At 36.5% G+C, this 72,089-nt stretch overlaps 1 protein-coding gene across 1 annotated transcript; it reads left to right on the forward strand.

Annotated features, from left to right (window-relative positions):
• Positions 1–41,286: 41,286 nt before the first annotated feature.
• On the forward strand, positions 41,287–57,166 carry LOC139704892 (thyroid receptor-interacting protein 11-like). The gene is given in 13 exon segments (XM_071609126.1): positions 41,287–42,070; positions 42,073–42,411; positions 42,513–43,040; positions 43,607–43,795; positions 43,956–44,393; positions 44,498–45,108; positions 47,469–47,542; positions 53,787–54,385; positions 54,473–55,447; positions 55,450–55,616; positions 55,619–55,954; positions 55,957–56,901; positions 56,903–57,166. Coding segments are annotated over 13 exon segments (6,249 nt in total).
• Positions 57,167–72,089: the final 14,923 nt, after the last annotated feature.

Consider the following 72,089-nt stretch of genomic DNA (forward strand, 5'->3'; position numbering starts at 1 on the left):
GATACAAAATAAAATACTTGAGAACATCAACAACTACAAATAAAATTGAGACATCTAGAAATAGTTGCAAATTTTATTCATTCATTAAAACTATATGTAAAGTAGGACCATCAACAAGATGGCAGGTCACCAAACCCAGCCCCCCTTTCTCCACAAATAAATTTAACTACAATGTATGATCCAAAAGTCTTGAAGAGTAATCCAGAAACCAATTAGAAGTTGCAGTACCTCAGCCAAGTGTACCACAAACAGCCACCTGGAGATGGACAAGAAAAATCATTGCATATCACCTTTGAAAACCCTTTCCCCAAAATTTCACAGTATCACACAAACAGAAGAAAATATTCAACTTATGACTCATCAGGAAGAAGAGAGAAGACTGAAATGTAAGTCCAATATGCCAGGTTTTGTGGGGATCTGCTCAAGGGTGTAGTTTCTGTCTTTTCTGATGTAGAGTGTTGATGGTCAACCAGCATAATTTCAGTTCCTGGCTGCTGACAACAGTGAGCTACCCTAACTCAGTTGCTCTAACAGCCATCTGCAGTACTCAAAACAGCCACCAGAGGGAGGAAGAATTACAAGGTCTAGAAAAAAGAAACCAGGAAACCTCTCTACTTGGTAAATGAATTACACAGACCAAAGAATATGCCTACTTAGTAAAGATTTAAGAGGCCTCCAGGATCTCTGAAGGCTGATTGTTAAAGGATTTACCATATAAGTAGTCAATCCATAAAGGATGATTATTTTTTAAATGCTCAAATCCCAGAAAAAAACAAAACTATAAAAAACTAATGATGCAAATGAAGAAACATGGAACCATGGCCCAAACAAAGGAATGCAATAAGCCATCTGAAACTGATCCCCCTAAAAAAAATCCTAGAAAGTTCACATTACCTGAAAGAGAATTTGAAATAAATATTATAAAAATGTTCAGTGAGCACGGGAAAACAATGCATAAGAAAAATGAAAGCACCAACAGTGAAAGACACTGTCTATTTACAAAGAAACAAAACAAAACAGCAGGAATTGTAGATCCAAAGAGTACAATAACTGAACTAAAAAACTCATAAGATGGGTTTAATCAGAGACTTGATTATTCAGAACAAGGAATCAGCGAACTGGTAAGACATCTGAAATTATCACATCAGGAGAACAAACAGGAAAAATAATAAGAAAAGTGAAGAAGGCATAGATGACATGGGATGCCATCAAGCTGGCCAATAAAAGAATTATGAAAAGACCAGAAGGAGAGAGTTTATTTGAAGAATAACAATCAAAACGTTCATGAATATGAGGGAAGAAATTGGTTATCAATTTAAAGAAACTCAGAAGACTGAACTAGTATGAACCAATAGTAGCCCACACTAAGAAATGCTATAAGCAAACTGTCCAAAATAAATGACAGAAGACAGGTATGTTGGCACTCACCTATAATCCCAGTGACTCAGAAAGCTAAGACGTGAGGATCATAAGTTTAAGGCCAGACTGTGTAACTTAGCAAGATGTTGTTTCAAGCTAAAATAAATAGGGCTGGGAATATAACTCAGTGATAGACCGCTTGCCTAGCATATGGATGACCCTAATTTCAGTCCCTAGCACCACGCACATACATATGTTGTGTGTGTGTGTATGTGTGTATGTGTGTGTAAATGATGGAAAGAATGAGAGTAGAAAGAAAAAAAAAGTGGTGCATCACATACAAGGAAGTTCCTGTGACATTACAGGCAGAAGAACACAGGGGAATATATTCAGTGGTGAAAGACCGAAAGAAAATACCTGCCAAACAAGAATACTATCTCTAGCAAAAACATTCTTCAAAAATGAAGGAGACAGGAGACATTTATTTTTCATACTAAGAGGAAAGTTTATTGCATTGAGTGCATTCATTAAAAGAATAAAAAGTCAAATAAATGACCGAGCACTACAACTCCAAGCCCTAGAAAAAGAAGAACAAATCAACACCAATAGCAGAAGACAGGAAATAATTAAAATCAGAGCTGAAATCAATGAAATTGAAACAAAAGAAACAATTGAAGAAATTGACAAAACAAAAAGTTGGTTCTTTGAAAAAATAAATAAAATAGATAAACCCTTGGCCATGCTAACAAAGAGAAAAAGAAAGAAAACTCAAATTACTAAAAAACAATATGAAGAAGGAAATATCACAACAGACACATCTGAAATACAGAAGATAATTAGAAACTATTTTGAAAATTTATACTCTAATAAAATAGAAAATATCAAAAACATCGACAAATTTCTAGAGACATATGACCTACCCAAACTGAATGAGAGACTCATATATAATTTAAATAGATCAATTTCAAGTAATAAAATAGAAAATGCTATCCAAAGCCTACCAACCAAGAAAACCCCAGGACCAGATGGATTCTCAGCCAAGTTCTACAAGACTTTCAAAGAAGAATTAACACCAATACTCCTCAAAGTATTATATAAAATAAATAGAAAAGGAAGGAACACTTCGAAACTCATTCTATGAGGATAATATCACCCTAATACCAAAACCAGACAAAGATGCATCAAGGAAAGAAAACTTCAGATCAGTATCCCTGATGAAAATAGATGCAAAATTTTCAATAAAATTCTGGCAAATCACATATAAAAACATATTAAAAAGATAGTGCACCACGATCAAGTGGGATTCAACGCAGGGATTCAGGGTTGGTTCAACATATGGAAATCAACAAATGTAATTCATCATATTAATAGACTTAAAAACAAGAATCATATGATCACTCAATAGATGCAGTAAAATAATTTGATAAAATACAGCACACCTTCATGTTCAAAACATTAGAAAAACTAGGGATAGTAGGAACATACCTCAACATTGTAAAAGATAAAGATGGTAAACCCAAGGCCAGCATCATTCTAAATAGACAAAAATTTAAAGCATTCCCACTAAAATCTGGAACAAGACAAGGATGTCTTATTTCTATAGGAAGAAGTGAGAAGAAGCTCTTTAATTTGAATCTATCCCATTTATTAATTCTTGATTTTACTTCTTGTGCTTTAGAAGTTAAGGAAGTCAGATCCTAGGCCGATGTGGTGAAGATTCTTACTTCTATTCAACATCAACCCTGAAACTCCAGCCAGAGCAATTAGATAAAAGAAAGAAATTAAAGGGATACAAACATGTAAAGAAGAACTCAAACTGTTACCATTTACTAATGACATGATTCTATATCTAGAAGATCCAAAAAATTCCACCAGAAAACTTCTAAAACTAATAAATGAATTCAACAAAGTAGAAGGATATAAAATCAATACCCATAAATCAAACACATTTCTATACATCAGTGAAGAATACACTGAAAGAGAAATTAGGAAAATTACTCCATTCACAATAGCCTCAAAAAAAATAATAAAATACCTAGGAATCTATCTAAGAAAGTAAGTGAAAGACCTCTACAATGAAAACTACAGAACACTGAAGAAAGAAATTGAAGGAAAACTCGAATGATGACAAGATCTCCCATGCTGCTGGATACGCAGAATTAATATTGTCAAAATCATCATAAGACCAAAACTGTTATATAGATTTAATGCAATTCCTATTAAAATCCCAATGACATTCTTCATAGAATTAGAAAAAGCAATCATGAAGTTTATTTGGAAAAATAAGAGACCAAGAATATCTAAAGCAATCCTTAGCAAGAAAAGTGAAGCATCACAATATCAGACTTTAAACAATACTACAGAGCTATAGTAATAAAAATGACATGGTATTGGCACCAAAATAGACTTGTAGACCAATGGTATAGAATAGAGGACACAGAGACAAACCCACATAAATATGGTTATGTCATACTAGACAAAGGTGCCAAAAACATTCACTGGAGAAAAGATAGCCTATTCAACAAATTATACTGGTAAAACTGGAAATCCATATGTAGCAAAATGAAATTAAACCTCTATCTCTCTCCCTGTGCAAAAATCAACTCAAAGTGGATGGAAGACTTAGGCACTAGAGCAGAGACCCGGTGCCTAGTAGAAGAAAAAATAGGCCCAAATCTTTACCTCTAGGCCTAGGATCTGACTTCCTTAACAAGAACTCCTAAAGCACAGGAAGTAAAATCAAGAATTAATAAATGGGATAGATTCAAATTAAAGAGTTTCTTCTCAGCAATGGAAAACAATTAATAAAGTGAGAAGAGAACCTACAGATTGGGAGAAAATCTTTACCACATCCACCTCCAATAAAGCATTAATCTCCAGGATATATAAAGAATTTTAAAAAACTTGCATTAATCTCCAGGATATATAAAGAATTAAAAAAACTTAACACCAAAAAACAAATAACCTAATCAATAAATGGGCTAAGGGACTGAACAGGCACTTCACAGAAGAAGAAATGCAATTGACCTACAAATATATGAAAAAGTGTTCCATATCTCTAGTAATTAGAGAAATGCAAATCAAAAGTACTCTAAGATTTCATCTCACTTCTGTCAGAATGGCAATCATCAAGAATACAGGCAACAATAAATGTTGGTGAGGATGTGGTAAAAAAGGTACACTAACTACTATGGGATGCACTATGGACACCAGTAATCTGAAGTATAAGGGGGTATGAAAAAAAAGAGTAGCTTTTGTATGTAAATTGAAGTTAAATTGCTATCAGTTTAAAACATCCCTTTACAGCTAAAAGATACTTTACATAATCCCTATTGTAACCCCAAAGAAAATACCTATAGATATAAAAAAAATAATAAGGAAAAGAAAGCAAGCTGAAAGAAGAATGAACAAACACAAAAACATACAGCAAGAGAGACAGGGGGAGGACACTTTTACTGTAAGACCTACATAAAACAGCACAATGGCAGCAGTAAGCCCTTTCCTATCAGTAATTACTTCAAATGTAAATCATTAAGTTACTAATCAAAAGACACAGAGTGGATGAATGAATTAAAAAGAAGGGAAAACAAACAAGATCTAAAAACATGCTGTTTAGATGAGGCTCACTTTAGATATTTAAGGACAGTCACAGGCTAAAATAGAAAGGATAGAATAAGATATTTCGTGTCCGTGATAAATAAAAGTGAGGAGGTCATATTCATATCAACCTTGGTTTTAAGTCAAAACCTGTTTCAATAGACAGAAAGGAATATTATTTAATGACTTCAATATCAATTTACCAGAAGATAATTATAAAAATATATGCACATAATACTAGAGCATCCAAATATATGCAAAAAAACAATGGGGAAAATTGAAGAGAGAAACAAGGAATAACAAGGAGTGGTAGAAGATGATTTCAATGCCCCAACTTCAATAATGGATAGAAAAATTCTACAGATCAATGAAGAAATAGGGGCTTTGTATTATATTGTGTTGTAGATCAATAGGCCCTAACTGACATTGAGTACCCATTCTTCTCCAGCATAGCTGGGACATTCTCCAGTATATATCATTCATCAGGCTGCAAAAAAGTCTAAGAACAAAATCATACCATGAATCTTTCTTGACCACAAATAGCAGAGATCAATACCAAAAAAAAAAAGTAAAACTAGAAAATTGACATATACATGGAAATTAAAATACGCATTCTCAAACCATAGTCAATAATTTATTCAAATAACAAATCATAAGGGACATTAGAAAATATCATGAGACAGATGAAAAAGAAAACACATCATAGCAAAACTTAGAGCAAAAGCAGTACCGAGAGGGAAGTTTATAAACAAAATAATCATGAAAAATAATCAGTCCAAAAGTGAAACACTGCTGTGTTCTCCCCAACACACTTTACTTGTAGTTACTCCCATTTTAGCTGATGATGTCCGTGAATCATGACAAACCTTGTAGCATCATTATTGATTCTTCTATTTCTCACTTGACTATGTGCTCAGGAAACAGTGTGGACCCTACTTCTAAAATATGTCACCCTAGGGCATACTACCATAATCCCTGATTCCACTCTTCTCCCAGCCCCCATTTATTCACAGCACAGAGAAATGATTCCTCTAGGATACGAATTAGGTCAAGTCATTTTTCTGCATCCCATGTTGCATTGGTCCTTCTTTTCTTGTCTTACAAAAGTTTACAGAGACCTGCACAATCTGTCCCGCTACCTTTCCCTCATCGCTCCTGCTTCTCCTCCATTGCTTGCATTCACATCAACCTCTACTCTCCCTTAAATATGCTACATACACACCTTTCCACCCCCTCACAACACCACTTCCCCAATCCTTGATGTCTCTTCAGCTGTTCATCTAAGAATCAATTGGATGAGCTACCAATCTTCACACATTATTCCTCTGTCTCTTTGATTTTATATGGTGAAACTGCTGGACCAATGGATTAAAAATTGTTTCTAAAATGTCTATTCCACCCCACACACACACACAAAAAAAACACTAACATCAAGTTAAAAAGTAATCCTAATTATATTTTCTCTCAGGAATTCGACTCAGCTTACAACATAAGATTACATAGTATTACAAAATGTTAGCATTATCCAAATAATAGGCGTTTAGAATTATTGTAGTGAACTAAATTTGCTAAAACCTCATTGGCTCAACTTTTCCATGTGTAAGCCATATTAAAAAGGTATCAAAGATAATTAGATAATAAATGGAGAAATGATCAATAGATTCTCTGAAACATAGATAGACATTAAACCAAAACCCCAAATTGTTAATTCCATCTCTCTGTCCCCTTCAGAATAGAAGAGAAAATAAAACACAAATATTCTACCTGAGGTCAATCTTTGGCTAGAAACCCAGACTTAGATCACTGTGTGTAGAAGCTCAGCTGAACCTTCAGAAATTTTCTTTTTCTAGGTTAGGTAAGTGTGAACACCCATCTCCGAATGCCTCCCCTTCTGCTTTATTGATATGTGGAGAGGCCACAAGTTGCATGAGGAAATAAGACCAGATTCATTTTTATGCACCAACTCAGAACCTTAAGAAATAGAAGGGACCAGACAGAAGAAAGATAAAGGATAATGAGTGCTGATGAGTCCATACCCAGGACATGTTAGCCTACCACACTGGCCAGGATAGAGGCCCATGTGGAGTCTGTCTCTGAATTTACATCATTGATAACATCCAGTAGTGAAGTCCTTTAACTGACAAGATTTCTTCCTGAATGCTTACTGTGAGGTCTCAGCACAGACAAGGGTAAGTGAGGGGCAGAAGTAAAGTTATTGGAGTCTCCCTGGACGCTGTGGCGTTACTAGTTAAATACAGTCACAGGTTAACCTTATTCTTTTCTCCACTGCCTAATCAGACCCTTTCTCAGGGCAAGTCCTTCCTCACTGCCTAGGGGAAATTAGAGCAGATCTTCTGATTTTTCTTGTGACTTTCAGATAATGTAGTGGTCCCTTCAGTCAGCCTTTTGACAGCAGATTTTATCCCAAGCCTTGACCCTGTCCCCAGTGTCCCTTAAAACACAAGAAACTTGTTTCTGTGCTTCAAAAGTTTTCTTTGGAACCCTTCTCAGAATTTTGAGTGAAGGTGACGTGGAACTCACAGCACACTGGCAAATTTCTCCAAAGAAACCTTGCCTTCTGATACTGCAGCTGTGGCATTGTGTTCTCTCCAGTGAACACGAGGTCATAGGCTGCAAAACACGTTTTTGACCATTGTCTTTACAAAATATATATCAGTAATATTTGAGGGCAAGAGGGTACTCACCGCTGTTCTTGCCTGGGGGACTAAGCCAATGCTGCATTCCTTTAACATCCTGTTCACAGGCCTGAGTGATTTCCACTAGTCAGAAAAACCTCTAGAAGCAGAGTTGGAATGAAAATTATTTTTGCTATATACTCACAATCAGCTTTACATTCAGTATGTGAACTTGAACATATCTGGTACATTTCTGCATATATATGCATGTACATATATGTACATATATATTTAATATATGTGTATCATACCTTATGATACCTACTTATTTGACTATATTTGAATGCAAATTTAATGGAATAACACACATCAACTCTTTTTATATACTGTGAGTGGCTAATTATATATATTCTACTTGTTAATCACAGTACTTTGAGGTGTAAAAGATGCCAAATAAGCCCTAAATCTATAGTATTATTAAAGAAATAGAAATTTCTATTGAATATGTTTATTCATATCAGAAATAAATCAAATGTTTACATCTAAATTATTCAATTTCCAGATAAAGAATATTAGCACCTCAGCTTCTCAGAAATGACAGCCCTTCAGAGTTAACAGTTTTTCTTCCTAATTGCTCAAGCCTCAGGCTCAGCTGAATCCCCTCTCCAAATTCCCTACCAGGAAAAGACAGCACCCTATAGTTCAGTTCATGGTTCCTAGTCCAAGTTCCCTGCTTGATGTTAGTGAGGAGGAAGTAGGATGAAGTTCAGTAAAGCTCTGTTGGCAAAGAAAGTCCTTATTTTCAACTCCCTGTTCCAATCACTCCCAATCCTGAAATAACATTTTTCTATATTTCTCATAATCTGAATATCAGTCCTCTATGAATGTCAGCATGGTTTTCTCACACTGCTCAAACACTGGAAATGAAAATGTTCTTTTCAACCAAATGACAATCCATCACCGAGATAAGAGGCTGTAACTAAACCTTGAAATAGTGTGGCAAAGTCCTGTTTTATTATCTCATCTTCAGCAAGCTGTTTCTAGGAAGTTTCCTTTGTTTTTGGAGAGCCCTGTGTAAGGAAAGGATGCCATTATACTTGCTGGTAAATGACACATTGTTTGCAAAACCTTTGAGGATACTAAATTAGAGTTTGGGGGGAGAAAGACATTCTGGTGTTCTGTTGCACAGTAGGGTGACGATAGGTGATGATAATAAAGTATATTTTTAAACACTACAAGAAAGACTTCTGTATGATTTCACCATAAAGAAATAATAAATGTTTGAGGAGATGGAAGGTTTTACCCTGTTTAGAACATTGTCTAATTTATACACACATCAAAACAACACGTGCTACCCCATAAATATGTATCACTTCATGTATTACTTAAAAAAACTTTTCAATATTTAAATGTTCAACCTGAGTGTGGCACAGTAGTTTCCTCAAAATCAAATGTTTAGTTTCTTTAACTGTAAAAATTTTCTCAACTGGAACTATGATGAAATTTTACTCTTATGTCTTCAATATTAGGCTCTTACTAATAGTAAATTTAAAGGTCCTTTGATCTTGTTCACAAGGGGTCTGTGGGAAGAGCTGGGGAGAGGGAAATTCTGTCTCCCAAGCCCAATGCAGGGAAGTGAGTATGATTGTTTTTAAAAAATGGGAACTCTAACTAGAACATAGATAGGGAGATATTACAGCATTAAACCTCAAAGTTTCTCTACATTTCCCCGACATTTGAAAATGCCTTAATTATTACCCATTTGTTTTAGTCAGTTGTTTTTTTTGTTTGTTTGTTTTGTTTTGTTTTGTTTTGTTTTGTTTTGTTTTGTTTTGTTTTGTTTTGTTTTTACTGCTGTGACTAAAGGATCTGACCAGAACAATTTTAGGGGAGGAAAAGTTTATTTGAGGGCTCACGGTTTTAAAGGTCTCAATCCATAGACAGAAGGCTACATTCTTTGGGGCTTGAGGTGAGGCAGGATATCCTGGTGGAAGAGTGTGGCAGAGGGAACCAGCTCCCATAATGGTCAGAAAGCAGAAAGAAACTCTGCCGGCCAGATACAAATATATAACCCAAAGCCACATCCCACCACTTTCAGTTACCACTCAGTTAATCCCAATCAGGAGTAGGTTAAGACTATTACAACCCAGTCATTTCTCCTCTAAACCTTCTTGCAGTTTCTCACACGGGAGCTTTGGAGGGGCACCTCACATACAAAACCATAACACCATTGTCTTTCTGTATAACAATCTCAGGTTGTTTTTTGGTTTGTTCGTTTATGGTGCTAGGACTCAAACCCAGAGCCCCTCACACATGCTAAGTATGCACTGTACTACGAGGCACCACCCTAGCCCCTGCTTTTTATTTGTTTGTTTTGTTTGTTGTTGGTTAGTTTGTGGTACTGGTGGTCAAACCCAGGGTATTCTACCTCTTAACTACATTCCCAACCATATTTTATTTTTCTTTTGAGATAGGGTCTCAGTTGCCCAGGTTGGGCTTGAACTTGGGATCCTCCTCCCTTGGCCTCCTGAGTAGCTGGGATTACAGGTGTATGCCACTGTGCCCAGCCCCATTTATGGCTTTTTTTAATGTCTAGAAATAGAGTTGAGATTTCTAGGGACATAAAGACAATACACAAGAGTTGAAAGTGGTCTATTACATTTCATTATGCTGTTCTTCCCTCTAGTTTGATGACGTCCTTTATGGCCTGAATCATGATGCATCTTCCATTATTCATGCACCAATTCTTTCATTTATCCACAGCATATTTATTAAGCTTATTGTTCCTCATAGGACTCTAGACACAGGAGATAGATTATGCTGTTTACAGACCCACTGAGGATTCTTTGTTGATTCATAGTGGATTCACAACCTCACCTGAATCCTGCAACAATGTTTGTAGCTTGTTGATCAAATTAGGGTAAAAAGACTGGGTATTTTTGAATCCTGTGTGACACCTGAATTAGTTGTACTTAATGGATACCCACATGAATGGGGTTTTCATCCTCAGAACATCATCAGTTACCACCTTGCATGGGTTGTAGATGGTGATTTCTGAGCTTCAGTTTTATCACCTGTTGGTCTCCTTCCTCAAGAGAGGACGTGGGAGGAGCAAGAGAGGGGAAGATGTGACCAAGCCTCCCTCTCTTCCTCTTTCAAACTGATTAATTCAGTATATCTTGCTGCCTTCCCAAAAGAGGAACAAAACCATATCTCACAATAAGAGGGGGGAAAAATAAAGTAGGGGTTAAGTAAGAATATTCTGCATGCTTCTCTACCCATTTTCAAAATCTCATGCCAATTCTCTGGTAAGCCCGAGCTATTGAGTCCAGCAGCTCAATGTCATAAGGGTGGTTGAAATCATGAAGCTTTTTGGCATCTTTTGTCAGAGCACTTTAGAAACCTACTGAAATCTTAGATAACAACCTCTATATAATGGATGTAATACTGGGTTCTTAGAAAATAGGGAACAATTTCAGAACTTAAGGGGAGAAGAGTCAAAAAGAAAATATGCTACTTTCCTTAAGAGTGCTTGTCATTTTTAATGTTTCTTATAATGAATGCTTTACTTTTTGTTGTTCTTATTTAATAAAAGGTGCTAAGGTTTGGATATAATTTAAGGCTGTTCCCTTAAGGTTCATGTTTGGGATCTTGATCCTTTGTGTGGCAATATTGGGAGGTGCTAGGACCTTTAAGACTTGGAGTCTACATTTGGTCCTTAGGAGCATCAACTTCATAAGGAATTGATACAGTTTTGGGATTCTGGATAATTTGCAAGAGGGTTGTGATGAGAGAATAAGCTTGGCCCCTTCCTGGCCACTTTGGCTTCCAATTTCACCATGTGATCCCTCCCTATTGTGGGGCCATCTGGCATGAGGTCCTCATCAGAGCCAAGATGCTGCTGGCACCATGCCCATGAACCTCAAGAACTTTTAGCTACTTTATTTTTAAAGTTCTTTCTTTGCAAAGGACTCAGCCCCAGTTATTTGATGTAGTAACAGAAAATTGAGCTAACACCATAGTTAGACATATTTCTTTTTGTAAATTAGATGAGTCTAATAAATTGAGGGAGGGAATATTTTCATGGTCCTTGGTTTTTCTTAGATGCTTTTAACAATGTACTCTCCCTCCCTAGAACTTTATCCTCACTCGTGACTTTAGAATATTTATAGAGCTGAGTCACCCATATACATTGCCAGCCTAGACTTCTCTTCTCTGATCCAGATTCATGATCAAAGTATCACTTTTTTCCTGAATACAAAGAAAGAAAAGAAAGAAAAATCACTTCCAATATGTTCTATCTTAACAATCACCACTATTCATCTTTTATGCAATTCAGAATGCTAGAAGTTAGTCTTTTGTCAACAGTGTCTACTTCATCTTTTGCTTATAACCTACATGTTAGTTCTGGTATATTATTTCTAGTAGATCTCTTCACTTTTCCCCTTCTACCATCTCAGCATCCTGGTCAAAGTCGTTATCTTCTCCCTTCTCTTCTGAAATCCTCTACGGCCTCCTGAAGAGTCTATGTGTATTAGTTTTATTCACTCTTAAATCCTTTCTCCACATAAAACCAAAGATGTCTTCTCAATCTCTCATCTGAATGTTCAGCGATTTTTTAATTGCTTTTAAGATAAAGACAAAAATATGTAATGTGACCTAAGGCAGCCCACAGAATCTGGTCCTATGGCCATTATATTCTGACTTTCTGGTGTTTTCTCACTCAGTCTATGCATTCAAACTTCCTTAATGTTCTTTCAGAATCTAAATATCATCACTCCTCACTCCCCTGTCCTTTGTATAGGGCACTTCCATGTGCTGTTGAGATCACCTGATTGCCTTCAATCTCCACCCTGGTCACTGCCCAGTCAACCCCTATTTTATATCCATTCTTTTTCTAATCTTTACTTCCCAGAGAAAGTAATTCTAACTTTGCTGTAGATCAATCCCCACCTCCATTGTTCTGTACTTCATGCTCTCATATAGGATTATCTCAGATTAGCAGTGTAGTGTAAGGAGTATAAGGCAGGGTGACAACCTAATAGATAAGAAACCAGATCAATGCACACTTCCAAATCCTAATTCTCAATATCTCTCTAAGTTTTCCTAAAGGAACTCCCATTCCATAATCTTCTTAGACTTCTAAATGTAATTGTTATGTTGGAACCTGTGATACATAATCTTTTAGAAATTTAATTCATATGATATACTTTTACACATTTCCTAGTTCATAATAATTGTATCATAAAAATACAATTAGATATAAGCAGAAATCATTCCCCAAATTCAGATTTTAAGTAATTTGATGTCAGCAATTTTATGGAAAAAAAATCTTAGTACTGCATGTGTAACAGTATCTTTTTACTTCATTTTTAATAGACAAGGTTTGTATTTGTTGTATACAGCACGGTGTTTTGATGTTTGTGTGTACAAACATACACATCATTGTGGAATGGACTAATCTAGATAACACAAATGCATTACTTTAAAAAAATTACCATTTTGTGGTGAGAATATTTAACATTCTGTCTCTTTGCATTTTCAAAGAATGCTATATATCCTCACTAATTATAATCACTATGCTGCACAACAGATATCTTATACTTATTCCTCCTAACAATAATTATATATCCTTTGGCTAACATTTCCCCAAACTCCATTCCCATCTCACCACTCCATCCTTTCATAAAGTGCCATTCTACACTCTACTTAAATGAGATCAATGTTTTTTCCCTCAAAAATTAAGAATAGAACCAATATATGATCCAATCATCCCTCTACTGACTATATATTCACAGGATATAATATCAGGATGGAGGAGATGTCTGCCGTCCCATCTTTATTGCAGCATTGTTCACTGTAGCCAAGAAATGGAATAGACCCAGGTGCCCACTGATGGCTTAATATATTAAAAAAACATGGTACATGTCCACAACAGAATACTATTTGGCCATTAAAAAGAAGGAATTCCTGTCATTTGTGACAATGTGGGTGAACCAGGAAGACATCACATTAAGTCAAATAAACCAGGCACAGAAAGACACATGCTTCATGTTTTCACTCATTTGGAGCCTGAAAGGGTTTTGGACATTGTCAGTAAGACGAGAGTAACAAAGTGATCTAAGCATGGCTGTAACAGCATAGTGCAGGTTTCCCTGATCTGGGCTGACACCATACTATCACTTACTGTGCAGGTTACCACTTAAGTCAAAACACCCTGAGGAGTACATCCCATTTTATAGGTGGAGAAATAGACCCAGATGCATTGCCCAGCTGTGAAATAGGAGCAGCCCCCTCACCATTCATTGACTTGGAAGCCTGAACATTTCCAACTGCATGCCAGTTTCTGCATTTAAAATGTGAAGCTACTGAAACAGAGAATTGAAAGAAACCACTGAAAGTGCCACTGAAACAGAGAATTGAGCTTTGGGGCTTGGAGCACTCAAATAACCATAAAACCTGAGCTGCATTGTCATGTCCCTGGAACTTTGAACTGAAGGGGCAATGTTTACCTAGGTTCTTGGACCTTTAGTCCCTCTTCTTTACTAGTCAGCATTAGACAGAAGACCCAGTGAAAAGGTGTACTTAGTTCAAACCTATTTTGTTTCACCTGCTCAAGAATTTAAGTTGGAATTCAGCTCTTGCTAATGAATAGTTCTGGTGCATTTTCTGATCACAGTTCTTGTTCCATGTGCAAATGCAGTGTGTTCCTCTTTGATCTCATTAACAAATGCTCACCTGGGCCCTGTGAGACATTGGAGCATCCCAGCTGGGAGCCATGCGATGCTGGCTGCAGGAGGAAAATCAATTCCCATCCCAGTGGTATGGAGCTGGGTATGGCACCATGCCTCCCTGCCTTAGCAAGGACTCCTCCTGGGACTGCCCCTGATGCCATCTCTGGAATGAAGACTGACTCCTCTGAACACACAAGATGAGCAGAAAACAAATGAGATTCAAAGTATTATTTCTCAGCAAAACTGATAGATAGTTTTCACTTTCAGACCTGAATTCCTTCACATGTCAGGCAGAAGGAACAGAAGGGACCTCTTATTCCTCCCAGCACTTGCTGTGGTTTTGTCTGCCACAGCACTGGCTCATTTAGACACCTTATGTTTGGCTCTGACCTCAGTAAACTGTCAGCTCCTTGAGAGCTGGGTGACAACCATTCCACTGTGCCCTGGGTGGAGATTGTAGCTCACAATGAAAACGGCTTAAGCTCAAAACTCTACTCTGTCATTTACACCTAAGTTTCTTGGCTGAATAGCTCTATTTTTGCCTCAGTTACTTCTCCTACAAAGTGGACACACAGTGTAGACTCCTTCAGGGTTATTATGAGCATTGCATAGAATGACAGGTACAAAACTATGAACTTTGATACATAGTAACTATTTTAATAAATCTTTGCTCTATAAATATATGCAACAGAATGCCCAGCAAGCAGTGCATTCCAAAAAGCACTTGATGAAGAAAATAACCAGGGGGCTCGGGATGTGGATCAACTGGTAGCTCATTTGCCTGGCATGCATGAGGCACTGGGTTCGATCCTCAGCGCCACATAAAAATAAAATAAAGATATTGTGTCCACCTAAAACTAAAAAATAAACATAAAAAAGAAAATAACCACTCAATTAATTAAGCATACAAAGAAAGATACCAACAGGAAATAAGGGGAGAAATTACTGCATCATAAAATATCAACGAACTTGTGAGATCCTAAGAAATACAGATGAGCTGCATATCTCTAATGTTAACGAAACCACATTTGAGAAATTGTACATCCTCCTTTAAATCATATCCATAATTTAGTATTCACTTACTTAAAATGGCTTCAAATTATATAAGCATCAGGATCTACAAATCCTGGACATACCCTTCCTGGCACCATCTGTTAAAAAAACTGACGTTTCTAGAATGTGTTCTTTTCTTGAATTTGTTCTTTTCCTAAATTTGTTAAATAATTCATTTCATGAATTTCTTCAGGGAGCATCAACTTTATAAGCATATAAAAATTCCTTTTTTTCTCCCATTTTCTGGTAATAAATGGCACTGAGTGTCATTTATTGCTGTTCTTTGGTTGAATACTTCAAACAAAGACTGGAATGAGCTAGAAGCATGTCCAAAAGAGAACCAGACATGATACTTGGCAGGTCCCAACAGAACAGAGTGTTGGTGCCCACATTGTCAAGGAACTAAAGCAGAAGGGAATGTGGCGATGGAGCAGTCAACCAGGCTTCATTTGTTCACATGACTGGAATCTCTCTATTAAAATTTCAATCAGACAAGACTTGCATTCAGGGTCCTATTACCATGTCACACCTCATGTGAATTCTGCATTCAATATATTACAACAATAAATAAAATTAAAAATAAATAAGTAATGACCCAAAGTACAGGGAAAAATATATCTGACTACTCATTCTGCCACCTTTATTCCAAACCCATATCCATTATAAATAAAATGTGAGAAGAAAAAATGAAAATCTCAGCTGTAAACAAAAACAGGACCCACCTCTCCATGATCCAGAAATCTTAGACACTGGTGAGCAAGGCTAAAGGCATGGGACTGCTGGCTAAGAATCAGGGGACAGGAAGGGCAGAGATAGGCAGGATGATGCCAGCATTAAAAGGGAACCCTGGAACTTGAGAGAAGCCTCCGAGAATGGATTACTGTCAATCATGGCCTGAGCTATAGCAGGAAACATTTTGAAATAAAATTCCATTAATATTAATGTTGATAATTGGTGTGAATATACAATGTATACAACCAGAGATATGAAAAATTGTGCTCTATATATGTAATAGAATTGTAATGTATTCTTCTGTTATATATAAAATTTAAAAATATTAATATTGAGGAAAGAAATCATAATATATTACACATTTTTTAAAAGCTGGGAAATGCCAACTCCACAAATATAGAAAAAGAATTATTTTACTCACTAATTAAATAATCTAGTTCTGAAATTTTAAAAATATTTGCATTCATATTTGCTGAATTCCTTTTGTTTGCTCATCAGAAGAATGGCATAATTATATCATTTCTCGAGAGAGAATAATAATGTAGGCTTTGATATAGAAAGGTTGGTATGTTAGTAATACTGATGCTTTTTTCTTTATTACAGCACTACAATTTTATCTTCTGCTAATGGTCTGCTGATTTTGAGTCACTTTGCCAAATCTGGGGAAAGTTCTATTAAGTTTCTTTCATGAGTAAGTTGTAAGATTTATGGCATTTCAAGATCTATTGATCAGTGACTAATCTTAAATTCTCCTGAATGTCTCATTAACAAGTCTGTTGGGGAAGTTTTTGCAGTGGTTTATTTTTTTATCTCCATTAATGTCATTTTTCAAAGTATGTTAGTAATAAATTTAACTCTTTGTTTGAACATAATTCACTCATCCTCATTAATTAAACTATCAATCTAAGAATATATTTAATATTTCTATTTAAATTATATATTCTCCTTTGAATAAGTTAATTATTCTAGTATAATCCAAAAATCATTTTGTTCTTATTCACTTCTCAAAAGAAGATAAATTTCCATTTTCCTCATTATTCATCTTTCAAATTTAAATTTACACTTCTAAATCTTGGGATGAATTTTCTTTCAGTAATTGAGTAAACAAATTTAAAGCTGTCAAAAGAAGGTATCTACATATATGTTTAAGTCAGGTTATATTTCCAATTGCTCACTTTTGATGAGATGTTTCAAAGTATCTTTGCATGCAACACTTAAAATGGAAACATAGAGCCTTATCAATTTCTTGCATGAATTTGCACTGTTTGTGTTTGGATTTTTCTTCAAGTCTTGGGATATATAGAGTCCATAAAATGTCACTTTACCCATGTTGCAAACTTCAACAACTTTCTAATTGTCAAACCCTCTATTACCCACATGGTCCTCTTGCTGGGTGCCATAGCCCAGTCAAATTGTGAGAAAAATCTCTATATCTTTGTCATTTTTCTAGTTACTTTCAACTTTATTTAGGCATAAATAACAAAAATCATATATTTTAAAAGTGCATAATGTGATGCTTTGACAGAAACACACTGTGAAATGATTAACAGGATCAGTCCAATTAACATACCCAGCAACTCACATGGTTCTATTTTTGTGTGGATACATATGGAGGGAACACTTAAGGTCTGCTCTCTTGGTAAATTTTCAGTATACAACACATAATTATTAACTGCTGTCACCATACAGGATAATAAGTCTCCACAACTTACTCACCTGAAAAATATAAGTGGATGCACTTTAACCAACATCTTAACCCTCCCTTGATAACCAGCCCTCTTCTCTGTGACTTCCACCTTTTAAGATTCTACATATAAGTGAGAATATGCAGTATTTGTCTTTCTGTGTCTAGCTTATTTTACTTAACCTAATGCTCTTCAAGCTCATCCATGCATGTTGTCAAAGAAAGATTTACTTCTTTTGTGAAAAAATAATGTTCTTTTGTATTATATATGCTACATTTTGTTTACATATTCATCCATCAGTGCATACAGTGTTTTATTTGTTCCTGTATCCATTGATGAGAGATCTAGGTCCTTTCCTTACAATGGCAGTTAATTAATGCTGCAATTAATATAGGAATGCAGATATCCCTTCTACATAGCAATTTTAATTCTTTTGGATATATGACTAAAAGTAGAATGGCTGGATCATATGGTAGATCTATTTTTAGTTTTTGAGTAGCCTCCATATTGTTTTCCATAATGATTGTACTAGTTTGCATTCCCAACAACAATGTATAAGGGTTTCCATTTTTTCACATCCTTGCATCTTTTGTTACTATGAAACTGAGCTATGGGAGTATTCTATAAAAGTTTCTTACACTGAGAAGGCTAACAATAATAAACTAACTATGCAGAGAGTTGACTGAATACCATATAAATGTGTCTTGTAAGTCCAAAGTAAATACAAAGTAAACGTATGTATGCTCATTTCAACTTCCCCTAGCCAGATCTGACAAATACCTTTTCAAACACTGAGCATGTGGTTACAGAAGGATAACAAGCAGAACTTGGATTTCATGTTGCAGAATATCTAAATATATTTACTATGATGATGCCCACAGTAGAAATAATGCAAAGAACTAAACACACACACACACACACACACACACACACATACACACACTGCACGTGAAATTATAGAAATCTGAACAAAACCAGTATATTGAATTGATGTAAATCCTTATGGAATTGTACTATAGCTTTTCAAAATCTTATCATTGGGGGAAATTGTTTAAAGTTTACATAGGATTTCTCTATTATTTCTTATGATTATATATGAACAGTTATCTCAAAAAAGCTTAATAAAAATTTTTAAAGTACATGAACCAAGTTATAAGGATTGCTCAATATGGATTTTTATCAGTTATGATTCAAAACCATTTTATACATTTAAGCAATTTAATAATTTAATAAATATTATTAAAATCTTACCCAGAACTTAAATGCAAACAAAAGAGAAAAAGGGGAAAGTTCTCTGGCTCATAATGGGAGAAGTTCCTCAAATGTTCTCCATATCTCCTTCATTCTGACCTCAGACTAGCCTCATATGGAATAAGTACAAGTCTGAGTATCCCTAGGAAATGTTATACAAATTTTCTCTCTGTGATACTTAGACAAGAAAGTTAAAGTCTTTCTTTAGATAGAAAAAATTGGGAAAGAAAATGATTTCTATGTCACTTGGGAAATGCCAATCAAAACCACAATGAGATGCCATGTCACATAGATAACTATTACATATATTTAAATACAGAAAAAAGAGAAAACAGCAAATGTTGTTGAGGATGCATAGAAATTGAAACACTTGTACATTGTTAGCTAACAATAAAAAATGGTGCATATATTTTATGTTAATGTGCTCAACAGTATGTCAGTGCCTTTGAAAATTGAATCTAGAATTACCATGTGATTTAGCAATTCTATTTCTGGATTTAGAGCCAAAAGAATTTGAAGCAAAGTCATGAGGAGATTATGTGCACATGCAAGTCATGATATTCAAAAAATTAAAACAACCTAAAGATGTTAGTCAGATTTCCATTACTAAAACAATTACTTGAGACAATCAACTTATAAAGAAGTTTTTATTTTGGCTTACAGGTTTGGATTTTTCTGTCCATGGTTGGTTATCCACATCACTTCGGGCCTGTGGCAGGACACAATGATATGGAGCACATGGTGGAGGAAAGCTATTCACCTCATGGTAGACCCCAAAGGAAAAGAGAAACATGACACCATAGTCCCCTTCCAGGGCCCAACCCAGTGATCAGACAACCTCCCACAAGGCTAGATCTCTTAAAATTTCTATCACCTCTCATCAGTGTCAAGCTTGGGACTAAGCCTTTAACACTTAGGCATTTGGGAAATATTGAAATTCCACACTATGGCCCCAAGAGTCCATGTGTCCATTGATGGATGAATGTATTAAAACACACACACACACACACACACACACACACACACAATTTACTCAGCCATTAAAAGGGAAACAGATATATACTAAAACATAGATGAACCTTGGACATTAGGCTAAGGGAAATAAACCAGCAACAAAAGGACAAACACAGTGTAATTCCTTACATGAGTATAAGGATAGTAAAATTCAGAGAGAAGATTGAATGAGGATTGCCAGAGGCTGAGGGTGGGGGGTGGGGTGGGGAGAGAAATGGAAATTTGGTATCTACTGGGTACAAATTTCAGTTTTTCAAGATAAGAAAGTCCTTTTTATGAAAATTTAAGTTTAAAATTTAGAGGAAAAAAGTGATATTTTCAATGAAACAAACTGTTACCAACAAACTCAAGCAAAAACTGATAATTTCCTAAGTACCAAAGAGTGTGCAATCGTAGAATAGGGGGCACACACCAGTTAGACAAATATCGTCTGTGGCTTGAAGCAGAATGAAAATGTCTCAAAATTCAGTGCTTTCATCTAAAACAAAACAGAACAAAGAAGTAAACAAAATTCAACCCAGTGATTACATAGAGTTTTTTAAAAAATCTAAATTTATATTCCAGTCTTGTGAGAAAGATGGCAGTAAAAGGCTAATTCAATAATTTATTCCATAAATATTTACTGAACATGAACTGTTTTTTTGGCATTATTCTAAGAAGTGGGGTGTAGCAGTTAATAAAAAAATAAAAGCTTTGTCCTTAGGGAACCATAATATATTTAATATAGCTGGGCATGGTGGTGCATACCTATAATCCCAGCGGTTCAGGAGGCTGAGGCAGGAGGATCCCGAGTTTAAAGCCAGCCTTTGCTAAAATGAGTCACTAAGCAACTCAGTGAGACCTTGTGTGTCTAAATAAAATACAAAATAGGACTAGGGATGTGGCTCAGTGGTCAAACGCTCCTGAGTTCAATGCCCAGGAACCCCTCCCAAACCATGCATATATATTTTCAATAAAAACAATAAACAAAAATTTGAAATATAGAGTATATAAGAGGAATATTTGCCAAATTCAACACATTAAAATACAGGACAATAATTAGTTCATAGTAATGCTAAAAAAGTACCCATTTTTATCTGAAATCTAAACTTAATTGGTTGACCATCATTTTATCTGCTACATGTGATAACCCTCTTAGTTGATGAGCAGTGTTGAGAAAAGAAAACTACAAGAAGAGTTAATTAAAATGTAAGGACATTAAATCTTAGGAAGATGGACAAACAAACGAGAAGATATGGAAAGGAAAAACACAAAATCACAACTATTGCTGCAGAATGTTTTTATTTTGGCACTACAAAACTGAGGCAAGGTCAGCATGCAAATTGAAGATAAATTGAATAAAATATTCACTTGTGGGTTGTCATCCTCCCTATAACATGCTAAGATGAGTCCAGTGAGGAAACAAGAGATGAACCATATTTGGAACAGAGACTGTACATGGATGGGAGACTAGTACATTTGTGTGCCAGAGAGAGGAAATAGAGGACAAAATCAGCCATGGTTAAAAGGGAACACTCAAGGTTATTTGTTTAAGGTGCTTCTGTTATTGACCTCTGTTTCTGTTCCCTCTGATTCTGGTCAACTTCGCAGGCGAAAATTCTTTTGAGTATAAGTGTTTCGTTTTCTCACCATCAGTTTACTGACTAGAAATATCTCGGACTGGAAAGGTCAGAAACCCCTTGTGGACCCTGTGATCTGGGTCACCTTCTCCTGTTCTTCAGCTTTCCATTGCTGAAGAGGGAGAAGAAAGAGAGAAACGCCACTTCCAGTCTATTTGTAAGAGCATATACAATAATTGTGATAAGGTATAATACAGTAGACCTGCTTGTCCATAGGGGTATATTCTAAGACCCTCATTGAATGCGTAATACTGGCATAGTAGTGAACACTGTATATACCATATTTGTTCCCTTACATTCATATACAAATGCAATGCCTTTCTCATTTTAATTGAACTCTTGTCACTCACTGGAGCTATAACTTTCTGCAATTTGACGTGAAATAGCAAAACTAGCACAAATATTTTTATCCTCTTTCAAAATTTCACAGATGGATGACTCATTCTAACTGTTGATCTTAGCAACCTCATCATATGATTTTATTTTCTTTCCCTTGTTAAGACAACTTTCACTTTTTCACTTAAAGGAAGCATTTTACAGCTTCTCTTTGTCATATATAAATTGCCAGCATTACTACTCTTGTACTTTAGGACCATTATTAAGTAAAATAAGGATTACTTGAGCACAAGCAGTGTGATACTGTGACAGTTGAACTGATAAACAAAATGGCTACTAGGTGATTAATGGGAAGGTAACACATACAGTGTGGGTACACAGGACAAAGAAATTATTCATATTCCAGGCAAAATTGTGCAGGGTGGTGCAAAAGTGCATCGTGCTATCTGGTATGCAATTTAAAACTTACATATAATTTAATTTTTAAATTTCTCATTTAATATTTTAACCATAGTTTATCATTTGTAACTGAAAATGTGGAAAGTGAAAAAACAGGTAAGGAGGATTACAATATAACACAACACAATATAATAATTAATTTTAAATTTTAATGCCTGCCCAAATCCAGTAGTCTTATCAATATAACTTGTTGATAGTGAGCAATAAGCCAAACCTATGCTCCCTCTTTGAATTCTCACTTATGCTATGTATCTCTGTACCTTTGACATTTAAATAATATGCTCCACAATGTCCCCGCATACTCACTACTCACTACATACCCATAATGAGCTCATTATCCCTCAATATTTTCATTCCCAAAACAGTTATCAGTAGTCTCCTATCATCTACACCTTCTATATTTACACTTGAAGACATATTTTATCTATCCCCTTTTCTTTTCCCTAAGAATCTAAATGTCTCTTTGGAACATTTTGAAAATGACAGCTATCTTATTGCATTCCCCTCACTTCAATCTCAATCCTTCACCACCTCATTCTGTGTCATTACCACACACTATTTTGTCTTTGTTATTCTTTTATTTATTCACTCCTTTGGTACGTATTAATTCATACATTTACAGATTAGTGAATTCATTTTACAGGTACTAAGTATCTACCATATGCTAGGTACTGTGTATGTACTTTAATATTCTGTTGGTGTCCCCCAAAAGCTCATGTATAGACAATGCAAGAAAGTTTAGAAATGAAATAATTGGGTTATGAGAGCTTTGAAATAACACTGGATTAATCCACTAGTATGGATTAACTGGGCAAGTCACTAACTGTAGGCAGGTAAGGAGTGACTGGAAGAGGTGAGTCCCTGGGGAGGTGCCTTTGGGATTTATATTTTGTCCCTGGTGAGTGGAGCTCTCTCTCTCCCTCTTTCTGCTGTCTGCTTGGCAAGTTCTGAGCTGAGCTGCTTTCCTCTGCCATGATGTTCTTCTGCCCCACCTGAGGCCAAGAGCTATGAAGTCAGTCATCTATGTACTCAGGCCTCTGAAAATTGTGAGCCCCAAATAAACTTTTTATCCTTTAAAATTGTTTTTGTCAGGTCTTTGGTCATAGCAACAAAAAAGCTGTATAAAACATCATTGTAATAGCATTTAATCCCTGGGTTAAATATTTTTAAGCTCTCCAATTACTAACAAATACTGCAATATTCTTATTAAAGATTATTGTCACGTATGCAATAAGATTAAATACAAAATCCTTAATTCAAACTCGATTATATAGAAATATTTCCTGTTCAGGCTATTTCACAAGATTCTTGAGGGAAAAATACACACACACACACACACACACACATACATATGAGATACATAAGGCAAAAAGTTGATAAGAGAGATATTGTCTATAATGAGCTAAATATAACTCCAAAAACAAGATATTGTCTAAAATGGGCTAAAATGACTACAAAAAAGAGTTATATCCACATTATAACCCCCAATATTTGAGGATGTAACATTATTTGGAAACAGTGTTTTACATATGTACTGAAGTTAAAGATCTCAAAATGGGATCATATTAGATTTAAGTTAGACTAAATCCAATACGAATGTCTTTGTAGGAGAAAGAAGAGGGTGATCTTCAAAACTGAGAGAGGAAAGAAAGTCATTCAGTTTGTGATCTTTTGTTGTGGCATTTCTAGGAAATAAAAACACTGTCAAACAGAGAATTTTTGGTTCCCACTCCCCAAGGAGTATATCTAATAGCTAGTTAGATATGTATGGCTCTCAAGCTCATCAGAGAACATGACCTTGGGGAGTGTAGGAGAGCCAGTCTCTCTTCTTCCTCTCTGGCCATACAGTACTACTCTCAGGCATGCTGCTGTCTGTGCCAGAGGGTATGAGGTGTGACATTCTTGTTCATGTGATGGTCCAGGTGGCTCCCTTGCAAATGCAAAATTATTTCATAGATGGTTTTGTTGAGTATTGAAAGTACCCAATAAGTGCAATCTCTCTTCCCCCACGTGAGTGCTCTGTAAATTGAAAACCAAGGTAATTATAAAATAGAAATCAAAACAATGTCTTTATTCCTAATGAAGTCTAAAGTGGAGGATAACAATACAATTACATTGATACTGCCAGTTGACTGAACTGCAGAACTAAGTAGATGTGCCCACACCTGCTACCTATGAGCTAACTAAGCACCTTCCCACACCTTGAAACAGAGAACTTCCTAAAGCAACACAAGATGCAAAGACCAGCAGACCTACTTCATTCTCTCTAAATTAGCCAGTTGGAACGTGTTATACTATACATCCTCCCTGGTTTAAAACAAGAGAAAAGGTGGTGAGATGCCAGCCAGGTGGGCCTGACTGAGGAAGGACAGACACCCTACAGTCACAAGGTTAATGCTTGAAGGGGAAAAAAAACAATAAAAGAGTTTAATAAACTTTTCCAAAATGGCTTTACTGGTAATTAACAATTGCCGCAAGACTAAACAGTCCACTTAATGTACTATCAGTCATTCTTTTCTCCATGTTCCTATAGCCTGTTGACTACATTTCTCTGGTAGAATTTTGCAAAATGCACTACATATATGTATTTGATTTCTGCATTAGACTCTAAGAACAAGAATACTTACATATTTGATCACTATTTTAAGCACATTGTGTGATTCTGCATCTCATTCCTTAATTTAAACCTTATGTCTCCAACTGAATTATTAGTTCCACACAGTTTGGTCTGCATTGCCTGGAACATCTAGAATAGTGATCAATAAGGCTTAATTTACATCCTATTTTCTGATGGCTTCTTCACTTTCCTATGAGGTTTCTGCCTAGATTTTGATTCATTATATTTATCTTTTGCAGCTCGATGACAGAAAATCAAAAGCAGACTTCTGGAAATTAAATACTTGAAAACTTTCATTTAAATCATAAAATATGATCATGACAAAAAAATACAAAACATGTTTTAAGAAACAAATGATAACATGATATATAAGGAAAATATACAACACTGGGATAATGGCAGAGTATGACTGAAAAAGAAACTAGAGAACATCCTAGAAAAGGATTAACATGTTTAAAATGCCCAAGTTGAGATTTATTAATTCAGTAAGAACCAGTGGCCACCAGTGTATTTGAGAATTGTGGGAGGGGTCAGGATGAGTGTTGGAGGAGGCAGCTGCTTGAAACTGGTTCCAGATCCATATATACAAGCTGGGTTGATATGGACTATTCATACATTGATTTGTACATTCATTTACTCATTTAACAAGTACTCTGTTCAGCATCTATTGTGAGTCCAACACTGGAGTTATATGTGTATAGGGGGAGGGGCAACTTGTCATGCAGGCTTATAGGTTTGGTCCATTATACAATTAGGAATGTCTCCTCTCTCTCTTTGCCTCTTCTACTATATGGATTCTCCCCAGTTGCATATTTGATCTTTATCTTAACCACATTATGTGATTCTGCATTAGCAGGTGATTTAAGTTCACTCCCATCCTCACTATTTCCCCCAACATTGGCTCACCAAGAATATTGGTTATTCTCAATAATTTATAAAAATGCTTCTTTATGATTCTTCATCTCCTTTAAAAATCCATCTTCATTAAAAATAGAATAAGTTTGATTTTGTGAAAGATTTTAATAACTTTTAAAAAGTTTAGTAATATATACTACTTTTAAGAAACCAATATAAAATGCTTAAATCCATATTTTATTAGATTTGTCATTGTAAGTACATCTTGAATGGTATTTTATTGCTATTTTATGAAATTTAACAATACTTTCCAAAGTAATATTATTCATAAACTATATTTTATTCTTAACTAGATCCTCAAATATATAAATAAAAATCTTAAAATATAATTGCTATATTTATATTTTTTCACATTTTATCATTTTTGATTCCCTATCAAAGTAACCAAAATATTTATTTTTCAAGATTACAAATAATTTCTTGCATACTATATAAATCAAAACTACATAGACATGTTTATTACTGAAATACATCTTTTTTAATAAAAATGTTTTTAATTTGTTCTAATTAATTATACATGACAGTAGAATGTATTTTAACACATTATACACAAATGGAGCAATTTGGTTAAATTTCAGCTGTCAGGGGGTCTTTTTCCCAGAATCACCCTTCCAGAACCTAACAACAGAATATTTAAAACTGAATTAAATTATATTAAAGCTTCATTAGATGATAGAAGAAAGTTAACATGGTAAAGGAAAAAATAAAGCTTAAATACAACAATAATAATAAGTAGGAGGACAAGGAGGAGGAATGACAGAAAGAAGGTAGCCTGTCAGATGCTATGACACAACTGAACCTTGAAGACATTATGCTTTCAAGGTAAAAGTTCCATGAGTATTTTATAACATTTAGAATTCACTTTTTTATGTTTTCCAAAACTACTGTGATATTCTTTTTTAATTTCACTTTGTTGCTAATTCCTGGAAATACTACTGATTTTCTGATGTGATATATATCCAGCAACTTTGCCAAATTCATTTATAAACTTGTTAGTCCAATTTTTTGATAATTCAAGTTTTCTCTATTATTTATGTTTTTTTCTGTTATGTTATCTACAATATGACACTTTTTGTTGTCATTTATAATCTCACATCTTTCTTTTTTCATTATTTTAAATATTAAAACAAACTTTGAACTTAAGCATTAATTGCAGACATGCTTTTCTGAGACTACTTTAAGCATAATATAGCCTTTTAATTTGGGGGGGTAGTCTTTGTGGTTCAGGCTTTACATTTTTATTGATATAGATTGATTGATCTATATTACGCATCAATAGCAAATCTATCTTGTTTTACCTAGGAGACAGTTGTATTCATTAGTTGAGTTCTTAAATACTGTCAGAATAGTTTTTCAGTTCTAGAATTTTATTGTGTGTGTAAGTATTCCAATTATATAGTGAAGTTCTACATTTTTAGATATTTTATTTATCTTTCCTGTAGTTATTTTGTAATTATAGATTTTATATCACTTCGTCATAGCTATAAAGACTAAATCATCTGTAAATGTCTTTCTACACCTTTTTTTTTTGGTTTGGAATGATATGCTCATGTATCTTGGTATGTCTGGCAATTTTTAACTTAATAGAAGATGTTTATAAAAAAAATCTACCAATGTATACCTATGTTCAGGAAAAAATCATAAAATATTGTTCATAATACTAAAGCTTCAACACTAGATACTTTACAGTGCTATCCAATATGGGATAAATAATTTATGGTTCTTTCATACATTGGAATGCTATTCAGAAATGAGAATGAACCGTTACTGCATTTGTACAGGTATGAATTCTTCCCTGTGGCACCTTTGCTTTTCTCCCCCTTTTTCTCTCTGTCTCTCTGTTTCCTGACCCCATCATGAACTGAGCACATTTCCTGCTTGGAATTTCCCCCATGATATGTTGCCCCAACTTGGCCCCGTAACAGGGGAGCTGGCCATTTGTGACTGAGACCTCTGAAACCATGAACCTCAAATAAGCTTTCCTTCCTCAAGTTGTTCTTCTTGGGTATTTTGGTCACAATGATGTGAAAACTGACTAAAACATGCATGTTACCACAAAGATAAATCTCACCAAAAAAATAAATAATGACAAAAAATTACTCATCTGTAAATACAACAGCCATTAATATAGGGTTTTATTCGTGTAATGGTATAATTATAAGCAAATCCCATTCAGAGTTTCAAAAGTTAACACAATGTCACTTTGGGGTAAAGTTCCCAAGAGAGGCTACTGGGGTACAAGCAATGTTCCAATACTTAAACTATGGGCAATATTATATATTTATGCTCACTTGTGAAAAATCAGTATGGTTTGTATATGTTTCTATGTGTATATTAAGCTTTGATAAATTTTGAGGAAAATCTCATAGTTAGGTAATGTTTGTCTCATGCCAAATTGGCAGAAATTTAAATGCTTGCCAACATAATCTGGTGGTGAGGCTACAGGAACACATGAATTCTGATGCAAAATGTCAACTGAGCAAAAGTTACTGTGGCACTATCTAGCAAAACTTCATCTGAATCACGTTATAATTAAGAAATTCTACTTTGGGGCATATATCCCAAAGGGAAATTGGCAAATATATAAAATAATTTATGTACCAGTTTCTTCCAGGATCAAAAGACTGTATATTCAACAAATATCTATGAAGAACTAGATGAGTAAAAAGCAAATATACACAGTATAGTATTAGCAACTGTAAAAAAATGGAATGAAAGAAATCTTTGTATACTGCTGCAAAGGAGTGTCTGTGATACAATTTTTAAACAAACAAAATTACAAGGTAAGATCAATCATTGACACAGCATATTTAATGAAGAAAAAGAAAGAAATACAGGTATGTATTCATCCTCAAAATGAATAATAAGTCATAAGTTAATGAAAATACTTCGCTAATGGAGAGGAAAGGGATAGGGTGCTAGTAGAGAGAATTTAGGAAAAAGCAAGATTTCTGAATGTGCATTTTCCATGATTCTTCCCTGGTCATATGTAAATGCTTTACACAAATATAATACCAAATTAAGTCAAAATGAAAGAAACATCTCCTAGAAACAGTGAATCATTTATGTACAAAAAAATATGATACAATGAAACTCTTTTGAGATAATCCAGTGGGATATAAGGAAGATGAGTGGAGAAAATGACAAGTTGAAAATTGTTGAAGCTGAATCATGGGAACATGCACATTTATTATGTTCTTCTTTCAACTTCACTATGTTTGAAATTTTCTATATGAGAGACAAATTACAGGAGAAAAGAGCTCAGATGAGAAAGATAAATAAAAAAAATATTCACAATGGTCACCTGGGTCTAGTATTGTAAGTGACTTTGGAGGGTAAAATATTTCTACTTTTTGAATTAAACATAAACACACACACACACACACACACATGCATAAAGATTTTGTAAATGAGAAATAAAAGAATAATGAAACAAATATTAGAACATAAATTCAAGTTATTTTTCTTTTGAGTCATTATAACTAAGTTCTCTCAAATAAGATGAATTCATATTAATGTATGATAAGAAAAGGATATTTCATAAATGAGAAAGAAGTGTGTCTAGTATCTTAAAGCACACATTTATCCTAAATGTCTTATTTCTCAATAAATCACAATAAATCATTAAATTTTCAATTTTGTTTTATTTTGCCTTATGTTTGATTTATATTCTTGTTTCCATATTCACATTATAGATTTAATTTTAACTGCATATTGCATAGAACTTACAGTGACACATCATTTAAAATAGCTCAATAATCATAAATATATTATTTTAAAGAAATAGAAAATGCATTGTAACCATATAACTTTTATTCAATTGGATTGAAAATTCTAAGAAAACAACCATATTGCAAATCTGGAAACAAAAGGGCAAAAAATAGCATTAACAATGTGTACAACAATAAAAGAAAAGTAACTTGAAAGACTGCCAGTGTTTTTTTTTTATGTATATGTGCCTGAGTGATGAATCACAAAAGTATCTTATTAAAATCATTTGACATCTGTTTAGGGAGATTTTTACCTCTGCTGTTATAATTATGTTGTGTTTAATTGAAATTTTATAAGTAAAAATCAGAGGGAAATTTTTTCCTAGACAGCTGTTGAAGGGTAACTAGATAATAAGTTTCCCATCACTGTTTAATTTTCCTTCAAATATGAAAATTATGGAGGCTGTTAGTTTGTTTATGGGAGGAGAGAGAGTGCATAATGGATGTGCCCTAATAATTCTTTTACGTCTTATTGAGCTTCTGTGTTGTATATTTTGACTGGATCTTATTCATGTTGTGTTAACCAAGTGTTTAATAGTTGATTTGTTCCTAGGGTTCTGTCAGAGTTTACCCTTTTTAAATACAGACCATGTATAATGAGGTGATGCAACTCCACAGCAGAATCCAAATAAAGTAAAGGAGACAGCAGTCTAGCCCAGCTGATGAGGCAGTGCTGAGGGAGGCAGAGGGACACAAGGGAGGGCTGTAAATCACTGGAAGAAAAGGAGCAACATGTACCTAGATCATATTTCTGGAAGTCTTCTAATGACCTTTGACCACCCACCCATAAAAGCCCCACCTAAGTGGAATTCAATAGAGCACAGTGGTTAGATGTATGGACATTTGTGTGACTTGAATTGGTCCCTAGTTGCAACTATAATATATATGATATAAGTGACTCACCAAGTTCACTTATATCAGCTATAAGTGAACTTGGTGAGTCACTGAATCTTTAACTTTCTTTGAGTAGTTACTTTATTGGTAATAGGAGAATGTTGATAACATTATAAGTAATCTCAAAGGATTTTAGAAGATCAAATGTATATAAAACTTGCAATGTTTGAACATTTTATAGCAGTTAACTGTATGGTCCCTGTACCTTAAATATCATATCAGTGTAAGCTAATACTAGTTTTAATTCTTATTTCTGGCATCAGACTATCCCTTATTTACCCTTAGAAATCTCTGCTCCTTGTGTTTTTACTCCAAGTATCTAAAGTACATTTTTCTCTCTGCCATATTCATTAATTTCTTTCTTATATCGCTAAACAAGCATTGCTCAAGTATCATCTATGTGTCTTTCAATAGTGTGTACACCCTTTTTCTGGTTTGTCAAATATTTTTTCCAACCTTTGTAAAATTTCAAATTTTAGTACGTTTGTAGAGATCACCTGACTTGATCTCTTTTCTGCCTTCAAGAATGGTATAAAGGTCCGCCAAACAAAAGAAGAGTTTGGTTTGTTCATTAACAGAAATCTCCAAAGATGCTTTCAGGAAGGTCATTACAGACCTGGCAAGGAAGATAGAAAGTTACGACGACAAGTTTTACTGTCTCCTCTACTTTAATAAGGAAACAGTGCTATGCCTCTTGAAAATCTCCAAAAAGATGATGAAAAAAAAAGCATTTGAAAAAAAAATAATGTTAGTAGGCATTCAAAGGATAAAGACAAGCTGATGCTGAATTTATGGAAATTGTGATCTGAAGACTAGATGGATTCATTTACAATTAATAGATTAGTTCTCATGTTAGGAAACATGCAGACTAGAAGGACACAGATCATCAGGCAAACAGATGGCAGGAATGCCTCAGGCAATCAAACAGTCCTTGTGTGGCCATGGTTGAGTAAATTTTGACAGGCAAGTATTCTCTCCTATAAGTAACAAGAGAACTAGACAAAATACATGAAGTAACTGTGTTCAAACATTAGGTAACAGGCATTGCAGGGTTGTAATCCCTGAAAGAATGAAGCAAGCAATGTGAGCTCCATGATTATCTTAGTTCCACTTGGAGGCACTTCCAAGATCGCACCACAGGGAGGGTGAGACCCAACAGAACATGGCAAGGTTTCTGAACTGAGAGCACAGGTCAAAGTTTGGAACTACAATGGTATCAAAGGTCATCAGATTTCTGAATAAGGGTCCCTTATAGAATTAATTTATGTATATTCAAAATCTACAAGGTTGATGTAGAAAAAAAAATGTCAGATAAACAGCCACTACTAGGAAGCCATGAACTAAAACATGATCAAAGCTTGCACAAGACAATGTCCAAGATAGAATCAGGAAGATGGCAGAAACCTTGTTAAACACCTTGGTACTCCAAAAAGTTGACCAGAAAGTCCATCCCATAGGATCTAGGATAATTTAGCTCTAAAAGCAAAGACTACTCAGAACCAAATAAGTTTTATTTATAGCCTTAGAATGCTCAGGCTGATGTACATTAAATTAAAAACCCAAATGAAAAAGAAATTCACACACTAAAAAATTAGAACATAGAATGTACAATATAAAAAGTCTGGTGGAAAATGATTACCCAATGAAAAGAAGCAGTAAAATTGATCATACACAGGAAAATTACAATTCAGCATAAATGGACAAAAAATGGCAGATATGATAAGATTAGCAAATGAGTATTAAAACCATGTACAAATATCTAAAGAGAAACATGAATGTACATAGGAGAGATGGAAGATATAAAAAAGAAACAAATGCAAATTTTACAGCTAGAAGACACAATATGTAAAATAAAAATTTCACTGATCAGTGAACTTGAAGACAGAGTAATATAAATTCTATAATCAAAATCCAAAGAAGCAGGAAAGAAGAACAATGAATAAACAGCTTCTGTGAACCATGAGACCATGTTAAGTATAAATACACAAATAGAATATGAAATAAAGAAGTAGGAGATTGAAGCAGAAAAATTATTCAAAGAAATAAAAGTCACAAATTTTCCAAATCTGATGATCCACAAAATTCAATGAACCTCAGGCACCATAAACTGAAACCGTGGTATATCAGCAACAAATCCCTGAAATTTAGTATTAAAGAAAAATTACAAAAGTAGCCTTAAAGAAATAGAAACAAAATATAGACAGGACCAATGATAAGAATCCCCACTAGATTCCTTGTTTAAAATAATGCAATTCAGAAGATAATGGAGAAAATATTATCTTAACATTCAAATAAAATTTTGTCAAGTCATATTTTCAATATGCATTGAAAATATCCTTTAAAAACAATAAGCCTTCTGATTTCAGAAATGTCGTCATTTAGAAAGAGTGTCAACTCCATGCTTACAAAAATAATCCTGGAAAAACATGCATTCTAGTGACTTTTTGAACCAACCAGAAAACAGAGGTCCTCAGGCAAACCACTGATCTGAAACCCAGTGAGGCACATGCAGTAGAAAAGAGAAACAAGACCAAGCACTTGTTTACAGAGATAGGTGCCACCAAACACTGTCTAAGCCAATAAGAACACTCAGTTAAACTTGTTCTGTGAATTGCTAAAGGCTGCGTGTGTGAGAGAGAGAAAGTATGAAGCAGATGAAGTCCTCAGAAGCAGGGCATTCTCACTGTCCTAGAGGCTTTAGTTCCAGGAACCCCACTAAGACCCCAGAAGAAGGTTGGGGCAAATCTTGAGAAAGCTCTCCCATGGTACAAGCCAGAACTTCTCCATGACTCCTTTTCTTTGTGAGATAAAAAGTCACTTCCAGGACAGGAAGGTCATTCCAACCTTCAGGGAAGTGGAATCCCGTGGCCACTTGGGCCACCACTAAAACTCAACCCAGAACTGTCTCCTTGTTGCCTCTAAAGAATAAAAATGTTAATATGCAGGGGTGGAATGTCAAAATCATATCCTGAGGTCAATGGTGGAGATTCACTAGAGCTAGGGAGAAAGAAGAGAAAAACCAAGCTTTGTTCCTGTGGGAGGTATAGAACTGTAGGATAGGCCCAGCATTACATCTTGGGGAAGGACAGGAACACAAGCTGCACAAGGCTGCTCAAGACTGAGGCTAAAGCCTGGGGCAGTGGTGAATGCCTGTAACCCAGTGACTCGGGAGGCTGACCCAGGAAGATCATGTGTTCAAAACCAGCCTCAGCAAAAGCGAGATGCTAAACAACTCAGTGAGACTCTGTCTCTAAATAAAATACCAAAAAGGGCTGGGGATTTGGCTCAGTGGCAAAGTACCCCTGAGTTCAATCCCCAGTAACAACAACAACAAGAACAAAAAAAAAGAGACTACAATAGAAAAAAGAAAGAAAGAGGGAAAAGAAAGATTGAGGCTAAGCTAGAATCTAGGCTAGTTCTTTCCGCTCTCCCCAATACCATTAATGCTAGCTAGTATGGAGTAAAATGAGCATAAACTGCAGAACTCTGCAAGAGATGGATTCCCTCTAGGAAGCAACAGACAAGGAAAACACAAAATACAATGGGCATCACTGTATGAATTTCAAGAGAAAAAGAAATCATCAGAATGTCTATGGGAACATCATGAGGCTAGCCTCATTCCAGAAGGGAAAAACTTGTAGTCAAGGGGGTTACAACTATTATTAGGCCTGTTCACAATTACCAGCAATCCCAGCAGGCCTGTGGGAATGGCCTCCTTGAGGATTGTAGAGATATTTTGCATGACTGTAGTGTATTGCATGATAACATGGAAAAGCTGTTTTAGGATGTACAACCCCACAGAACTTAAGACTATGATTCAAGACAGAGTTAACTGATAAGCTTTTAATTAAGTCCCTTATTCCCTTCTCTTCAAAATTTATTGGGCATTACTCTGCCCTTTTAAATCCAGGGATATAAAGAGAAATAAACCACAGTCTTCAGCTGTGGCTAATGAAGTAGGTGACAGGAGGTTTGCCTGGATATCACATCTTGTATGTTTATTTGTTGACTCCCTGTAGTCAGTGGACAGCTTTTGGTGGGTTTTATTAATTGGCTTTTAATTTTTATTTGTATCAAGGTCACAATTCCTCCAGAGCTATAAAGCACAAATACTCGGAGGCTTCCGGCAGGGGACCACAAGAAGGAGCAGGGAAACATTACCAGGAATAATCCTGGGAGTTTTACTAGGGTTGAAGTGTCATCTCTGGATTAGTGAAAGCATTGCAACATCTTTGTAAAGGCAAGTAGTAATTAGTATTCCATACAAAGAAGGTTAAATTACCTAATTAGGATTAATCATGTACTTGTCCCTCTTCCTTAAATCAATATCAAGAAGTTTCTTTTCTTTTTACTTCTACTAAAACCAGAAATCAATAGAACCAGATAAAGTTAGCACAGAAAGAAACTGGAACAAGGGCAGAATATTTATGACTTTTGAGCTCAAACTTGAGGAAGGAATGGTGATACCCCTAAAACTGTGCTCCTGCTAAAAATCAATGCATTCTAATAAAAAACATATTGTTACTTTTAGGTGTACTGATTTGTGGCCATTTTTCAAAAAAAAAAAAAAGTTCTGATTTTCAGGAGCTATACGGAGATGCTTAAAGACAAAATTATATTATGTCTATATTAGGTTTAAAGGGTTGGAAGGGATGGGAGGGGTAGGGCTATGGATGAAACAAAGTTGCCCTTGAGTTGGTAACTACTGAGCTGGGAGATGTGTATGTCAAAACAGTGCCTGCCCATGACATGATATTTACCAAAGAGAAAATCAGAGGAGGATCTGGGACCATCAAGAAATTCATTAATTAGGTTTCTGCCTTGCAAGTGTTGGAAATTTCACTCTAACTCAAACTAATTTTAATTAATAGTCAAGATAAGGGCTGGCTTCAAACATTGCTGGCCATAGGACCTCAAATGATGTGTTAGCGATGTTTTCACTATCCTCTCCCATGGAACTATTTTCTTTTCCACTGTATTTTTTAAATTTTATTTTTTATTCTAATTTGTTATATGTGACAGCAGAATGCATTATATTTTATATTACACATATACATCCCACTTTTTCATATTTCTGGTTGTATATAAATTATATTCACACCACTCGTGTCTTCATATATGTACTTAGAGTAATGATGTCCATCTCAGTTCACCATCTTTTTTACACTACATGTCCCATCCCTTCCCCTCCTTCCCCTTTGCTCTATTGTTTAATCTTTCCCTGCTTCCCCTCCCAACCCCACTATGAATCAGCCATCTTATATCAGAGAAAAAAAATTAGCATGTGTTTTTTGGGGATTGGCTAACTTCACTCAGCATTATATTCTCCAACCCCATCCATTTACCTGAAAATATCATGATTTTATTCTCTTTAATTACTGAGTAGTATTCCATTGTGTATATATGCCACATTTTCTTTATCCATTCACCTACTGATGGGCATCTACGTTGGTTCCTCAGTTTAGCTACTATGAATTGTGTTGCTATAAACATTGATGTGGCTGTGTCGCTGTAGTATGCTGTTTCAAATTCCTTTGGGTATAGATTGAGGAATGGGACAGCTGGGTCAAATGGTGGTTCCATTCCCAGCTTTCCAAGGAATCTTCATACTGCTTTCCATATTGATTGCACCAATTTGCAGTCCCACCAACAATGTATGAGTGTGCCCTTTTCCCCACATCCTAGCCAACCCTTATTGTTGTTTATATTCTTAATAGCTGCCATTCTGACTGGAGTGAGATGAAATCTTATAGTAGTTTTGATTTGCTTTTCTCTAATAGCTAGAGATGTTGAACATTTTTTCATATATTTGTTGATTGGTTGTATATCATCTTCTGAGAAGTGTGAGAGATAGGAGTTTAAATTCATTTTGTTGCATATGGATTTCCAGTTCTCCCAGCACTATTTGTTGAAGAGATTATCTTTTCTCCAATGTATGTTTTTGGTGCCTTTGTCTAATATAAGACAACTGTAATTATGTGGGTTAGTCTCTATTTCTGTGAGGAATGTCATTTGTTATAGAGGTCTTTCACTTCTTTTGTTGATTCCAAAATGCTAGAAAAACTAGTGATATCAGAAACATATCTCAACATTGTAAAGGCTATCTATGCTAAGCCCCAGGCCAATATCATTTTAAATTGAGAAAAATTGAAAGCATTCTCTCTAAAAACTGGAACAAGATAGGATGCCCTCTTTCACCACTTCTTTGTAACATAGTTCTTGAACCTCAACCCAGAGCAATCAGACAGATGAAAGAAATTTAAGGGATACCGACAGGAAAAGACGAACTCAAATTACCACCAAATTATTGGTGATATGACTCTATACCGAGAAGACCCAAAAACTTCCACCAGAAATCTTCCAGAACTAAGAAATGAATTCAACAAGAGTAGCTGGATATAAAATCAACAGCCATAAATCAAAGTCATTTCTGTACATCAGTGACAAATCCTCAGAAAGAGAAACTAGGAAAACTACCCCATTTACAATAGCCTCAAAAAATAAAATAAAATACTTGGGAATCAACTGAACAAAAGAGGTGAAAGACCTTTACAATGAAAACTACAGCAAGCTAAAGAAATAAATTAAAGAAGACCTTAGAAGATGGAAAGATCTACCTTGTTCTTGGATAGACAGAATGAATATTGTCAAAATGACCATACTACCAAAAGCACTATACAGATTCCATGCAATCCCAATCAAAATTCCAATGACATTCCTCATAAAAATAGAAAAAGCAATCATGAAATTCATCCAAAAAAATAAAAAATAAATAAGAGCCAGAATAGACAAAGCAATCCTTAGCAGGAAAAGTGAAGCTGGTGACATTTCTATTCCAGATCCAAACTATATGACAGAGAAATAGTAACAAAAACATCATGGTATTGGCACCAAAATAGACTTGTAGACCAAAGGTACAGAATAGAGAACACAGAAATTAAACCTCTATCTCTCACCATGCACAAAACTCAACACAAAGTGGATCAAAGACCTAGGAATTAAACCAGAGACCTTGCACCTAATGGAAGGAAAAGTAGGCCTAAATCTCCATCATGTAGGATTAGGCCTCAACTTCTTAATAAGATTTCTATAGTGCAAGAGTTAAAGCCAAGAATTAATAAATGGGATGGATTCAAACGAAAAAGCTTCTTTTCAGCAAAAGAAACAATCAGTGAGGTGAATAGTGAGCCTACAGAATGGGAGCAAATTTTTACCACAAGCACATCAGATGGAGCACTAATCTCTAGGATATATAAAGCACTCAAAAACTGTGGACTGGGGATGTGGCTCAAGAGGTAGCGCGCTCGCCTGGCATGCTCACGGCACTGGGTTCAATCCTCAGCACCACATAAAAATAAAATAAAGATGTTGTGTCCACTGAAAACTAAAAAAAAACCTTAACACCAAAAAAAAAAACAAATAACCCAATCAATAACTGAGCCAAGGAACTGAACAGACACTTCTCGGAAGAGGATATACAATCAATCAACAAATATATTTAAAAATGTTCAACATCTCTAGCAATTAGAGAAATAAAATCCAAATTACTCTAAATATTTTATTTCACTCCAGTCAGAATGGTAGCTATTAAGAATACAAACAAAAATAAGGGTTGGCGAGGATGTGGGGAAAGGCACACTCATACACTGCTAGTGGGACTGTAAATTGGTGCAGCCAATATGGAAAGCAGTATGCAGAATCCTTGGAAAACTGAGAATGGAACCACCATTTGATTCAACTGTCCCACTCCCCAGTCTACACCCAAAGAACTTAGAAACAGCATACTACATGGACACAGCGACATCAATGTTTATAGCAAACAATTCACAGGTAAATGGATGGAAATGGAGAATGTCATGCTAAGCAAAGTAAGTCAATCCCAAAAAAAACAAAGGACAAATGTTTTTTTTCTGGTAAGTGGATGCTGATCCATAATGGGGGTTGAAGGGAGTGAGAATGGAGGAACTTTGGACCAAGGGGAGGGAAGATACGGGTAGGAAAAATGGTTGGAATGACATGGACATCATTACCCTAGGTACATGTATGACTGCACATGTGGTACAACTCTACATCACATACAACTGGAGAAACAAAAAGTTGTGCACCATTTGTGTACAATGAATCGAAAAGCTCTCTGCTCTCATGTATAGCTGATTAGAACTAATAAAAAATAAACTAAAAAAAAAAACACCACCTCTATTCTTTATAAATTACTCAGCCTGTGGTCTTCCATTGTAGCAATAAAAAACAGAGATAGACAGGACTCCTGTGGGAAGCAGAGATCAAGAGCTCAGGGTTGAGCCAGAGCCAGACACACTATCTCCCAGGGGACCTTGCTTCCCTCCAACCCCAGAGAAAGAACAAACAGTGGCAATTCCTCCTCATGGCTGTTGGAAATGAGGTTACTGGGAGAAACTACTGCTGGTATAGTCCTTTGACTAACAGGTTCTTTACCTCCCATCTTGTTCCTTTCATTCCTTTGTTATTAATAATCACATCTTACTTTTCAAACCACAAACCTAACACAGAATGTTATTCCAATAGAAGCTGCTATGAAGCTGCAGTATGAAGAAATGCATGACCTGACTCACTAGTGCAGTTGAATAGGATACAGTTTCCCCTGCCCAAGTCTCAGGTACTCCCAAGGGGGGATCCAGGAAAGGCCCTAGTCCCAGCAAGGAAGGCTATGTTTGGGGGAAAAAAAAATTACTTGCTGCCCTTAGGTTTAAACTCTGGATGGAAGAGCTCTATAAACCAGGGCAGTGCCATATCACTCCACGCCAGAGCACACACTACATGCTGCCTTTAACCACAGGATGCACAGGAGAGAGGAGAGAGCATCAGGTTTACCTAGTTATTGGAGAAAGAACATTGAAGATACCAAATGGATGATCAGATATGACAATGAAAGACTTAAAAATTATTGTATTGACCAGGAAGAAAGGTATGCAGCATCCGAGCTACGGATCCAACATCAATCTGCAAATTACCGAAATGAACTGGCACAGAAAGAAGTTGAAATTAGGCAACTGAAAGCAAGACAGTTTGTACTAGAGGATGAGTTGTTGCAACTGAAGTCCACAGGCTTTCCTTAGTTAGCTGCTAAAGCAGACAGCCTGATATTTCAGGAAAAAAAAAATAGGAGGAAAGCAACATTTCCTGTATACATCTGCTTTAAAATCATAGCTTAAAATTTATGCTTCAAGTGGGTAAGTAAATAAATAAGATTAGGACTTATTTATCAGTAAAAAAAAATTAGAAGTCCCAATTTCATAAATAAGTCTAGGTCATATAAGAAGTCCTAGACTATAAATAAGTCAAGTCTCGTCTTATAGCAAGAACATCTCATTATACAAATCAAAAAAGTACATTAGGTTGACAAGGTATACATGTGGAAAAGGAGTCTCTGATCTTCAATATCATCCTCCCCAGCCCAGTAGTAATGAGCCCTTTCCCTGCTAATTAGAGATGCATTGATTTGGGGACTTGCATTCACATTCTTGCCTTCAGTATGGTTTAGATTAATAGTGTCCAATACATTGAATAATTTATTTATAATCACTATATAATGGTTAATACAATATGAAATTGTTCTTTCTAAAACAACAAAAAACAGTCATCTTGTTTGGTGTTGGGGGGATTAAACCCAGGACTACATACCTGGTAGGCAAGTGCTCTACCACTGAGATACACTCCTAACACATTAAAAAAAATTGTTTGGGGGTTGGGGCAAGGGCTCTGTTGTAGAGCTCTCACCTGGCATGCATGAGGCATTGAGCGTGATCCTGAGCACCACATAAAAATAAAATAAAGGTATTCTGTCCATCTATAACCAAATATATATATAAATATTAGTTTTGACACCTTCCTAATGTATCAAGATATGTGAGTTCAACATGGAAGGAAGGTGACAAAGCTGATTTAATACATGAATAAGTTGGATGTAACTTTACTTTTGCTGTAAAGATATTAATTACCAACATAGAATAAGGTAAAGATTATAAGATGTTCCCTAAGTGGAAGACGCCTTAACAAGCAAGGTTATCTTTCTTCCCATTTCTCTATGTCTTTAATTTCATTTTCTTGCCTTATGACATTAGCTAGCAACTCAGCAAGATGTTAAAAAGAAGCAGTAGGAGAGGAGATCCTTGATTGTTCCTGATCTTAGTGGGAAAGTTTCAAGTTTATTATCATTCAGAATGTGGTAGGGGTGATATGGCAGCCAGTGCCCAGGTGGCAGGGGCAGCCTGCCAGCTGGGAAAACTTGCTAACACTGGGCTAGAAGTCACCCAAGCCCGAGGGTGGAAAGTGGAGAGAAGGAGCCCAGGCCCCGTAGGGGTGACTGGGCCACTGGTGGCTAGTCACTGGCACAAGCCCAGGCCAGGCCTCTGCATTTCTAGACAGAAAGCAACAGTAGGCAGGAGCCCCGCCCTGCTCAGAATTCTGAGTGTTTGGGTCATAATTGAACCCCCAACATTCCAGGAGTTTCAGAGCAGAGGTGGATAGAGACGGAGGTGGTTTTCAGAGGTGGATAGAGACAGATGTGGTTTTCAGAGGTGGATAGAGACAGAGGTGGTTTTCAGAGTGGGTCTGGTGGCTCACTGAAATTGGGAAAATGTCATCCTGGTTTAGGGGCCTAGGCTCCAGCTGGGGCCACTCCTTGGGTCAGGTGGGGGACAGCTTGGCTTCCCTCACCAGCCATAAGTCCAACGTCACCGAGGACGAGGTTCTCGATGATTTTGAGGATGTAGAAGCAGGTTTACCTAGTTATTGGAGAAAGAACATTGAAGATACCAAATGGATGATCAGATATGACAATGAAAGACTTAAAAATTATTGTACTGACCTGGAAGAAAGGTATGCAGCATCCGAGCTACAGATCCAACATCAATCTGCAAATTACCGAAATGAACTGGCACAGAAAGAAGTCGAAATCAGGCAACTGAAAGCAAGACAGTTTGACCTAGAGGATGAGTTGTTGCAAGTGAAGTCAGCTGCCCAACCACTGCATTCAGGAGCTGGTGGTGTACCATCAACCACTGCCCTGTCTTCATTCGGTCATGACATCAGTCATGGTTCAGCTTTTCTAGGTGATGGCATGGACTTCCGTGACATCATTTCTGCACAACAAGAAATCAACAGACTGTCAATTGAAGTTTCAAGACTCGAATTCAAAGTTGGCCATTGGAGCGCTATTGCTCAGGCACAGGCAACACCTAATTTGGATCAATGTGAAATCTGCCAACTACAAAATACTATTAAGTGACTTGAACAAAACCGAAATCAAGACCTTGATAATCATCAAGGTGAAATTGCAGTTTTGCAGAATGTACATCAACAGAAACTGGCAGAGATGAGTCGCCGGTATCGAGAGGAACTAAATGACTATGAAGAAAGAATTAAAAACTTGAAAATAAGTTACAACAAGGTGACTTGGGAGTAACAGTAACTGATGAGTCTAAAATCTGTGACTTGCAAAAAACGATTCAGGTTCTACAAACTGAAAAACTAGAGTCTGCCAGGAAGATCGAAGAACTTGAGGATCAACTAAAAGACATAAATGAACAATTATCTTTGGCACAAAATGACACAGAGGTCTTGAAGAGAGAAAAAGAGCAGCTCAGTGTGGAAAAGCAACAAATAATGGAACAGTGTGAAACCTTGAAGCTGGAATGTAGTCAATTGCAGCCTTCTGTGATGGAGCAGAAAGAGGAGGAAATTGGGAATGTGCAGAAAACCAGTGAACAAATAAAAGCCCCGTTGAAGGAAGACACACACAACACTCCAGCAGACAATTCTGATAGTTTTCAAAAAACAAAAGTTAAAAAAGTCTTCGTATAGAAAACGGAAGTGAAAAACACGACCTGTGTAACTATGAAACTGTAAAAGGAGTGAAAGGAATCCAACAACAGGAACTTGAAATTCAACTTGTGAATGAAAAGAGTAGATTTTTAACCAACCAGATTGATCAGCTGTCTGAAGATGAAGTCGGTCAACTCACTCAAGCTATCCTGCAACAAGCTCTTCAGGCTAAAACTTATTCAGGAAAACTTGATATGATTCCACCCCAGCTCTTGGCTGCGTCATCATGTACGTCCCAGTCAGCAGAGGTCAGAGAGCTGAGACAATCACTGCAAGAAAAAGAGGCCACCATTAGGATGCTCCAGGAAAATAACCACAGGTTGTCTGATGCAACTGCTGCTGCCACAGACAGAGAAAACAAAAAATATGAAGAAATGGATTCCGAAATTAAACAGCTAAAGGAAGAACAAGATGTGTTAAAAACTTTACTGAAGGAAAAAGACCTCTTCATCCAAGCCAAAAGTGATCAGTTTCTTTCTTCTGTTATAGTTAAAGCTTCGTCCCAGGGTTTCATAAACTGACTTCCAGACCACTCACGTATAATCGAATCAAGCCTTTATTGAAGCACACCGGTGGTGGCTGACCAGAACATAAAGCTGTTCCCCTGATCAGCCCTGAACAATTGCAAGGGCACTCCTTATAAGCCTGAAAACCGCAAAAGGGATGTTCAGGGGGTCTAGCCAATGCAAGCAAGCCAGGTTACAGAAGCGGGACAGTGCAGTCAAGCGGAGGGAAGCCTAACCAATCACAGTTAGCCCAGTCACCCCAGTTACAGAAACAGAGCCCCATTACCCTAGTTACAGAAACAATGCCCCATTAGGTAGTTCCAGTTCTTAAAGGTTTCAATAGCAAAAGGAAAAGAACATCTTGCCCCAGTCATGACTCTTCTACTTGGCATGGTTGTTTTAAAGGATGAAGTTATAAAACAAAATGGAGTCACATTTGCTCCTACTATCACACTTCAAATGAAAAGCTCACTGACAAAGTGAATGAAAACGAGTTGTTGAGGCAAGCAATAACAAATCTAAAAGAGAGAATATTAAATTTAGAAATGGTAATTTCTCAACTCAAAGGGGAAAATGAAAAAATGATAGAAACATCCCAAGAAAAAGAAATGGAGTATCAAGCATTACAAGCGACGAACATGAAGTTCTCTGTGATCCTGCTAGAACAAGAGTACGAGTGCCAGTCCATGAAGGAGCAAGCTCTTGCCTTTGAGCAGCTGTTACTAGAAAAAGAAGATGGCAAGGCTGGGGACTTCAGTCAGCTTTTAAATCACTTGAATCCATGCAGGAGAAGACCATCCTATTTCAGCAGGAGAGAGACCAAGTCACCTTGTCTGTAAAGCACCAACAGATGGCACACCGGACCTTAGAGCAAGAAGTTCAACTCTTCTTACGTGACAAAGAATTACACTTAAAGGAGGAGGTACAAAGCCTGAGGAGCCATCTTCTAGAATCAGAAGATTCTTACAGCCGGGAAATTGGGGCTGCAGAGAAGAGAGAGAGAGGAACCTGAGAGAGAAAGTCACACTATTGGAGGAAAAGCTGCTCTCCTCTTCTAATGCAAGTCATCAAGCCAGTGTGCAGGTAGAGTCCCTGCAGAAACAGGTGCGTTTCCTCTTCCAAGAGAGGGATGAGAAAGCACTGCAGCTTTCGCTCTACCAGGAACAAGGAAAGCAGTATGCCATGTCACTCACTAACCTGCAAAAGGTTCTAGAGCATTCCCAACAAGAAGAAAAAGCTATGTATTCTGCTGAATTAGAAAAAGAAAGACAACGTACCACCGAAAGGAAGGAAAAGGCAGAAAATCTAGAAAGAGAGGTATCGTTATTACAGGAACGCTTGGATGAAGCCGACCGTGTGTTGGATACAGCAACCAGATTTACACAACAGTTCCATCAAAAGGAAGAATAGATTGAACAAAGTGAGCTCCTATGAGAAATATTGGACGATGCCCAAAAGAAATGGATGAGCTCGGAAAATGGCACAGAAGGAAAAGTGGACAAAGCCCTAATGAGAAACCTGTTCATTGGGCATTTCCAGACACCGAAAAATCAGTGTCCCAAATGTTAAAGTTAATGGGAAGCATCCTGGGCATTCAAAAGGAGGAAATGGAGCAGTTGTTGAATGGAGATGATGGTGGTGTTACTAAGTGGATGATGGGATGGCTTGCAGGAGGATCCCAATATGTCCCCAACACACCTTTGACACCAAATGAGCAACCTGGGCTGAAGAGTTCTTTTTCAGAACTTTTTGTCCAATTTCTGGAAACAGAATCTCATTCATCCATTCCATCACCAAAACTTTCTACTCATGCCATGAAGTGTCTAGACTCCAGAGGAAGGAGAAAGGAACGTGCCAATGTACCAAGAAGTGTGACAGACGCAGCAGAGTTCAGAGCTGGTAACAGAGAGGCTGTGAATCCATTCTTGGCATTGCGTTCTGCGGTTGTGCCACTGATTAGCCTAGATGGACTTGGACCTGGTGGACCTGGGAATCTCCTTTTTAATCCCATCGCAGACTTCATGACCACCTTTTCACCATTGCCAGTGTCGCTGGACAATAGCGCCAGGGTTGTACTAAAGGACCTTTGAAAGCAATTCAATGTGATTCTCAAGCCAGAGATGAGTTAGGACTTTAAAGAATAAATAAATATTTTGTTCTTTTTATGAAGTGGCCTTTTCAAAGAAAAGAAGTGATGTATTTGTAGGGGCAAAGAAAAAAGTTGATACATAGAAGTTCCAGGTATTTTGTCTCCCCCTCCCCATTTTTAGTGTTGTTTGTTTGCTGTAGCACTGTTTTAAAATAAATTTTTCTTTGTTTACCGTAGTCCTCTTTTTCATGTGATATTTTGCTCTGATGCTATCAGGTAATCAACAGCAATAATAACCATAGCTTCAACCCATTTTTTTAGGATTATATTTGTTACATTTAATTATATTAAGATAAAAATGATACATTTATATGTCAGACAGAATAGAAGAAAAATCCAACCCATATGAAACCCACATGAAAAAGATACATACCTCAGAATTTGGGATAGCTAAAAACAAAATATGATGTAGCAAAAAGTTGTAAATTCTTTAGTTTATAAAAGAAATCACTGTATAACTACTAAATGAAAATTACAGTGGGAAGGGCCTGAACATGAAGTTTAGTAGATAAATTCTAAGATTCTTTTAATACAAATACCATGACAGCTATCCATTTTACTTCATTCTATAAAAAAGTCACTTGACATGCATTTCATTTTCTAGATGTTACATATGTCCAGAAGGAAGATGACTTTTGTCAGTCAGACCCAAAGTATAATCACATGCATCCTTTTTAATTTGTAAGAATGTATCATTAAATATCTGACTGTTTACATATTTTGCTGGGCCCTTCAGTAATGCTTATAAACACATTTTTAAAAACATTTGATCAAGAAAAAAAGTGGGGTAGAGAAATAAAACATTACAGAGTTTTGAAAGATGAAAAAGTGAGCAAAGGGTTAGTTAAATCCTTTTTTATTTTGGTAAGTTAAGGTAAAAGATAAATCAAAAGTTTCTAGCTTAAGTCAGGTGATATCAGAGAAGTGAAAAAGCAGATTATGTAGCAAATGCTTCTCTGACACCTGTAATTTCTAAAACCATTAAGAACATTTTTATTAAAATTAATTCAAATGAAATTTAATATAAATTAAATTATTTGAAATAAATCATATAATTTATTATGAATTAATTTCACTAATTTATTTAATAATTTAATTATGAATTTAATTGATTTCATTAATTTAATTCATTTTATTGATTTTATTTATTAATTTAATAAAATTAATGATTTACATTTAAAATTTTATTGATCTTTTTAAAGATTATTTTAAAAATTAATTTTAGTAAATTTTAATAGAAATCAAATTATTTAAAATTCATTATATAATTTAATATGAATTTTAATAAAATTAATTTAATTTTGATAAAATGTTCTCAATGTTTTTCAAAATTGCAGGTGTCAGAGAACTATTTGCTATATAATCTACTTTTTTCTCTTCTTCGATTTCACCTAACTTGAGATGGAAACTTTTGATTCATTTTTTATCTTAATTTACAAAAATAAAAAGTGAAGACAAAATACCTAGTGGCTATATAGATCAGACAAGAAAGTGGGAAGACAGTAGAGTACATAAAACAAACACACATATATATCAAAAAATTAAAATAAAAAATGTTAAAATATCAGAAATTGGTGAATGAATAAAGAAATAGAAAAATAAAAAGAATGTACAACACAACTCAAATATACTATTCAGACATCCCAGTCCTCAAAATCCTAATTCAGGCAATGTACTAGGCTTCACACATGTTGGGGATGTGAGGGCAGGAGACAGGAGAGGGTGAAGGGGAAAAAAATCTTGAAGGAAGACAAAGGGCTTGTTTTGCTTGGTGATTGGTATCTTTCCTGCTTCCCTTCTCATCTGATAGGTGGTGTCCTCTGTTGTTAGCTGGTATTTCCACCCTCAGGATGGTGAAGGTAATTAGAGTGTCACTGTGCCAGGTTAGTGGCTGCTGGAGAGAGGGGGAGTTAGAAACTGGATATGTGGAAGATGGTAATGAAGGTGACCCATGATGGAGGCTCCTGCTTTCAGCAGTGGGGTGTCGGGTTGGGTGGGGGGAGCCAGGAGATGGTGGCGGAAAATGAGTTCTGTGACCAACTCCATGGCTTGCAGTGTCGGCTGACATCAGAGCCTGTGTGAAGTTCCTGGTTGCAGGCAGGCTACTGCACATAGGGGACTGTGTCCACTGCTGCAGAGTCCCAACCAAGATGGTGGTGACTGGGGGAAGCCCACATTGGTAAATGGGGTTCACATGGGCATGATGACCACAGTTTCTACTCATGGGAAGCTGCCAGGTGTTCTCCATGGGAGCGGCATATGTGCTTTCTGCTTGGGTAGGTGGCCAAAAGTTCTTTGAGGGTGCTGCTGCAGCTGCCTATGGTCCCACTTGGGTACCTGGTTGCCCTGCCTGGGTGAGTAGTTGTGACCCTGAGGTTTGGAGCCCTGAACAAGTGCAGAGGGAAGGAATAAGCTTGCAGAGAAGCAGTAGTCTCACTACTTGCATCCCAGGTCACAGGGCAATGCAGAATGCTGCCTCCCTCTGGCCCACCATCTTGGATCCAGAAATAGAAACCTTTGTATAACAAGGTGAAAACAAAACTAGTCCAAAGATGTAAAGAGGTCTGACTCCAACTAGAAAGAAATCTGATTGTCAATTTTGCCATGATTAACTGCATCTTTCTAATGTATTTAGGAGATAGGAAGTTTTGATTATGTGTTAATGGTTAAAACTATTTTTCCAAAAAATTAACAGGTGACACTGATTCACACAGTCTCACCTCTCTTCTTAACTAACATATATTGCCATTCTTCCATACATTGAAAAGGAAGTTCCCATAGCTGTCCATATGAGAAATGTTCAACTGCCTCCTGAGCTCTGCCCAGTTGGCATCATAGATGCTCCTCTAATTAACCCCACCATACACAATTTAAACAGATCAATTTCAAGCAACAAAATAGAGGATGCCATCAGTAGCCTACCAACCCCCCAAAAGCCCAGAATGGGATGGATGCACAGCTGAGTTCTACAAGCTCTATAAATGAGAACTCACACTAATACTTCTCAAACCATTTCATGAAATAGAAAAAGAGGGAATACTTCCAAACACATTCTATGAGGCCAATATCACCCTGATTCCAAAACCAGACAAAGACTCACCAAAGAAAGAAAACTTCAGACCAATGTTTCTAATGAACATAGATGCAAAAATTCTCAATAAAATACTGGCAAATTGAATACAAAATCATATCAAAAAGATAGTGTGCCATGATCAAGTAGGTTTCATCCCAGATATGCAAGTTGGTTCAACATACAGAAATAAATAAATGTAATTTGTCTCATCAATAGGATCAAAGACAAAAATCCTATGATCATCTCAATAGATGCAGAGAAAGCATTTGACAAAATGCATCCCTTTATATTCAAAATACTAGAAAAACTAGAGACATCAGGAACATACCTCAACATTGTAAAGGTTAACTATGCTAAGCCCCATGGCAACATCTTTCTAAATGGAGGAAAAATAGAAAGCATTCCTTCTGAAAACTGGGAAAAGACAGGGATCCCCTCTTTCACCACTTCTATTTAACAGAGTTCTTGAAATTTTAGCCAGAGCAATCAGACAGATGAAAAAAATTAAAGGGATACACATAGGAAAAGAAGAACTCAAATTTTGTGCACAATATGATTCTGTGTCTATAAGACCCAATCCATTCCACCAGAAATGTTCTAGAACTAATAAATGAACTGAGCCAAGAAGCTGGATATCAAATCAACACCCATAAATCAAAGGTATTTCTGTATATCAGTGACAAATCCTCAGAAAAAGAAATGAGGAAAACCACCCCATTTACAACAGCCTCAAAAAAAAAAAATCTTGGGAATCAACTTAATGAAAGATATGAAAGACTTCTACAATGAAAACTGCAGCATGCTAAAGAAAGAAACAAGACCTTAGAAGATGGAAAGAACTCCCAGGTTCTTGAATAGTCAAAATTAATATCCAAATGACCATACTACCAAAAGCACTGTACTGGTTCAATGCATTCCAATCAAAATCCCAATGGCATTCCTCACTGAAATAGAAAAAGCAATCATGAAATTCATCTGGGAAAAATAAGAGACCCAGAATAGTCAAAGCGATCCTTAGCAAGAAGGGTGAAACTGGTGACATCACTATACCAGACCTTAAACTATACTACAGAGCAAAAGTCACAAAAACAGCATGGTATTGACACCAAAATAGACCTGTAGACCAATGGTACAGCATAGAAGACACAGAGACTAACCCACATAATTACAGTTATCTTATATTTGACAAAGCCACCAAAAATGTACATTGGATAAAAGATAGCCTGTTCAGAAAATGGTCCTGGGAAAACTGGAAATCCATATGCAACAAAATTGAATTTAACCCCTATCTCTCACCATGCACAAAACTCAACTCAAAGTCGATCAAGGACCTAGGAGTTAAACCAGAGACACTGTGACTATTAGAAGCAAAAGTAGGCCCAAATTTCCATGATGTCAGATTAGGCCTCAACTTCCTTAATAAGACTCCTATAGCGCAAGAATTGATATCAAGAATCCATAAATGGGATGGACTCAAACTAAAAAGCTTCTTGTCAGCAAAAGGAACAATCAGTGAGGTGAATATACAACCTATTAATTAGGAATAAATTCTTCCCGCATGCATGTCAGATAGAGCACTAATCTGTATAATACATAAATCACTCAAAAACCTTAACATCAAAACTCAAATAGCCCAATCAATAAATGGGCCAAGGACCTGAAGAGATACTTCTCAGAAGAAGATATACAATAAATCAACAAATATATAAAAAATGTGTAACATCTAAAGCAACGAGAGAAAAGCAGTCAGAATGGCAGCCATTAAGAATAGAAACAAAATTAAGTATTGCTGAGGATGTGGGGAAAAAGGTACACTCAGACACTGCTGGTGGGACTGAAAATTGGTAGAGCCAATATGGAAAGCAGTATGGAGATTCCTTGAAAAACTTGGAATGGAACCACCATTTACCCCAGCTAACCATCTCCTCAGTCTATACCCAAAGGACTTGAAATCAGCATACTGTAGTAACACAGCCACATCAATGGTTACAGCAGGTCAATTCACAATAACTAAATTGTGGAACAAACCTACATGCCTTTCACTAGATAAATGGATAAAGAAAATGTGGTAAATGTACACCATGGAATATTGCTCAGCATTTAAAGAGATTAAAATTATGACAGTTGGACTTAATGGATGGAGTCGGAGAATATCATGCTCAGAAAAGAAAGTCAATCTTGAAAAACCAAAGGCCGAATGTTCCCTCTGAGAAGTGGATGCTGATAAATAATGGGGGAGAGGGTGAAAATGAAGGAACTTTCACTGGACAAATGGGAGGGAGAGAAGAGGAGGGGAAATGGTTCTAGGAAAGATGGTGGAATGAGATGGACATCATTACCCTAGGTACAAGTATGGCTGCACATGTGGTGCGACTCTACATCATGTACAACCAGAGAAACAAAGAGTTGTGCTCCATTTGTGTACAATGAATTGAAAAGCTTTCTGCTGTCTTGTATAACTGATTAGAACTAATAAAAAGTAACCTAAAAAGAACGCCTCTCTTCTTTATAAATTGCCCAGTCTGTGGTCTTCCATTGTAGCAATAAAAAACAGAAAGACAGTGCTCCTGAGGGAAGCAGGAATCACGAACTCAGGGTTGAGCACCAGAGCCAGACACACTATCTCCCGTGGAGAGCTCGCTTCCCTCCAGACCCACGAAGAGCACAAACCAAGGAAATTCCTCCTCATGGCTGTTGGAATAGAGGTCACTGGGAGGATCTACTGCTGGTACACTGTCCTCTAGCTAAAGGGTTCTTTACCTCCCATCTTGTTCCTTTCATTCCTTTGTTATTAATAATCATATCTTGCTTTTCAAACCCCAAACCTAGCTCAGAATGTTATTCGAATAGAAGCTGCCATGAAGCTGCAGTATGAAGAAATGCATGACCTGACTCACTAGAGCAGTTGGGTAGAATCGAGGCTCCCCTGTCCAGGCTTCACGTACTCCCTACCAGGGGTCCAGGAAAGGCCCTAGTCTCAGCAAGGATGGGTATGTTTGGAAAAATAAAAAATAACTTGCTGCCTCTAGGTTTCACCTCTGGATGGACCAGCTATATATGCCAGGGCAGTGCCATGCCGCTCCATGCCAGAGCACAAACTACATGCTGCCTGTAACCACAGGATGCACAGGAGAGAGCAGAGAGCATCAGCACTCCACAGGCTTTCCCAAGTTAGCAGGTAAAGCAGACAGCCTGATATTTCAGAGAAAAGAGGAGAAAAGCAACATTTCCTGTATACATCTGCTTTAAAATTATAGCTTAAAAACTATGCTTAAAATAAATAATAAATAAATAAGATTAGGACTTATTTATATAAAAAATTAGAAGTCCCAGTCTCATAAATAAGTTGAAGTCATATAAAGCCTAGTCTTATAAATAAGTCAAGTCTAGTCTTGTAGCAAGTGCATCTCAATGTACAAATAACAAAAGCACATTAGGTTTACAAGGCATACATGTGGAAAAGGAGTCTCTGATCTTCAATATCATTCTCCCCAGCCTAGTAGTAATAAGCCCTTTCCCTGTTAATTGGTGATGGTTTGATTTGGGAATCTGCATGTACATTCTTGCCTTCAGTGTGGTTAAGATGAATAGTATCCAATACACTTCATAATTTATTTAAAAATCTCTATATAATGATTGATACTATCCTTATGAAATCATTCTTTCTTTAAAAAGGTCATCTATTGATTGGGTTATCTGTTTTTTGGTGCTTACCTTTTTGAGTTCTTTATATACCCTAGAGATTAGTGCTCTATCTGATGTGTGAGGGGTAAAAAATTTCTCTCAAGATGTAGGCTCTCTATTCACCTCACAGATTGTTTCTTTTGCTGAGAAGAAACTTTTTAGTTCGAGTCCATCCCATTTATTGATGGACTCAATTAAATTAAAGATGTTAATTTAATTCTTGTGCTTTAGGAGTCTTATTCAGGAAGTTGGGGCCTAATCCCACATGATGAGGATTAGGGCCTCCTTTTTCTTCTATTAGATGCAGAATCTCTGGCTTAAGTCCTAGGTCCTTGATCCACTTTGAGTTGTGTTTAGTGCATGGTGAGAGATAGAGATTTAATTTCATTTTGTTGCATATAGATTTCCAGTTTTCCCAGCACCATTTGTGGAATATTACTCAGCAATAAAAGACAATAAAATCATGGCATTTGCAGGTAAACAGATGGAGTTGGAGAAAATAACGGTAAGTGAAGTTAGCCAATCCCAAAAAACAAATGCTGAATGTTTTCTCTGGTATAAGGTGACTGGCCATAATGAGGTAGAGAGGGGTGCATGGGAGAATAGAGTTCTAGATAGGGTATAGTTGTGGGAGGGGAAGGGAGGAAGGAGGGGGTTAGCAATGACGGTGAAATGTCAATCCATATCCAAAGTACATGTAAGAAGACATGAATTGGTGTGACGAAACTTTGTATACAAGCAGAGATATAAAAATTGTGCTCTATATGTGTAGTAAGAATTCTTACTACACTGATTCCACTGTCATGTATTAAAAAATATAAAATCAATTAAAAAATCATCTTATTTGGTGTCGTGGAATAAACCCAGGACTGCATAGCTAGTAGTCAAGGGCTCTACCACTGAGATATACTCCCAAACCATTAAAAAAAATCAGTTGTGGGGTTGGGCCTAGAGCTCAGTTGTATAGTGCTCACCAGGTAAACCTGAGGCACTGCATTTGATCTTCAAAAATGAATAAAAAGAAAAATGTATTGAGACCACCTAAAACTACAAATATATATCAGTTTTGACACCTTCCTCACATAACAAGTTATGTGATCTCAGCATGTTAGGAAGGGGTCAAAACTGACTTGATACCTGAAGAAGTTAGATGTAACCTAACTTTTGCTATAAAGATATTAATGACCAACATAGAATAAGGTAAATATTATAAGATGTTCCCTAAGTGGAAGACGCCTTAACAAGCAAGGTTATCTTTCTTCCCATTTCTCTATGTCTTTAATTTCATTTTCTTGCCTTATGACATTAGCTAGCAACTCAGCAAGATGTTAAAAAGAAGCAGTAGGAGAGGAGATCCTTGATTGTTCCTGATCTTAGTGGGAAAGTTTCAAGTTTATTATCATTCAGAATGTGGTAGGGGTGATATGGCAGCCAGTGCCCAGGTGGCAGGGGCAGCCTGCCAGCTGGGAAAACTTGCTAACACTGGGCTAGAAGTCACCCAAGCCCGAGGGTGGAAAGTGGAGAGAAGGAGCCCAGGCCCTGTGGGGGTGACTGGGCCACTGGTGGCTAGTCACTGGCACAAGCCCAGGCCAGGCCTCTGCATTTCTAGGCAGAAAGCAACAGTAGGCAGGAGCCCCGCCCTGCACAGAATTCTGAGTGTTTGGGTCATAATTGAACCCCCAACATTCCAGGAGTTTCAGAGCAGAGGTGGATAGAGACGGAGGTGGTTTTCAGAGGTGGATAGAGACAGATGTGGTTTTCAGAGGTGGATAGAGAGAGAGGTGGTTTTCAGAGTGGGTCTGGTGGCTCACTGAAATTGGGAAGATGTCATCCTGGTTTAGGGGCCTAAGCTCCAGCTGGGGCCACTCCTTGGGTCAGGTGGGGGACAGCTTGGCTTCCCTCACCGGCCATAAGTCCAACGTCACCGAGGACGAGGTTCTCGATGATTTTGAGGATGTAGAAGCAGGTTTACCTAGTTATTGGAGAAAGAACATTGATGATTCCAAATGGATGATCATATATGACAATGAAAGACTTAAAAATTATTGTACTGACCTGGAAGAAAGGTATGCAGCATCCGAGCTACAGATCCAACATCAATCTGCAAATTACCGAAATGAACTGGCACAGAAAGAAGTCGAAATCAGGCAACTGAAAGCAAGACAGTTTGTACTAGAGGATGAGATGCTGCAACTGAAGTCAGCTGCCCAACCACTGCATTCAGGAGCTAGTGGTGTACCATCAACCACTGCCCTGTCTTCATTCGGTCATGACATCAGTCATAGTTCAGCTTTTCTAGGTGATGACATGGACTTCAGTGACATCATTTCAGCACAACAAGAAATCAACAGACTGTCAATTGAAGTTTCAAGACTCGAATTTCAAGTTGGCCATTGGAGCGCTATTGCTCAGGCACAGGCAACACCTAATTTGGATCAATGTGAAATCTGCCAACTACAAAATACTATTAAGTGACTTGAACAAAACCGAAATCAAGACCTTGATAATCATCAAGGTGAAATTGCAGTTTTGCAGAATGTACATCAACAGAAACTGGCAGAGATGAGTCGCCGGTATCGAGAGGAACTAAATGACTATGAAGAAAGAATTAAAAAACTTGAAAATAAGTTACAACAAAGTGACTCGGGAGTAACAGTAACTGATGAGTCTAAAATCTGTGACTTGCAAAAAATGATTCAGGTTCTACAAACTGAAAAACTAGAGTCTGCCAGGAAGATCGAAGAACTTGAGGATCAACTAAAAGACATAAATGAACAATTATCTTTGGCACAAAATGACACAGAGGTCTTGAAGAGAGAAAAAGAGCAGCTCAGTGTGGAAAAGCAACAAATAATGGAACAGTGTGAAACCTTGAAGCTGGAATGTAGTCAATTGCACCCTTCTGTGATGGAGCAGAAAGATGAGGAAATTGGGAATTTGCGGAACACCAGTGAACAAATAAAAGCCCCGTTGAAGGAAGACATACACAACACTCCAGCAGACAATTCTGATAGTTTTCAAAAAACAAAAGTTAACAGTTTTCGTATAGAAAACGGAAGTGAAAAACAAGACTTGTGTAACCATGAAACTGTAAAAGGAGTGAAAGGAATCCAACAACAGGAACTTGAAATTCAACTTGTAAATGAAAAGAGTAGATTTTTAACCAACCAAATTGATCAGCTGTCTAAAGATGAAGTCGGTCAACTCACTCAAGCTATCCTGCAACAAGCTCTTCAGGCTAAAACTTATTCAGGAAAACTTGATATGATTCCACCCCAGCTCTTGACTGCGTCATCACATACCTCCCAGTCATCAGAGGTCAGAGAGCTGAGACAATCACTGCAAGAAAAAGAGGCCACCATTAGGATGCTCCAGGAAAATAACCACAGGTTGTCTGATGCAATTGCTGCTGCCACAGACAGAGAAAACAAAGAACATGAAGAAATGGATTCCGAAATTAAACAGCTAAAGGAAGAACAAGATGTGTTAAAAACTTTACTGAAGGAAAAGACCTCTTCATCCAAGCCAAAAGTGATCAGTTTCTTTCTTCCAATGAAAAGCTCACTGACAAAGTGAATGAAAATGAGTTGTTGAGGCAAGCAATAACAAATCTAAAAGAGAGAATATTAAATTTAGAAATGGTAGTTTCTCAACTCAAAGGGGAAAATGAAAAAAAATGATAGAAACATCCCAAGAAATGGAGTATCAAGCATTACAAGAGACGAACATGAAGTTCTCTGTGATCCTGCTAGAACAAGAGTACGAGTACCAGTCCATGAAGAAGCAAGCTCTTGCCTTTGAGCAGCTGTTACTAGAGAAAGAAGATGGCAAGGCTGGGGACTTCAGTCAGCTTTTAAAAGCACTTGAATCCATGCAGGAGAAGACCATCCTATTTCAGCAGGAGAGAGACCAAGTCACCTTGTCTCTAAAGCACCAACAGATGGCAAACCAGACCTTAGAGCAAGAGGTTCAACACTTACGTGACAAAGAATTACACTTAAAGCAGGAGGTAAAGCAGGAGGTATACAAAGCCTGAGGAGCCATCTCCTAGAATCAGAAGATTCTTACAGCCGGGAAATTGGGGCTGCGGAGAAGAGAGAAAGGAACCTGAGAGAGAAAGTCACACTATTGGAGGAAAAGCTGCTCTCCTCTTCTAATGCAAGTCATCAAGCCAGTGTGCAGGTAGAGTCCCTGCAGAAACAGGTGCGTTTCCTCTTCCAAGAGAGGGATGAGAAAGCACTGCAGCTTTCGCTCTACCAGGAACAAGGAAAGCAGTATGCCATGTCACTCACTAACCTGCAAAAGGTTCTAGAGCATTCCCAACAAGAAGAAAAAGCTATGTATTCTGCTGAATTAGAAAAAGAAAGACAATGTACCACCAAAAGGAAGGAAAAGGCAGAAAATCTAGAAAGAGAGGTGTCGTTATTACAGGAATGCTTGGATGAAGCCGACCGTGTGTTGGATACAGCAACCAGACTTACACAACAGTTCCATCAAAAGGAAGAACAGATTGAACAAAGTGAGCTTCCACGAGAAATATTGGACAATGCCCAAAAGAAATGGATGAGCTCGGAAAATGGCACAGAAGGAAAAGTGGACAAAGCCCTACTGAGAAACCTGTTCATTGGGCATTTCCAGACACCGAAAAATCAGCGTCCCAAAGTGTTAAGGTTAATGGGAAGCATCCTGGCCATTCAAAAGGAGAAAATGGAACAGTTGTTCAATGGAGATGATGGTGGTGTTAGTAAGTGGATGATGGGATGACTTGCAGGAGGATCCCAATGTGTCCGCAACACACCTTTGACAACAAATGAGCAACCTGGGCTGAAGAGTTCTTTTTCAGAACTTTTTGTCCAATTTCTGGAAACAGAATCTCATTCATCCATTCCATCACCAAAACTTTCTACTCATGCCATGAAGTGTCTAGACTCCAGAGGAAGGAGAAAGGAACGAACGTGCCAATGTGCCAAGAAGTGTGACAGTCGCAGCAGAGTTCAGAGCTGGTAAATGAGAGGCTGTGAATCCATTCTTGGCACCGCGTCCTGCGGCTGTGCCACTGATTATCCTAGCTGGACTTGGACCTGGTGGACCTGGGAATCTCCTTTTGAATCCCATCTCAGACTTCATGACCACCTTTTCACCATTGCCAGTGTCGCCGGACAATAGCGCCGGGGTTGTACTAAAGGAAAGCAATTCAAAGTGCTTCTCAAGCCAGAGATGAGTTAGCACTTAAAGAAGAAATAAACTTTTTGTTCTTTTTGTAAAGTGGCCCTTTCAAAAAGAAGTGATGTATTTGTAGGGACAAAAAAAAAAGTTGACACATAGAAGTACCAGGTATTTTGTCTCCCCCTCCTCATTTTTAGTGTGTGTTTGTTTGTTTGCTGTAGCACTGTTTTAAAATAAATTTTTCTTTGTTTACCGTAGTCCTCTTTTTTATGTGATATTTTGCTCTGATGCTATCAGGTAATCAACAGCAATAATAACCATAGCTCCAACCCCTTTTTTTAGGATTATATTTGTTACATTTAATTATATTAAGATAAAAATGATACATTTATATAACAGACAGAATAGAAGAAAAATCCAACCCATATGAAACCCATATGAAAAAGATACATACTTCAGAATTTGGGATAGCTAAAAACAAAATATGATGTAGCAAAAAGTTGTAAATTCTTTAGTTTATAAAAGAAAACACTGTATAACTACTAAACGAAAATTACAGTGGGAAGGGCCTGAACATGAAATTTAGTGGATAAACTCTAAGATTCTTTTAATCCAAACACCATGACACCTATCCATTTTACTTCATTCTATAAAAAAGTCACTTGACCTTCATTTCATTTTTTAAATGTTAAATATGTCCAGAAGGAAAATGACTTTTGTCAGTCAGACCCAAAGTATAATCACATGCATCCTTTTTAATTTGTAAGAATGTATCATTAAATACCTGGACTGTTTACATACTTTACTGGGCCCTACAGTAATGCTTATAAACACATTTAAAAAACATTTGATCAAGATAAGAAAGTGAGGAAGAGAAATAAATTAATACAAAGTTTGAAAGATAAAAAAGTTAAGAAAGGAGTAGTTAAAACCTTTTTTATTTTTGTAAATTAAGATAAAAGATAAATCTAAAGTTTCTAGCTTAAGTCAGTTGACATCAGAGAAGTGAAAAAGCAGTTTATGTAGCAAATGCTTCTCTGACACCTGTAATTTCTAAAACCCTTGAGAACATTTTTGTTAAAATTAATTCAAATAAAATTCAATATAAATTAAATTATTTAAAATAAATCATATAATTTAATATGAATTAATTTCATTAATTTAAATTATTAATTTGATTATGAATTTAATTTCATTAATTTATTAATTTAATTTTATGTATTAATTTAATAAAATTTATTTATATTAAATTATGATTCATATTTAATTTTTTAAAATTTCATTAAGATTAGTTTAATAAAATTAATTTAAATAAATTTTAATATAAATCAAATTATTTAATATTCATTATATAATTTAATATGAATTTTAATAAAATTAAATTAATTTTGATAAAATATTCTCAATGGTTTTAGAAATTGCAGGTGTCAGAGAAGTATTTGCTATATACTCTACTTTTTTTCCTTCTTCAATTTCACCTAACAAGCTGAAAAGTTTTGATTTATCTTTTATCTTAATCTACAAAAATAAAAAGTGAAGACAATATACGTAGTGGCCAAATATATGAGCTTTTTCTTTCATTTTTAAATTTTCTCTCAGTTTCAGCTTCTCATTTCTTTATTTGATTTTCAAGCTTCTTTAGGATAGGGACATGTGGTTTATCTTTTAACCTCAAGCAATTTACAAATAGAAAAGGAAGTACTACTTGTGGTTTCTTTAATAGTGCACAAAATGTACCTGAAGCAAATATTAATCTTCTTTAGAAGAATTTGTATCAAAAGTCTGAGAACAAGATTTCCCACACCGGTCCCCTACAACTCTGTGTATGTGGTTCTCTGTGACTTCATCATGCATATAGGTTGATGTGATGACCACCACAACAGCCACCAGACACACTTGCATCCTAAGGATCAGTGAAATCACGTCTTTGCACCAACACCAGCTGTTTAGAACTTAAGAATAAGAGTACTTCTTTAATTTTTTACAGGCCCATTATACAAAAATTCCTGACTTGAAACTTAAGTTTATGAGGATGTACATATTAGTACTTAGAAGTTGTACATTGAAGAGCTTTTTCTTGCAGATTTTGTCAATATAGTTATGCCTTAGAGAAACATTTGTATAGCAAGAAAAGGTGAAAACAAGAGTAGTTCAAACATGTAAAGAGCTCTGGCTCCAACTAGAGTGAAATTTGATTGTCAATTTTGCTGTGATTACTGTATATTTCTAATGTATTTGGAAGACTGGAAGTTTTGATTATGTGTTGATGGATAAAACTTGTTTTTTTTCAAAAAATTAACAGGCGACACTGCTTCACACAGTGTCACCTTTCTTCTTAGCTCACTTATTTAAATTATCATTCTTCCATACATTGTAAAGGAATTTCCCATAACGGTTCATATGAGAAATGTTCAACTGCCTCTGGAGCTCTGCCCGGTTGGTATGATAGATGCTCCTCTACTTAACCCTACTTTAAATGAAAATATCTCAAATTGAAGATGCATGCACCACACCACGTGCCTAGAAGCACAGTGCTCTGCAGTGTGCTGCTTGCTTCCCCTGATGATCCTGTCACTGTTGGGGAGCTGCCACTCACTGCTGCTGCCCCCACCAAGAGGGTGTTGTGCTGTATATTGCTAGTCCGGGACAAAGGAAAATCCAAAATCTAAAGTAGGAATTCTACTGGACATGTCCTACTTTTGAACTAACAAGAAGTTGAAAAATCTTTTTTTAAATAAAAACATTTTTACCTTTTGTTATAATTAAATTAGAGCATTTATCTGTTTTCCAGCTTATTATCTCCTATAAGGATGAAAGAGTTACCCCAATTTCTTTCACATTACACAGGAAATTTGGAGATTTACAGCTCTGTGTATGTGGTTCTCTGCGATTTCCTCATGCATATAGGTTGAAGTGACCACCACCACCAGAGCCACAAGACACACTTGCATTCTAAGAATCTCTAAAATCACTTCATGGCACCAGCTCAAGCTGTTTGCAACTTAAGAATTTAAGTATTTCTTTAATTTTTATAAGCCCATTATAAAATATCCTGACTTGAAGTTTAGTTATATGAGGATGTTCATATTTATACTTTGAAGTTGTACATTGAGGATTTTTTTTGGCAGATTTTATAAATGTGTATGCCTTAAAATAAAAACCTTTTTTTTTTAAAAATTTGGTTTATTGGTTCTTTCATTTCAAGGATTTCTGTTTGAGCTTTTGTTTGTTTGTTTGTTTGTTTGTTTGTTTTTAGAATCTCTATCTCCCTACTGAAGTAATCTTTTGCTTCCTATATTTGTTTATGTAGCTCTTTGTCAAACTGATCTTTTGCTGCCTGTATTTGGTCTTTTATATCATCCTTTAATTTGCAGAACATTTTAATTATGTACATCCTGAATTCTTTCTATCATATCTTCTTCTGTGCTGGCCATGGATTCTAATAATGTGGTGTCTTGATTTGTTTGGGACCCTTTCTTCCCTTGTCTTTTTTTTTTTTTTTAAGACACACACACACACACACACACACACACACACAGAGAGAGAGAGAGAGAGAGAGAGAGAATTTTTTAATATTTATTTTTTAGTTTTCGGTGGACACAACATCTTTATTTTATTTGTATGTGGTGCTGAGGATCGAACCCAGCGCCCCACGCATGCCAGGCGAGCACGCTACCGCTTGAGCCACATCCCCAGCCCTCTTCCCTTGTCTTTTCATATTGCTTGTGTGTCTTCCCTTCTAGTACTGTGGATCCTAGGCATTATCACTTTTACCCTACAGGCTTACAGTGCCCCTGTAGGGATCCAATACCTCTCCTTTGAGGTGAAGGAGAATGTTATCAGATCCCAATATAAACAATATACACCCTAAAAACAAATGTTTACTAATAAGATGTTTACATTTGGTTACAATGAACAGATATTGTGAATTCAATTATTATCTACAATATACTCAATAGTTTTGTAAAAGTGTTTACTGTTTCTGATGGCAGACAAAGAACCAGGGGTGAGGAGTAGGATTATATGCTGAGGAGGTAGGAGGTGAGGATTTAGAGTTGTTATATCTTAGGAAGTGTGAAAGAGAAATCTAAAGAGGAAAGTTGGTAGCAGGAGAAAGGAAAGGAAGTAAATTTGGGTAGACAAGTAAGTGGGAAGATAGTAGAGTACATAAAACAAACACACATATATCAAGAAAAATTAAAAAATGTTAAAACAGCAGAAATTGGTGGGAAAAAATTAAAAAGGATGTACAACACAACTATAATGTACTATTCAGACATCCCAGTCCTCAAAGTCCTAATTCATGCAAAGTACTTGGTTTTACTTATTTTGGGGATGTGAGGTGGGGGGAGAGAGGATGAGGGAAAAAAATCTTGAAGGAAGACACAGGGCTTGTTTCGGTTGGAGACCAATATCTTTCCCGCTTCCCTTCTCATCCAATAGGTCAGGTTGTCTGTTGTTAGCTGGTATCTGTGCCCTCAGGATGGTGAAAGTACCAGGGTGTCACTGTGCCAGGTTAGCGGATGCTGGGGAGAAGGGGAGTTAGAAACTGGGTACCTAGAAGATGGTGATGAAGGTGACCCAAGATGGAGGATCCTAGTTTCAGTGGTGGGATGTCAAGTCGGGTGGGCGGATCCTGGTGATGGGGTTGGATGATGAGTTCAGCCACGACCTCTGTGGCTTGCAGTGTGGGCTGATTTCAGAGCCTGTGTGAAATTCCCAGCTGCAGGCAGGCCACTGCACGTAGAGGACTGTGTCCACTGCTGCAGAGTCCCAAGATGGCAGTGACTAGGGGAGCCCCACGTTGGTAGATGGGGTCCGGAGGTAGAGGTGGTGGCCGGAGTTCCTACTCATGGGAAGCTGCCAGGTGTCCTCCATGGGAGCAGCATCCATCATTTCTGCTAGGGTGGGTGGCCCAAAGTTATTTGCGGGTGCTGCTGCCACCACTGATGGCCTCACTCAGATACCGGGTAGTCCAGCATGGGCAAGTAGTTGGGAGACCTCCCACTAACTGTATTTTTCTTAATTGATTTTATTTTTTAAACATTTGACAGCAGAATGCATTATAATTCTTATTAAACATATAGAGCACAAATTTTCATATCTCTGTATATAAAGGATGTTCACACCAATTCGTGTCTTCATACATGTACTTTGGATAATGATGTCCGTCACATTTCACCATCCTTGCTAACCCCCTGCCCTCTCCCTTCCCTTCCCACTCCACTGCATCAAAGGACTTAAAAAAAGCCTACTACAGGAACACAGCCACATCAATGTTTATAGCAGCACAATTCACAAATAGCTAAACTGTGGAACCAGCATAGATGTCCTTCAGTAGATGAATGGATTTTTAAAATGTGGCTTATATACAAAATGGAACATTACTCAGCATTAAAAGAGAATCATTTGCAGGTAAATGGATGGAGTGAAGAAGATAATGCTAAGTGAAGTTAGCCAATCCCCCGCCCCCCCCAAAAAAAAAAATGCCAAATATTTTCTCTGCTATAAGGAGTTTGACTAACTGTATTCTTAAACAGGCTCCTAGCTGGGCACAGTGGCTCATGCCTGTAATCCCAGTGGCTCAGGAGCCTGAAGCAGAAGGCTTGAAAGTTCAAAGCCAGCCTCAGCAAGGACAAGACCCTAAGCAACTCAGTGAGACTCTTGTCTCTACATAAAATACAAAATATGGCTGGAGATGTGACTCGGGGGTTGAGTTGCTCCGGAGTTCAATCTCCAGTATCAAAAAATAAAAACAAGCTTCTTTCATGTTGACAGAATCATATAGTTTAAGACTGTTGTAGCCTTATAGTGTTTTTTGTTTGTTTGTTTGTTTGAGACAGGTTCTCCTGGCTCAGTCTCCTAAATCACCTGGATGACAGGCATGTGACACCACACCCATCTCTCATTTTACAGTATTTTTCAGCAGTAAGAATCTCACAGTAGATTAACCTCCCTCCTCCGTATCCTGTTACACACTTAGCAATGTCTGCATTTAATTCACCAAGGCTGCTGGTTGGTCCTGCCTTGGCCACTGTTTCCATGGGAATCTGTGAAAGTTCAGGGGGAGGAGGCAAGTTCCCAACGAGGGCAAAACTAATCCTTAGGTCAGCCCAAAAGACTCCTATGCTACTACTCTCTATAACCTCATCTCTATTATCTTTTTCCCTGCCAGTCTACAGCAGCCATACTGGTCTTCCTGCTATTGCTGTACATCCCAAGGACTTCCTCACCTTAAGACTCAGGACCTTAAATTTCCCCAGTGTTATGGTTTAGATGTGGTGTCGCCCAAAAGCTCACATGTGAGACAATGCAAGAAGGTTTGGAGGAGAAATTATTGCATTATATCCTTGACCTAATCAGTTAATTGACCCCTGATGAGGTTCATTTAGAGGTAACTGGGGGCAGGTGGGTGTGCCTGGAGGAAGTGGTTCATTGGGGGTATGACTATGGGGTATATATATATTGTATCTGGTGAGTGGAACCTTTCTCTCCCTGCTGTCCAATCATGTGAGCCACTTCCCTCTGCTACACTCCACCACCAGGATGTTCTGCCTCACCTCAAGCCCAGAGGAATGAAGCCAGCCTTCTATGGACTAAGACCCCTTAAACTGTGAGCCCTCTAATAAATTTTTCCTCCTCTACATTTGTTCTGGTTAGATCCTTAAGTCACAGCAGAGAAAAAAAGCTGACTAAAACACTCAGAATCACGGTAACTAACACTATCCATCTTCAAGTTTTTGATTAGGACAGACCTTCAGATGCAACTTCTATCCCCTTATCTCTGGAACTTCCTTATCCTATTCCATTCCTCTTGTCAACAAGCACTTATCACCTTCTAAAATGCCATTCTTCATTCACTTATTCTTAAGTTCTTAGGCTTGCTGGGAGTTTGTGCTTTTGTTTGTTTATTTGTTTTTGTTTTTGTTATTGTTTTTGCCTATCCCTTGGGGAGAAGGGAGAGAGAGAGAGAGAGAGAGAGAGAGAGAGAGAGAGAGAGAGAGAGAGAGAGCTTCTTGAGAGCAAGAATTGTTTTGTTTAGTTTTTATGTGCTTATCTCTGAGTTCTTAAAGGAAAAAAGACATCTGGTAGATGCTCATTAAATTTTTAAATATGAATGAATGCCTGCACCCAACCAGAATCATTTGTTTGGGTATGATAAGTTCTTTTAACAAAGTGAATTTTGTGCCCTGGGGAATGAGTGAGGCTAAAGGATGCGAGGCTGGCCTCCTAACACTACATCCTAATACTATAGATGCATCTAGTCTTAACTTTGCTGTCAAGAAAGGCTCCCTCCGTGGAGTTACAAATATGTGAGGAGGTGTCAGGATTTTTAGGTGAAGAGGGAAATGTAGCAATGGCCAGTTTGTGTGTGTCAAAAGAGAGCCCATGAGCACCTTGAGAAGGTTTTTATGATTTGATGAAATGATGCAGAGAAGAAGCAGGAAAACAAGCAAGTCTGGCTATAGTAACAGGTGACAGTAACAAGCTTGGACTTCAGCCCATGGGCATTGGAAAGCTGGTGAAGGGTTTAACAAATGGAAGTGACATAATTGGGTTCATTTAAAAATGTTCTCTCTGACTGTAGGATAAAAAATGGACCCAAAGAGACCAAGAGAGTAGATGGAAAGTTGCATTTGAAGCAATGCATGGGGAAGTTGCTGGCCCAGATAGAGGACCATTTCTCTGGGGCCTGCATAGGGAAAGGGCAGACTTTTCCAAGTTATTTGTAATGTATGTTTAGAGCTTTTACCAGAATTCATATACTTCACTCTAAAAATACAAAGTTGACTTTTTAATATAGAAAAGTTGTCAATTTACAGTGAGGTTTCAGATATTTACTTTTATCTCAAGCTGAAAAATCCAAAGTTGGATAATCTTCCAATATCTAATAACAGATTGGTATCAGGATGAAGGTGAAGTGTACTTTAATTACGGGCAAAAGAACTAATTCTTCAGTTAAGCAGCACCCTGCATACAGGTAAGTTTGTTTATATTTTGTAACAATAGGTGTCTAAGATACTCAGGTAACGCTTTTCAAAACATAACAAAGGCAATCATTTCTATCTGTTTTCACTAATTTTCAACATTTCCTTCATGACTAATAATGTGCCAAAAATCATATGTCAGAAATACTGTCTAGCTTTCCAAAAAATGAGCAACAGCATTCAGTCTGATACAAATCAAGTCTTCCACAGATTCAGGATGGGAACTGACAGTGGCCAAAATGTGGTAGGATGTGAAATCTTCCCCTACTGTACCAGGTCTTCACACCAAGAGCAAACCCACCACTTTAAAGTTATGCACTTTGAAATCCACTATTTCCAAACTACATTTAATTTTGTGAAAGACAAAGATATGCCTTTGACCTTAAAGAATGAATTTTTTTCATCATGTGGAGACATATAAAAATAGAGATAAACTTCTGACTTTTAAGATTAAAGATGACAGCATCTCTGGGGCAGGGCAAGAGAAAGATGTTGGAAGGAGCTTCATGGAACAGAATTAAAGAAGAGGAAAAAGATCCAAAGGTGCCTTGTGATGGCACAGCCTGGGGTAACTGATGTAATTTTCTTTTCTTTAGACTAGTATGGATCTAACTGTAAGCATCTTCCTTGAAAATTTGAAAGAGAGTCGTACATAAAATAATGAACTGGGAGCCCTATCTGATTCTGTGACTATTAGGTAAGACATATCCTTCCCCCTGATTCCCTTAATGGAAAGTCAAAGGAAATGGATCCATTTTTCCCTATTTTAATAAAGTTCATTCTTCAGTTTGGGCTTTACAGAAAAGTTGCAACCATGGTGTAGAGAGTTCCCATAAATGCCCAACCAGCTTCCCATATTATGAATACATTAGTGGAGTACATCTGTTACAATTAATGAGCCAGTATTGATAATTATGAACCAAAGTCCACAGTTTCTCTAAATATCCTCAGCTTTCCCCTTGTTCGCCCTTTGTGATCCTGGATTTCCCACAATACTGCATTACATTTCATGGTTATGTCTCCTTTAGTCTGCACATGATGTTTCTCAGACTCTTTAGTTTGATGACTTCAAGGGTTTTGAGCAGGGCTCATCAGGCATTTTGTGGTATGCCCCTCAACTGGAATCCATCACTACTGGAGGTATGTACTTAGGGACTAAGATCACAGAGGTGACGTATCATTCTTACAAGGGTGCAGTCCTTCAAATGAGACTGATGTCATTTGGACACGGGTCACTTGTTGAGGTAATTGTTATTTTCCATGGCAAAGTCATTCTTTTCCTCTTCTTTGCTCTTTGAGAGAAGTCAGTGTGTGCAGCCATGTTAGTCATTTTTGTGTCGGTGGGACAAAAGTACCCAACAAGAAGAGAGAACATTTATTTGGGGCTCACAGTTTCAGAGGTCTCATTCCGTGGACAACCAACTCCATTGCTCTGGGCCCAAGATGAGGCAGAACATCATGGTGGAAGACCTAGGCAGAGGAAAACTGCTCACCTCCTGGAAGCCAGGGAGCAGAGAGAGAGGGAGCAGGGGAAGGGGCTGAAGAGAAGATGAACCTTTCCAGGATATACCCCCAGTTACCCACATCCTCCAGTTATTCACCACCTGAACAGTTACCACCCTGTTCATCCTTTCAAACTAGGATGGACAGATTACATCACAGCTCTCACAATCTAACCATTTCTCCTCCAAACACTCCTGCATTAACACAGGAGTTTTGGGGGGACACCTCATATTTTGGTCATAATAGCAGCCTACAATTAAGGAGTTGGGAATTACACTTGTAATTCCTCAGGACTCTGTAAAAATGCAGAAGAAAAGAAGCAGTTTTCTGTTGAATGCATCTTACCCTATCTTTATTCATTACTTTGTACAAAGTTTTTTTTTCTTTTTCATAAAGAAATACCATAATGCTGGGTGTAATGGTGCTTGCCTATAATCCCAGTGGCTTGGGAGTCTGAGACAGAAGTATCTTGAGTTAAAAGCCAGCCACAGCAATTTAGTGAGGTGCTAAGGAACTCAGTGAAACCCTGTTCCTAAACAAAATACAAAAATGGGCTGGGTATGTGGCTCCGTGGTCAAGTGCCCCTGAGTTCAATCTTTGGTACTAAAAAAAGAAAAAAAGAGAGAGAGAAAGAAAGAGAGAGAGAGAGAGAGAGAAATATAATGCTGTATGAATAAATTCAATGTAGTTTCAAAATAAAATATTAAATATTTTAGAATTTCTGCCTGAGATATTTGTCTCTTCTGCATTTATTTATTTATTCAAAAATTTATCTGACATATTCCCTTATTGTTGGAGACTTACTGAAACTCTTTCTTACTTTCTGGCACTACAAGAGGCCTAAGACCCTCTTGTGAGTCTCCTGCCACTTCTCCAAGAACTCTGGCTCCTCTCACCGGAGACTATCAGACATAAGATGTGTGCAGGAGCTGTGATCATTGCTAGTGCCCTTGCCTCTGCATGTGCTCAGCTGCTGAATAGGAAAGCATATTTGCATACAAACTCACAAGTATATGCCCCTCCACAAGTATTTCTATGTGTGCACATCTATGTACATTAGAGTGAATGTAAGTTTATATTGATGACCCCAGCTCTAATGCAATACCACATGATCTCTCCAGTCTTCTCCACTTGTTTATTATTGCACCCAGTGATGAGAAATCTGGTTTACATAATAATGAATATGTTTTCATCTTGTGGAGTCCTTTGAATATGTAGGTACACTTTTGACTTTTGAGATTAGATGGCAATATTTGTGCAGGATTGGGGTAGAGGAAACTGTTGGAGACATCTAGTTACTCAATTTTTCATGTGAGTATACATGCATACAGCAGTATCCATGGTGTTGACAAGCACTCTGGTGAGTACTCTACCCATTTCCAGAGTTACTTAGGTCAAACCTTTCTCCCACCTCTTTCAGTAATATATTGGAAATAAAGTTAGATCATTTTGCCACATTCAAATTCCATCCTGGATTCCACCAACCTTTTATTTGTTTAATACATTATTTTTAAGATAAATGTTTCTTATACTAAAGTTTCCTTTTTATGCTATCAAGTTCTATGATTTTGATCAAAGCAAAATGTCATGTTTCTATCATTACAAAGTAATGCAACAGCTTTGGAACTCTAAAAAGATTCTTTATTTCACATATTATCACTTCTCCCAATCTAATTCCTTTCAACTACTCATCTTTTCGTTATCTCTACAGTTTGCCAGAATACCACACAATTGGAATCATACAGTATCTAGATTTTTGATACTGACCTCTATAAATTAGTTATATCCATTAGAATTTTATCCATGCCTTATGAGGCTGGGGATGTGGTTCAGTGGTTGTGTGACTGTCTAGCATGCACAAAGCTCTGTGTTCAATTCCCAGCACTGTCAACAAGATAAAATTAAGTAAAATAATAAATCATTTATGCTTTTGGTAGCTTGTCACTTCTTTGTAATCACTGAAAAATAGTCTATTGTCTTGAGGTCCTACAGTTTTATAGCCAATCACCTATTAAAGGATATCTTAAATCTCCCAGTTTTTGCAATTATAAATAAAGCTACTATAAACATTTGTATGATTTTATGTGAAAACAAGTTTTCAACGAATTTTGAGGGTAAATACCTAGGAGTGTGACTGCTGGATCATAAAACTATGTTCAGTTTATAAAAAACTAACAAACCATTTTCCAAAGTAGCTGTGCCAGTTTGCAGTCCACCAACAATGAATGTGACTAGCAGTTACTCTCTATCCTCACCAGCAGTTGGTGTCATCAGCATTTTGGTTTGGGCTATTTTAACAGCTGTATAGTGGTGTCTTCTTGTTACTTAATTTGCAATTCACTAATTATATATGATGTTGGGCATCCTTTTTTATATTGTTTCCTAACTGTGTGTGAGTTATCTGGTCAAACTTGGTCCATTTTTAAAGTTCTGTTGTTTGTTTTGTTTTCTTTGAATTTTAAGAGTTCATATATTTTTGACAGAAGTCATTTATCAGCTATGAAGATAATAGATATTTCCTCCCTTTATGTGGTTTATCTTTTTTTGTCGTTGTTGTTGTTATAAAAGAATCTTTCAAAGAGAAGAATTTTCTATTTTAATTAGTACAATTATCAATTTTTTTATTGGATCATCCTCTCAGTCAAACCCAGGGTAAATTAGATTTTCTACATTTTTTCTTCTAGCATTCTAAGAGTTTTGCATTTACATTTAAGTTTTTGATAAATTTTGAATAAATTTTGAATAAATTTTTGTGAAAGGTAAAAGATATCTCTAGATTCATGGTTATTTGTTATTATTGCTGTTTTTCTTTTAGGTCAGTACCATTTACTGAAAAGACTCTTTTCTTGATTGAATTGCCCTTGCTTCGTTTCCAAAATGTGCATGATTCCATCTCGGGACCTTCACTTGTATTCCCTTCATTTATTTTTTTTTCTCCATGACTACATTCTTTAATTACTGTAGCTTTAAGATAACCCTTAAAAATGGGTGGTATAAATCCTTCAACTTTTTTCTTCTGTATTGTTTGTTTTTTCCAAGTCTTTTGTCTTTCCATACAAACTTTAGAATAAGTCTTTCAGATCTACTAAACAGCTTGTGGGAATTTTTCTTGGGACTGCTTTGGATTCAAGTTTAAAAGAATTGACATGCTTAAAAACTGAGTTTTCTTTTCCATGAATGCTGCAGTCCGGCTGCAGCAAAATAACCGGGGGGTGACGAACAACTTGTGTATGTTGATACAACAGGAGTTGAAGCCGTTTATTGCAGGACAGGAGCAGTATTTATACATTCCACACAGCTTATCTAATTAGCATAAACTAGATACATCAGTCAACCAATAAGAAATCTCCACACTTAATGGCTCCCTGGTGTTACTTCACAAGCCACTCCCTCTGGCATTTTGCCAGGCGCCATCCAGACTTGTTTACAGACTCTAACACATAAATACAGAATACAATTTATTTATTAATTCTTTGATTTATTTCACCAGAGTTTTATAATTTACTACATACAGATCCTGCACATACTTGATGCTGTTGTAAATGACATTGTTTTTAAATTTCAGATTCCAAACAAGGGAAGTTTTATTTTTTCTTTTATGATCTGTTAATCATTTATTTTCTTATCTTTTTTGTTCCAGCTGTGATTTCCAGGTAAGTATCTACTTACCAGATCATTTAATTTGCCATTAAATATGATAGCTGTATTTGTTTGGAAATATTCTTTATCAAGTTCAGAAAGTTTCCTCTCAATTCCTATTTACAGTGAATATTTATTGCAAATGAGTGTTGGATTTCCTGCATCTATTGGAATGATTGTGTGATATTTTTTTCCTTGTGCTTGTGGATATAATTGATTCCATAGACTAAATTCCTGATGGTGAAGTAGCCCTTATAACAGGCTACCTTTTATAATTGGCTAGCCTTGTATAACTTAGTCATGATTTTTAGTTATCTTTAAAATTTTTGGATTTATTGGCTAATATTTTTTGAGAATGTTTGGATTGATGTTCATTAGAGAGAATCCTCTGCTGTTTTTCTTTCTTTGTCTTTACATGGTTTCAGTATTAGAGTCATACTTGCCTCATAGAATGAATTAAAAAAATATCTTCTCTGATTATAGTTTGTTTTTTTTTTTTTTTGAAGAGAAAATTTGCACCATTCATTCCTTTGGTGGAATTGACCTGTTCATTTCTTTTTAAGATGACCATTTCTGATTTAAATGATTTAATACATATAGCCTTTTCTAATTGTCTATTCCTCCTTATATGATTTTTTAAAATTTCTCTGGGTCAAGGAATTAGTTCATTTCATGGATGCCGTCTCCTTTGCAAGCATAGAGTTCCTCATAGTTTTGCTCTATTATCCACTCAGTTCCTGAGGGATCAGCATGGGCAGTGAGATGACTTCTGTTTCAATCCTAATATTGATAGTTTGTGTCTTCTCCCTTTTTTTAGTTAGCCTAGCTATAGATTTATCAATTTTATTTATCTTTTAAAAGTACTGGTTTTAAGGTTTACTTTCTGTACTTTGTACTTGTAATTTTATTGATTTCTACTCTGTTATTTCTTCTCTTTTCCTTGTTTTACCTTAAATTGCTCATTTCTCTAGTTTCCTGGGGCAAAAGCTTAGGTTACTGATTTTATATCTTTCTTCTCTTGTAATATATGTTCTTAATGCTATCACTTTCCCCATAAGCCCTGTGTTCCATATGGTAGTAAATTGTGTTTTCATTTAGTTCAGAATATTTTAAAATTTTTCTTAAGACCTTTTCTTTGACTTATGTGTTAGAAGTTGTGTTTACTCTTTAACTATTAGGATATTTTTATTATTTCTATTGTTATGCTATTGATTTCTAGTTTCATTTCATTGAAAACTGAAATCCTTTCTATGATTTCCATTTATTTAGAATTTTTTAGGGTGTGTTTTATGGCCCAGAGTTTTGTCAATTTTGATAAATGATTCCTACAAACTTGAATTAATGTATATTTTGTTGTAGTTGACTGGAGTACTCCATAAGTATCAATTAGATTATTTGATTGATATGTTGTTTAGACTAACTATATACTTATGGATTTTCTTTCTGTTTGATTTATCAATTACTGGGAAAATAGTGTTAAAATCTCCAACTAATGTTGGATGTGTCTCCTTTTACTTGAAATTATATTAATTATTGTCTTGTGCACTTTTCACAGGATTGATATGTCTTAGAGAATTGGTTCCTGGATAATTTTCATTCTGCTGAAATGTGCTTTGTTTGATATCAATATAGCTACTTCAGCTTTCTTTGATTTATCTTACCAAGGTATAAGCTTGTCTGTCACGTTAACTTATATGAGCCATTATTTTCAAAGCTGTTTCCAGTAGACATCATATGCAGTTATGCACCAAATAATGGTTTTGATCAATGAGAAAACCACATATATGACACTTGGTCTCATTAAACCATATCATATAATGGCATCATAGCCATGTTAGTTTGTGTAAA

Source organism: Marmota flaviventris, chromosome 1, assembly GCF_047511675.1.
Source record: "Marmota flaviventris isolate mMarFla1 chromosome 1, mMarFla1.hap1, whole genome shotgun sequence".
Taxonomy (NCBI): domain Eukaryota; kingdom Metazoa; phylum Chordata; class Mammalia; order Rodentia; family Sciuridae; genus Marmota; species Marmota flaviventris.